Source organism: Pleurodeles waltl, chromosome 1_1 (genome assembly GCF_031143425.1).
Source record: "Pleurodeles waltl isolate 20211129_DDA chromosome 1_1, aPleWal1.hap1.20221129, whole genome shotgun sequence".
In the NCBI taxonomy this organism is placed as follows: Eukaryota; Metazoa; Chordata; class Amphibia; order Caudata; family Salamandridae; genus Pleurodeles; species Pleurodeles waltl.
Window position 1 is genome coordinate 835,533,479 of NC_090436.1, and position 72,089 is coordinate 835,605,567.

A 72,089-nucleotide genomic window follows, 5' to 3' on the forward strand; every position below is an offset into this window, starting at 1 on the left:
AAAACGATACTAAAAACGTTAATATTATTTACAACTGTTATTACCTCAAAAAACGATATTTCTGCATTACAATATTTGCGTGTCACCATATTTAATTTAGGATATATATATATCTGTCTCCTGATATTTTCCAATTGATATTTTGTCCAAACACTCTGGCCAGCAGCTATACTAGAAGATGGGGAAGAGGTGGTTTGCATGTGCCCCGGAGCAATCTACAGTAACAGAGGGAATGAGCAGCAGCCTTTCCCCACCCACCAGGTACAAGAGGTTTTTATGAGAACAGACTAATGACCAGTAGGAATGACATATTGTTGATAGTGTATGCACATTTTTACTTAAGAGATCGCTACATCATTCGCAGTTGGTTCTTTCTATTTCTCCAATTAATAGCCTTCCTTTTGGTCTTGACTACCAGCGTCCCAGTTTTTATCAATTACAAATGGTCCGGAATTTACCATATCTAATAATTACCGGGTTAAATAAAGTTTGCACCCACAGATACATTTTGTCAGTTCAAACCTGTCAAAATGTATTAAGGGATAAAGGTCCGGCAAATACCAGGACATACAGGCGTGTTAAAAGTGTTTGCAGAACTTGTCAATAACTATTTTTAGGGTTCCACTTCATAATTTATGCCAGTTGACAAAAGCACCTGAATCGAAGAATAAAAAAATGCCAGATAAAGAAACTTAAAATGTGGCAGCTAAAGCACCTGGCACCATCTACTGGAAGATTCAGCAACATTGAATAAAAAATAGTAAGCTTCATTCATAAACCCATAACAGATTTTTGAGCAGGAGTTCTAGGCTTTGGAAAAGGAGGAGCCAGAGCCCTATCGACACTTACTACCTCCCCCTTTGTGATGGCTCCCGGTACACCAATTTTAGTGCGCAAAGAATCAAAATCTGCACCTTATACCCCTTTTTGGGCAAAACTGTGAAAAGGTGGTATTTAGAACACACTTTAAATGCTGAACCCTGGCTCATTGTCTCAAGTGAGACAAAAATTGCCTTCCACGCCTGGACACGAGTATTCCAAGCCATGGTCTGTCTTTGCCGTATCATATGATGCTTTTGAGATTTTGTCTCTCTAAGTTATTCTTACTAGGAAATGCTGACATGTGTCTGTGATTTTAGGGCTTTCTGGTCACCTAATAAGTTATGTGGTATGTCAGCATTTTAAGACATCATTCCAATTATTTGCATTTGTTCATGTGTTTATGCCATACAGTGTCTATAGTGGCACATGCCAATAAAGCGTCTTCGTGGTATTTTGTAGGCAACAACCATGGCTAGTGAAAAGAGGCAAAGTCTACCTCACTCCACAGCAAGAAGTGCACTTTGCTACACATTGTTGATTAGTGCAATTTAAAGCATTTTGAAATTATAAACCCACCCATATCCCCAGACCTATTTACACTTAGACAAGTACAAAATGTTGCTAATACTGCAGGTCTTTACATCACAGAATGTACGTTAAGTCCTTCGATAATGCGTTACTAAGATAAAGCGAAGTAATGTAAGGACCACAGGCTAAAGCTTTGTACAGGAGAAAACACAGCCAGGAGACATGAACAATAGTTCCAGCTGCCATTTTGTGTTTTTATGCAGCATTCCTAAATACCCTTTAAGAGGACCCTGAAGACCCACTTACCCCCCTTTCAAAATCCATGGTCGAGAGGGGTCTCTACAGAAAATGAAAATGTATCTGGCAGCACTGTCATTGTCATTACAGGTGCACTCCCAGCCTGGGACCACCGGAAGGAGGTTCACTCTGTGACTGAATTCCCCGTGGGATTTCCTTAGGGTCCTCTGTGCTCACCTAGAAAGGGCACAATAAATGATGTCTAGCTATCTCCCACCTCCGATGTGGCATACCATTTGTCCAGAGGACATGTTTACTTTTAATGAATGCGGTGGTAATATGACAAAGTAAAAAAGGCAAAGGCATTCTCTTGTTTGCAGCGGAACATGACCTTGCCCATCTGAGGCAATGTGTGGCTGGACAATGTGTATTACAGAGGTGGTATCACAAGCACCTCATCCACTTCTGTAATACCACAGTGCCTCTGCAATTTAGTCTTACAAGTCTGAAAGGGAGCATTTTCTATGGAAAGTATCCTTCAAGCTTCAATGGGTTGGCTCTGCTGTTCTTTTTGCACTGTTCGTTATTCTGCTCCATAGAACTCGTGTTCTCTGTTGTTTGTAATAAAATGTTAATAGAAAATACTGATTGTATCTATATCAACGACAATATGATTGGTAGCCTCCTTCTCACTAGACTACAAGTTTTCAGAGTCCCATTAACTTTTTTTCCGCCTCTGGACCCACCTCTGCACCCAACGCACACGGCCCAAGTCCAAGTTGCCCACGAGTCCTGTGAAAGTTCCCCATCGATGCTGAGTCCAAGTCCACAGTGGGCTGACCCCTGCAGGACTCTGCCTCAAAGCCTGCAGCCTCAAACCGAAGACTCCCCTGACCGCGACCTGCAGGGTAAGCTGTTCCCGATGCCAAAGGACACCCCTGCACCCAGAGACCCTGGGGAGCTGGACCATCAGTGTCCCTACATCCCCTAGCCTCCTGGCCTGAGCCTGCAGCCTTTTTCCAAAACTGATCTCCCCCATTGATTTGCATTGGGCGCCCAACGCTGTGTTGGCACACTGCACCTTAGCCCCTGTGCTGCTGAAGGTGTAAGTTTGGCACTGCCTTTTGGCCCCCCGGGCTAACCCAGGAAATTGACTCCTGGCACCTCTTTACTCACCTGTGAACAGCACAACTTCAGTTATCCCCAGTCTCCATTGGTTAACATTGGGAGCCCAAAACTGTGTTGGCTGTCTGCACTTGGCTGCCACTGTGCCGCTGAGGGTAGAAGTTTGGTGCTGCCTTGTGCCCCCCCCATGCTTACGTCAACCTCAGGAGATTGACCTCTGTCACCACTTTACCCACCCGTGAGCGGTGCACCTTTGTTCACCCCAGCGTCCATTGGTTAATATTGGGCACCTGACTCCGAATTTGACCTCTACACCCGGTTACCCCTGTGCCACTGTGGGTTCCCTCTTGGTAATGGTTTGAACCTTGTCTGGTGTTGACCTAAAACCTCGAAGACTGGATTTGTAACTTGTAAGGAAATGTTATTTTTCAAAATTGGTCTCAGGTTTCATATTTGAGTGTGTGTCTCATTTATTGCCTCTGTGAGTACAACAACTCCTTAGCACTACCCTCTGATAAGCCTAACTGCTCACCCACACTAACACAAAGAGAGCATTAGTTCTATCTACTTTTGCTTCTGCAATAACAATTGGGGATCCACTGGTCTCTCTGCACAGTGTACTTCATTTTGTGCATTATATATACAGAGCCAGCTTCCTACAGGCCTCCTGGAGAGCAATGCCGGTCCCGTGGTCAAAGTCCCATCTCTGGGATTTGAGTAAACTTGAGGGCTTTCATTGGGGCTCAGGTCTCATTGTAATATACTTCCTGTTTACTGACTTCTACCTGTTTCTTGCAGTCATTAAGCCATTGCACCATACAACATCTAAGAGTGAGTAATTGGCCCTATCTTCAAGCAGAATGTACTCTACCCATGGTTTTGCTGACACTGACTGACAACAACAAGCACAACCTTGTATTCTCTCTCTCGCCCCTTTTCCCTTTTCTTCTCTTCTAAGATTGTCAAGTGGTTGATACCTCGATGTTAGACCTGTCAGCTCTTGGCGTGGTATCCACTGTCTTTTTGCTTCTGACCTCCTGTTTTTGATCCTGTGCTGAATGTAGTTTTTGCTGGCTTTAGGACTCTGGTCACTTCACCACTGCTGACCAGTGCTAAAGTGCAAGTGCTCTCTCTCTAAATTGTATTGGTGATTGGTTTATCCACGATTGGCATATTTGATTTATTAGTAAGTCCCTAGCATAGGGCACTATGTGTGCCCAGGGCCTGTGAATAAAATACTACCAGTGGGCCTGCAGCACTGATTGTGCCACCCACATGAATAGCCCTGTAAACATGTCTCAGACCTGCCATTGCAGTGTCTGTGTGGGCAGTTTTAAAACTGCCATGTTGACCTGGTAAGTGCACCCACTTACCAGGCCCAAACCTTCCCTTTTTCTACATGTAGGTCACCTCTAATGCAGGCCCAAGGCAGCCCCATGGGCATGGTGCAGTGTATTCAAAAGGTAGGACATGTATGTGTGTGTTTTACATGTCCTGATAGTGAAATACTGTCAAGCTTGTTTTTCACTATTGCAAGGCCTATCTCTTCCATAGGGTAACCTTGCTATTGCATAAAATATCTTTTAACTGTAATTTCCCATTGAGAGCAGATAGAGTTATGGACTTTGGGGTCTCTTAACTCTAACAATTTAGAAATACATCTTTTGGTGAAGTTGGGTTTTGAATTGTAGGTTTGAAAATGGCACTTTTAGAAAGTGGGCATTTTCTTGCTTAACCTTTCTATGACTCTCCCTGTCTGTAGATTACACGCCTGGGTCAGGATGACAGTTGGGCTGTTTGTGAATTAGATCTAGACAGTCACACAACGGGAGCTGAAGTGTGCCCTGCATTTCCTTATGGGTCTTCCTGAGTTAGAGTGACGGGAGGAGCTTACACTTGCACCTGAATAGGGCTGTGCCTGTCCTTACACAAAGCAGTGTCCAATCCCCTGGAGTGTGTCTGGGGCCAGGGCAGGGAAAGGCAGGCTCTTGTGCACTACAAAGACTTTTCTTTGAAATTTGCCTACTTCAAAGACGGAAATGGGTATAAGTACTGGACTTCTGACCCCTCAAAGTTGAAATCGTTCTGGACTGAGGACATTCTGCCTGGAAAAAGAGCTGGATGCTGTAGGAGGGACTGCCACTCTCCCTGCTGCTTTGTTGTGGTGGTCTGCTGCTTGCTGCTTCTGTCCTAGGAGTGAAATGACTGGACTTTACTTTCTACATCCTGCTTGCCAAGGATCCTCAAGGACTTGAACTGAGCTTGCCTCCTGTTAAAAAGCCTCAGGGACATCTAAAACTTCATCTGCCAGTGCCTTACCTCTTCTGCTGAAAGTCCTGACTTGCCAAGTGGTGCCAACTCCTGTCCCTGGGCCCTTGGAAGTGTAAGCTGGTGACCTGATGGAGAAAATCCATGCACCAAAGTGCCACGGCAGAGAAATGAACGCAGGGCATGCCCTGTGGCTGCAGAATGGACGTAGTGCCTGTTTCACCATGGCTTCATCAACACAGCTCATCTGGATTTTCCAAGCATTGTCCATGGGTGTCGATTTTTCATCACCCCTGCACCACAGTAAGGAACGGAGCCTGCATATCTGGAAATCAACGCATTCCCTTTCCTTCAAGTAATGAATCGATGAATCACCTCCCCTGAACTGTAACCAACCCATGCACCGCTTTGCTTTTTGGTGCCTCACCTCCCCTGCGGTCCGCATCCTCTTTGGTTTTGACCCATCCCAGGTACTTTGTGCTAAAACTACTCTACTCTGTGTGTGTGTGTGTGTGTGTGTGTGTGTGTGTGTACAAACACTTTACACATTGCCTTTGAGATAAGCCAGACTACTTGAGCCAAGCTACCAAGGAGGTAAGCAGGAATTATCTCAGCTGTGTCACCCCCTTACCCTGACTAGAGTGAGGGTCCCTACTTAGACAGGATGCAAACCACTGCAAGCTAGAAACCCCATTTCTAACACTCAACAGTCAGGATTTTCATCAGATCTGCGTCTTCAGTCAGTGTATAACAATTTGCAAGCCTTAAATCAGATATGGATCACTTGAGAGACTGGTTCAAGTCATTGCTGAAATTCAGGCTGACCTTGTAACCACTAGTTCAGAGAGAGACCTTCTATTTAATTGCATTAATCAGATCTCCCCCAAACATCTGTAAGCTGTAGTGTAATAATGGAATCCTCTCTGTTATCAACAGCTGTGGCCGGGTAAGTAAGCCAGATGGGGGTCATTATTTAAAACATTACTGGGAACATCTGCCTCTTCATTATTTTTGCCTGAGAAATATTCAAGAGAAATATTCAGGCAATCCTTCAAATCTCCAGTCATTTATGACTCAATGTCAATTAAAAAAATTCTTAAGGGCCCAGTATATTTCCACTAACACTGCTAAAGTTACATTCATTTTATCCTAACTTACTAAGGAAGCCATGGCATGGGCTAACCCCTTGATTATTAATAAGAGCCCTTGACTTGCTAATTATTAACAATTCATGACAATTTAAGGTGGTATTTGAGAAGAACACACTTTGTAGATATCCCGAATGGAGCTTCTTAACACAACACAAGACAAGGCAATCAAGATCTTTCCTACTATGTTAGTTAGCTGTAACATTTAAAGACCAAAGCTGTATAGACAGATGAAGGGGCAGCTGTGGTGTTTTCTCAAGGCCTTAAGGTAGACTTAAACCATGCCCTCTCATTGGTGGTGAACTGACCCACCACCAAAGCAGCTCTCGTAGGTTTGACTCTACAGATTGATGCACAACAAGGAAGGAATAAGGAGAAAAGAGGTTTCCCTTGCGTTAGTCGTTTACCTCCAGTTCAGAAAATTTTGAATAGAAAGCTGTGACCAGGGAGCCAAGGTGGATGGGAGGTGTAATGAAGAGGCTTACTCTGGAGGAAAATGAGCATCAATGGAAATATAACTTATTTCTCTCCTGTGGAAATGCAAGCCACTATGTACAACAATATCTTAATCTGTCAGGAAAGAAGTCTGCTGGTCTCAAGAACACAGACTTAGATTGAGATCAACCAATTCTGAACAGTCTTACCTTTCAAGTCACACTTGTTGCTCAAGTGCGACATCAAGAGGACTCATTAGTTGATGTGGCGTATCTGGTTGTTTTATCGAATATGCCTTTCAGGTGCAATACACCATCCCTACTTTCACCAAAGAAGAGCCTGAAAACATCAAGGAAACACAAGACACTTTACTCAGGTGTGGAGCAGTACAAAAAAGCTAAACCACTGTGCATGTGTACTTTTCTGTACCATTTAGAACAATTTCATAAACTCCCCAACTGTTCCCATCTTACTGGGAATCACATGGCTCAGACCCCATAATCCTATAATTGTCAGGCTCCATCTACCTCATCTTTTTGATCCTAACATTCAAAGAAGTGCTTCTTCACACCAAGAAACCCCCAGAACCAAGAACTGAAACGTTTTGATTTCCAAGCACCAGTGTCGTAAGTAAGGAAGAACATGAATCATTCAAGAATCATATTCCAGAAGCTTATGGCAATTTTGCAGATGTCTTCTGTAAAAGGAGAGCCAACACTCTGCTGCCTTATCGAGGCTATGATTGTGTCATAGAGCTTAACTTAGGAGCAAGAATTCAATGTGGAATGATGTCCTTTGACAGTTGTAGAAGACAAAGTACTTAAACAGTATCCCAAGAAAATCTTGATAAGGGATTCATTAAGCATGAATGAATGAAAAGACTTGTCCAAAGCTCATGGCTCCACCTGAGAGTGTCCCAGCGCTAATGAATTATCACCTTCCATGGATTCCCTCTTTTTCATATCTAAACCCAATGGGGAATACTGACATGTACATTGCTATGAGTTGAATGCTAACACCATCAGAGGTCACTATTCTCTCTCTCTCATATCTCCACTACTGAATCAAGTAAAATCTTCCAAGACCTATTTGAAGCTTGATTTATGGGGAGATTACAGTCTTGTCAGAATCAGAGAGGGGAATTAATTGAAGACCACATTTAACACACAATATGAATATTATGAGCACCTTGTTGTGTCATTTGGCTTATGTATTGCAGCAGCAGCTTTTCAACATTTTGTGAACACCATGTTAAGAGATTTACAGGATATCTTCATTGTGGGATACCTTAACGGATATCATATTTAGACAGTAGCTTTATGGAGAGATTACAGCCTTGTCAAAATTAGATAGGGGAATGAATGGGAGATGAATGGAAGACCACATTCAACACATAGGCCCTCATTACGACCCTGGTGGATCGGCGGTATTTTGGGGAAAGGTACTGCCAACAGGCTGGAGGTACCTTTTCCCAAATTATGATATTGGTGGCTTGGCTTAAGCCAATCCGCCAATGTACCACTCTGTCTGCCAGGGTGGTAATGGCCGCTGGGCTGGAGACTTCAGTCTCCAGCCAGGTGGCCGTCACAATCCCACCCTCAGGATTACGACCCTGCCTACCGCAGTAGGCGGTAGGCACAATCAGTGCCGGGGAATTCCTTACCTGGCACTGATAGGGGTCTCCCCCGGCCCCCTCCCCCTCCGCAGAGTCCTCCCCCATTCCACCTCCTGCCCCCGCATATTTACACACCCACACATACATGCTCATATACACGCATACACACATCCACGCAAGCATGCGCACATGCATACCCACACACCGCAACACACACCAAAATAAATTGTAGCACACACGCATTCACAACACACGACATACACGCACACTCACATTCAGTCATTCACGCACTCATTCGATGCGACTCACACCCACATGCACGCATGCAAAAACAGACACACACACCCCCACACACACATCCCCACCCCCGTCTCCTGTCAGAGAACCCGACTTACCTGCTTGCAGGGGGTCCTCCTGACAACAGCGCCACCTTACCGCCATCTGCAGCCATTACTGTCGACGGTATTCCGCCAGCCTTCTGGTGGAATTCGTCAACAGTCATAATGCGGGTGGGCGGCTGGTACCCACGGCAGCAGTATGTTGGCTGCCCTCGCCGTGGCGGTAGGCGGTCAATACCTCCAATGTTGTAATGACCACCATAGTATTATCTTGTTAAGCCATTTGCTTAGCAGCTTTTCAACGTCTTTGTGAACATCATCTGTAGAGACTTATAGAATATCTTCATGGTAGTGTATTTAGACAGCATACTTGTGTATTCAGAGAACTGTCAGCCATAGCTGTATCATGTAAAGAAGGTATGCACTGATGCACAAACACAATCATTGCACGTTTAGTCTGTTGCTATTAGAAATTTCATTTTTGGCATTTTCAGATCTCTGAGAAGAATCCTGGTATAGACGATTATAAGATACAAGCTCTGTTGGCTTCTCCTTGACCTACTAGTCTCAAAGACATACAAAGGTTTGTAGAATTTACTAACTTCTATCAAGACTTTATCTAGGATTTTTTAAACATCATTAGAGATATTGCAGGTCTCATGACAAACATAGAGTTTTTCATAGGGGAAAATATTGAAAAACTGGGTTTTCTACATTAAGGGAAGCTTTTAATGCTGCTCCCATTCTTCATGAGTTATTAGGAATAAAGGAAGCCTTTTTATACTGGTAAGATTATTTAGCAGGAGCAAAAATCTCATATCTGACAGCAGGGAAGTGTGCTAATGCTGGCCTTAGTGGGTAGGCTATTTTCTTCTCAGGATTCACTATGGTATCACGCCACTTGGTAATCAACATGGCAAGGCAGATTTATTGTCTAAACAGAAGAAATGGAAGCTCCTCTTCCAAGCATAGTAGCTGTCAAACCAGATCAAATGATGATCGTAATAATATATTAGGGAAGGTTGCTAAAGCCCAGAAATAAGTAAATGTCCCATAATGGTTACAATAGGAGGATCAATAACAACTTAAAGGGACTCTCCTATATTGGGGATGAGGGTGAAGCCTTGTACTGCCCATGCAAAAAACTATAAGATCAGGTTCTGCAGTGGTGCCATAACTTACCAATATCCGGCCAGTCTGGGCAATAAAAGTTTCAATAATTAATCAGTCACCATTTTTGGTGGATACACTAGAATGATTTTGTGAAAAATTTTATCAACCAATGTACGATTTATTTTCGAGACACGCCTCTGATAGTAGTCTGAATGACTATTGCATACACTATCCAAGTTTGAATCTGATGTAGATTTCAGGAAACATCATGGCTAGTTGCTATAATTTATGGCCTGGAAAGGCCCCACTAGGAGGACTAATCCGCTCCTCATAGCGTGGGTTTTACACACAGACACAGACACACACACACGGAAATCTGCTGAGCCAATGCATTTAACTATATCTTTCTCCTTCTTTCTCTAGGTACCAGGAAGGAGTTGGAATCACCTGCTGCCCGTGCCTGTGAGCAGATTTAGTCACAGGAAACTATTTGTGCAAGCAAATCCTTTTGTGAGTGCAAAAGCAACTTTTGTGAATTAGAAAAATGGTTTTGTACATATAACAAAGGTTTAGTTGTGTGTATAAGCTAAACGTATGCACACAAGTACATGGGACCCATGTATATAAGCAATAATGTACACAAGTTAGATTTGGCAATGCCTTGCTTGTATGTTTAGTAATGACAAGAAAGGTTTTTATTAGTACATCCTTTCTTTGAATTATTATACTTTGAATTCTAATGCGTTAAAAAATAATACAAATACTCATGGTACCAGTATGAAAAGATATCAGGATGATCTCTAAGCCATATATCACATGGGCAACAACAACCTTTGTCATTTGTCAAATTGTAGCTTGCAAATGCTAGCAAAACCTCAACACGCCTCATGTCTATCTTTGGAGCTCAACTAATCCCTGTTCTGCCTGTCCATCCTGGTACCTATAGTTCTTCAATTATTAATGGGTAACAAACTGCGGCAAGCAAGTGTGGCAACATGGAAAGAACAGAGTAAATGCTTACACCAGACATGCAGTTAGGCTTATCCTGCTGCTGTCTGTACTGTACCTTGCATGCCTGAATGAAGTTATACAATACTGTGTACTGTACTGTCTAATGTGAGGGTAAGAGAATCTTGCACTGTGGAGGTGTGTGTTGTATTTGTTCAGTGTGAGAGGAACCTGCATGACTGTCCGCGCCGTATCTATCCTTGGTTCTGTTCACAAACTGCATTTTGTAGTATGTCAATAGTAGTACAATATTACTACTAATGTACTATACAATGCTATCTAGAAATCGATGTTAGAACATTCCGCCTCTGCCTTGCCTATTTTTTTGTTTGTGGCGATCTCCACTTGACTGCAGAGTCTTTGCACACGTACATATATGTTTTATTAGTAAATATGGGAGGGACAGTGAGGAGTAGCTGGAAAATGGGGAATCGTTACTATAAATGGGAGGCATTAAGGGAGGATTCAGGACTGGTTAAGGTGGGGTTTTGGAGGGGCTTACGGAGGGATGTGCACCCACTCATAAAAGAGTAAACTCATTAATATTCCTAATCTGCACTTCTAAAGTTAGTTTTACCAAAAAGAATCAAAAACAGTCAGGAGTCGAGCACAGTACATGGGCAACCACTGGAACTGCATCCCTCTTCTCACAGAAACGAATGGAGGTAGGAACATAAAATAAAACTCCAAAGGAAATAATGTTAAATTATAAAATGATTTAAAATGGTTAATATTATAAAATATTTTAATTTAAGGTTAATTCTAAAAACAAAAAATATTTTTATTTTATTTCAACATATTTTAATCTTTTTTATTTTACTAATTAATGAAGCATTCATTTCCTTTAACATATAATCAAATTACTTTAAATTGATTCTACATATCACTTTTAACAATTATTAGTATATAGTGCCAAAATATATACATTTTTTATATAGGTGTTCATTTATAATTTATACTTCAAAAAAATAATCAGTTTGATATATTCAAAATAATCCCATTTTAAATGTAAATTATCATTAATGGTGCAACATTTTTTATTTTGTTCTACATTTAAACGAAATATATCAAATGAATTTACATTAACATTTAACTATAAAAAATCGCATTTTTTAAGTTTAATAAGCATTTTTACTTCTCTCTCTACTTTAACATAGTTAGATCTTGGCCACCTGTGTTCCATTCACATTTTGCTCCTACCCACCACAGCTTACAGGATGGGGTAGTGGGTCAGCCAACTTTACCTATTAGCTCCCATCATTTTGAGTATCTGCACAAAGCCTGTGCAAATTGTTCACATTCGCCTCCAAATAGTTCCTTTCTTTTCCGTTGCAAAATGTGAATAACAGTTCAACGGACCAAAAGATGAAGCCTGCCAGTAAAAAGCCTATATGTTTATCTACATCATGTATGTTATTTTGGAAAAATAGTAGTCTGATGAGACAGCAAAAGCTGTCTCTTCGGCCAGCCCTGAAAATGACACACAGCATAATTTAATCGTGATCACATCAAAGTTACTGATTGTTAGAAAACCTGCTCTTCTCACTTCAATGATTGCCTCTGCATATCCACAGTATTTTTCCATATAGTAGGACAAATCAAGCCAGTAAATAATTTTAAAAATAGGAAATAGCGCCAAATAGAAAAAGCATGATGACCAGTCTAAAAATATAAGAGATTTTGCAGTTTATAATAGCTATCAGCTGAATCTACAGTTGCTACCTTAGGGTAGCATTAAGAACTGTTTTAAAAAATGTGGACGATTTGTAGAATTGAAGCTTAAGATAGATGGCTGAGTTTGTAGGTGTTCACATTTATTTCTGACCAGACAGTCTAGTTCAAAGAGTCTGTCCTGGTAATGAGACTGTAACTGTGACGCAGATGTATGGTCAAATTGCAAAGGAAAAATAGGTGGATAGTCACTTGAGGGTCCCGGTCTTGCACGTTGTGAACATGAACTATGCAGGGGTGCTTAAGAGCTCAGCGTTTGTGTAAAAGATACATTGGAGTGAGAGGATGTATTATTGAAGGTTCCCTTGCTTAACGCACCTCTAAAAGGACATTTTAAATTTTGAGCATGCTGAAAAAGGTGAATGTGAATATCTACACAGAAGACGCCCAAAAAATACCCCTGAAAGCTTCATGCAGCCACATTCTAATCATATCAACACCTCTACACTAAGTGCCTACCAGCAGCTGTTGTGGTTCCACGCTTACCCTCAAAAGGGAAGAGTCATAGAAATACATAAAAAATCTCAAGGACAGGATGATTTCCTATTCTAACTCTAGCCTTTGAGTATTTGGGAAAAGTGTACTTTCTTGTTCTGCAATTCTTTATTTGGTTAATAATAGCATCACAGTCCATAGCAAAGGAAGGAACATCAAAGAGGACATCAAAGGATGATTAAGGAACAGAATAACATGATATCAGAGGTTGGCTCTATGGATGGACAAAAGATACAGACTTTCGAATGCAGTTGTAGTACATAGTGTCGAACATGTTCTAGGGCTAAGACTAAAGGATGGGCTGGGGGTCATGTCCCTCAGAGAGTCCCCTAGTATAGTAGACTGATTTCAGATGCGAGATCGCTCTAGGGCAAGTGGTATTGAACTGAGGTGATGTGACAGGGATGAAAGGGATGGTCTATGGTCTATGTCAGGCTGCCATATTCAACTTCATAGAGGGGGAATGTGACTGGGAGGGTTGGGGAGGGGATGGAGGGGGAGGGAGTTGAAGGTGTGGGAGAGGGGTATGTGTGGGGACAGGTGGACGGGGAGGGTGGGGAGAGGGAGAAAGTAGGCACACTGAGTTATGTGTGCATATGTGTATGTATATATACATGTCCACGGAAGGAAGGATTATACTGGTGGATGGATATATGAGAGGCTGTTTGGTACATTGCCATGAGCCATTTATCATGGGAGGGGGTGTGGGTGAGCGCCAGTGTCGGAGGACACACATATTGGCTTTGGCAGTGCCATCTACAGGAGGCGGGTATGTGGACGAGAGAGTTTAGGGGTCTCCCCTCCATCATCTAAGATGATCAGGGGTTGCGAGAGAGGGGACCCAACTGGGATTGTCTCCTTTATCGTGTTCCCCACTGCATTCCAATAAGGTTGGATGAAGGGTCAGTCACACAGGATGTGTAGTAGGTCACAGTGGATATGAGGACAATGCAAACAGTTCGTATGTGGCAGTAGTTCTGCTGCCTTCAGTTTTAGGGGTATACAGTGCAAATCATGTAGGGTTTTAAAGGGACAATATTTCATCCGAACATCCTGTGCTCCGCAATCGCATGCCTCTTGTAGATTGGCCCTATCCTCTATTTCAAAGTCCATTTGTATCTTCGCCTGCAACTTTGTGCAAGGAATGTTCAAAAGGGGCAGGGAAATAAATGGTGGGTCAGCAGGTTGTAGAGGTCAGACATCACTACTCGGAAGGTGCCCAATGTCCTGAGGTAGGAGATCACGGGAGAGAACTGGAGGGTCCCATGTGGCGTTGAAGACAGTGTTAGAGGTGTGGATGTCTCCATGATTTTTGTGGTGGGATGCAGAACTTGGCATGGAGGGCTGTAAAGGGCTTAAGACTGCTGTTATCCAAGAGCTGTCCCAGGTGGGTAATGCCCGCAGATCACCAACTTTCCCAGTTTAGTACCTTTCCCTTGATTAGCAGGCTGGCATTGCCCCAAATGGGTGCATGGTCATGAAGGTGGAGGTCCACCCCATACAGACGGTGAGCGCATTGCCAGGATTTCATCATGGCCTGTGTCACTGGATTAACAGGACATATTGTAAGTCTCCTGTCACCATAGAGTGGGTTGAGTCCCCCAAAACATTGTAGCAGTGTATGTTCCGTCTGTACCCATAGCGGTAGGTCTTGCATCATAAGGAGCATGTAGGCAAGGTAGGAGACGTGGAGGGCTAGTGCATAGTACTCCACTGAGGGTAAGCCCAGTCTGCCGCATGCACAGTGGGCCATGAGTTTGGTGCTGGTTAGGCGTGATTGTGATGATCCCAAGGAGAAGGAACATATGCTTTTGTTCCCTGATCTTAACGTGGAGAGAGTGACAAGCTGGGGCAGCATGCCAAGGATGTAGGTATACTGTGGTAGTGGTACCAAGCGCACTGCCTGTACTCCCCCAATAGGAAGAGGCCCAGGTGCAACCACTTCTCAAAGTCTTCCTTTGACGGGTAAGCAAGGGGTCAATATTTTCTGCCAGCATAAAGTCTAGGCCTTTATTGATACAGATCCCCAAATATTCGAGACGTGACGGCTTCCAGTGAATTGGGAGGTCAGCTATGACTGCACATGTGGTCATGTGGGACAAAGGTAGTGCCTCACTCTTATCCCACTTTACCTTGTAGCTCAATAATGTTGCAAAGTTGGTAAGGATGTTTCGCATCGCTTAGAGTGAGTGGGTAAGGTCTGTGAGGGTGATTAGTATGTCATCAGCATATAGATAGGTTGTGGACATGCCACCTGGTATGGGGACCCCAGATATGAGTGTTGATTGTTAGATAAAGGCAGCCAGTAGTTCCATAGCCAAATGGAACAACATTGGTGAAAGTGGGCAGCCTTGTTGGGTCCACGTTTTATGGGGGATGGGTTCGATAGGAATACCCCGCAGTTTAACTGAGCCATAGATGAGTTGTAAAGCCAACAGACTTTGGCTATGAATTCATTGCCCAGACCAAAGCATCGTAGGGTCTCAAAAAAGTACCACCACTCTAGCCTGTCAAATGCCTTTTCAGTGTGTAGGGAGAGGGCTTGGGTTTTGTCTTGCAGATCTTTTGCTGCCCATAGGGTGTGCACTGAGGTACGGAGGTGATTCCCGGATAATCGGCCAGTTACAAATCCCACCTGTGTCTGATGGATGAGGAATGGTATCTCTACCTTCCTGAGGAGGGCAACCAGGACTCATGCCAGGATCTTAATATTCCCATTGAGTATGGAGATGGGCCTGTTTCTCCCACAGAGTAGGGGAACCTTCCCTGGTTTTGGCAGGACCAATATTGTTGCCCTATAAGAAATGGAACCCAGTGAGCCAGAGCTGTCCGCCTCACAATAGGCCTCGTAGAGGGAATTCACTGTTCCTTTGCCCGTCAATTTACAGAATTCCTTAGGGAATCCATCTTCCCGGGAGCCTTATGGTATGGGAGTTTTGAACTTGTCTGAGCTATCTCTTCTTTACTTATTTCGCCCTCTAGCAAACTTCTGCCATCGGCAGTGAGGCTAGGGATGGGTAAGCTATCAAAAATGTCCCAAGTTGGTGGGATCTTTCTCTGTCTCTGGGGTGGGGAGGGTACGGTAAAAGTTCCCAAATATGCAGGCGATGTCTTGGGGGCTGGTGCGGATAGTGCCGTCTTTGATCTGGATGGCTAGAATGGCTAGTGTTGCCTCTTGTTGGCGTAGTTGAGCTGCCAGGAGGCAGTCCTCCTTTCACCTTGCTCACAGTGATGTCCTTTCAGCTGTTGAAGGGCATACTCCTCCTGGGAGGTGTACAGGGCATTGAGTTCCATTTTAGCCCACTCAAGGCGATGGCACACATGGGGAGAATGGTTTGCAGTGTAACTACAGGTGTCGATCGCTATCTCAGCCTCAAAGTCTCTTTGTTTGGATCATCTTTGGGAGTTGGCAAGGACTGCATACCTCATGAGCTGTCCCCGTATGGTCGCCTTTGCAGTCACCCACAAAACCTGTTGAGAGGAGATCTTCTCCTTATTATTGTCTAAATAGGTGGGAATGCGTGAGTGTAACTGGTCCTTGCCTTGGGAAGTGTGGTACCATGAGACATACAGGCTTACGTCCTGGAATGGCGTGTCCCAGGTCCAGAGCACGTAGGACGGGGGAGTGGTTTGAAAGTGTGGCTTCCAGGATCTGGGATCCTCTGACTAGCACAATTGTCCAGTGCAAGGTTAGGAAGTAGTCTAATCTAGATCTGTGCAGTGGACTGGCGACATGAAGGTATACTCTCGGTCATCCGGGTGCGAGAGACAGCGTTGGTCTTCCAAGCCATGATCTGATAGTAAGTCCCCCAGTAGGGCCCTGTTGGCATTGTTACTAAGATCTAAAGATCCAGTGTGGTTAAGGACAGTGATGTGAGCAAGGTTCCAGTCCCCTCTGAGGATGTAATGAGAGGCTTCTATCTCCGTCAAGAGATGTTTGAGTTGGAGGAGGAAGAGGAGTTTGGAGCCCGTCGAGGCATATATGGAGCTGATGCATAGTATGCGTCGCCAAGTTTGAGTTTGGTGAGAGTGTAGCAACCGTCCATGTCAGACCAGGCCTTAAGGACCTTAGATGGTAATGATCTATGCAGAAGTATTGTGACTCCATCTTTTCTAGATGGACCGTGTTCCACTGGTGCCAGTGGGGGCAGCTGCTATGGAGCACTGCTGCCACCCAATCGTAATGCAGTTTCTCAGATTCCTGTGAGAGAGATGGGTTTCCTGCAGGAGGGCCAGATCTACACGTTTGAATTGTAGGTAGGACAGTACCTTTTTCCGCTTAATGTAATGTGTGAGGCTGTTGACATTCCATGGGACAGTCTGCAGGGGGGGGGGGTCACAGGACCTGGAGCAGCCATCTGTGCAGTGGAGGTGTGAGACAGTGGGGTTGTTTGTCGTGGACCTCAAAAGAGAAATAGAAATGATAGGGATCGGTAGGGGGAGATCAGTGTGCAAGGATAAGAGGAGGAAGAGGAAGGCAGAGGGGGGAGGGGAAGGGAAGGACCTGAGAGGGAGGGTGGGGTAAATACCCGTCAGTTGCATGGGAGAGGGGGAAGGTAGTAATAGTAGGTGATGCAGGGAAGGGAGAAGGGGACCAGAAAGAGAGGATGAGGAAGAAGAGACGAGAAAAAAGGAGTGGGGGAGAGGGGAAGAAAACATAATTTCTGTAGGGTCGGCACTGAACTGAGGGAGGGACCTTGGGAAGAGCTGAAAACTGTTGACCGTGGGTCTAAACTTGCGCAGCTGGCGTGCCGGGCTCTACAAAGAGGGAGCGGGCAGAGAGAGTAGGTGATGATGAACCAGGTCACTAGAGAGGCCCAGCAGGAGGGGGAAGGGTGGGGTTGACAGAGTCCATTCCTGTGTGGGTGGGGGGATTCAAGGAGTCAGAGCACTGCCTAGGGCTTGGAAGTATGGTTCGGGGTGTGCTTTGGAGGGCAGGTGATGAACCTGCAGTGATCATGCAACTAGCCTTCTTCACTTGTAGGTGTGATGTCTTGTGTGTTGTTGTGGTGCCCTGCCATTGCCAGGCAGTGGGGTTATGGGATCAGGGATAGGATGTAGAGTGGACCAGGGGCCAGATGTAGCAAAGCGTTTTACCCATTCTGTGTCTATGGGAAAGTGTGTGCGTACATATGGCCCCAGGTGTGGACCTATTTCGTCCTGTGTTGCTTGTATGATGGGCAGCATGGGGTGTCATTATAGTCAGTGGAAAGTTCATCATATGTGATGCGGGCATGGGGCACAGATTTTGTCATTGTGCGGCAACAGTGTTGCCCTGGGAGCATGTTTCATTGGTTGGTCAATAAGGCTTTCCAGATAGAGGCTCAGTTCATCCTGGTCAAAGAAGTCCTGGTACCTGCCATCCTTCATTATTCACATGCCTGCAGGTTTGAACAGCCCAAATTTGATGTTCAGTTTCCATAGTTGGGGTCGAAGGACTAGGAATGTTTTACTTTTATCATTGGTTTCTCTGGAGAAGTCGGCCACTACGCAGATTTCGTGCCTCTCAAAGTTGTCTGGGCCGTGGGTACGGGTAGCAGTTAGTAATTGATGCACTTGTTCGTGTCAAAGGAAGCATGCTGTTACGGGGCATGCCCTCCCTGAAGTGACTTGGAGAACAGAACCCATCCTATGGGCTCATTGGAGTTCCAGTGGAGGGTAGAACGTGAGGCTGGTGGGAGAAGGAAGGATTCCCTTGAGGAAGGCCCTGGTATCCGTACACTCCGCTCATCCCAGGAATCCAAAGAAGCAGACATTGTCTCTATGGCTTCTGTCCTCCAGGTCTGTGATCTTATTCCGAAGGTGCAGCAGTTCCTGGTCCCTATCCGGTATGGAGTAGAGTCTGCCTTCTATGTTTGTGAGGCGGTGGTCTAACTCCATCACCTTGTCCTGGAATCCGGCTATGCCTTTCCAGATAGATTTGGACTCTGCGGCCAGATCATGCCCTCTAACCGGCAACCCATTGCTGTGATCTCCTGTAGTATTTGCACCATTGTGATGTGCACAATACAGATCTGGAAGGCCGCATGCTAAGGGTAAGATGGTGGGCTATGTTCCTGTTGGCGTGAGGGGTCCCCAGGTTGTATGGGGTGGAGCTGAGGTCCCTGTTACAACAAGTGATGGCTGGCCTCCAAACGGACATAGCAGTGGGCTCAGGCTGGTTGCTAAAGTGTCTGGAACATGCGACCTCTATCCTGTCATTGGCCCGCGTCGGGTGTGCTGTTGCGGAGGGTGCTGCTGTCCCGGGAGGAGGACAGGGAGAGGTGCTCATGGACCATCTTTGGTGCTCAAGGCATTAGGGTGGCTGACCAGAAGCCGATGAAGTAATCCTATGGCTTGGAGGAACATGAGCCCCGCGGGTTCGCGTTGCCAGCTCTGCGGTTGCAGTGAACAAAATTGAGCTTGTGGCTTTCCAAGTTGCCACAGGCCCGGTGCTGAGCTGTAAGCCGAGGCGCGCACAGCAAGTGCTGCGTCTCCTTGGCGGATCGACCCTGAGCGTCGTAGCACTACCGTGACTTCAGGGAATATGGGGGGAAAAGGTGTGGGTGCCCCCGGTGCTCCGGTTGCTCCGCCGCCACCCCTAGATTCACAGTGGCGCGCGGAGCCTCTTTAGGAAGCAGCGATTTTCCTCCGTGGCCGGACCACACCCCCTAAAAAGTGTACCTTCAGCAGGTTTGGCAGTTAGGCGGAGTAAAGGACTTGTGTGAAATGCATTCGCATGAATGGTGTGGTTGGACACTGAAGGACAGTTTGCTTCAAATACAAAACCCCAGGCCATCCGGTTTCCTCCAGATTGATGTAATCGTCAATCCGTCCCTGAAAGGTCAGCATCTGAAACCCGCCAACAGACGGTCCTGCATGCCTTATCCTGATGCAAAAGCTCTATGCTTTCTTGTTTTCGCCTCCACTTGAACACTAAATAAGCAGTAAATCGCAGAGAAAGGAAAATGGGATGTTTTGTTTTTCAATCGAGCATCATCTGCATAATCTAAACCAGCACGAGTTACGAGTAGGCTGCAAATCCTGGCAGCGCGGGCAATTAGAACATACAATGGAGGAGTACTTATTTCTCCAGAGAAGAGGCCCTCAGCAAACCACTCATCATCGCTTCTCTGTGTGTCACTCTTCGACAGCTGGGTTTTGTTGTTCTGCCTAAGCACAGTTTTTACGAGTGCAGTTTTCATGCCGCATCAGGGAGGCACAGAATGTGCTGCGTGCTCTTCCCTCCCACTTGGCTCTCCATGTTTGTCTCAGAATCAGCTGTCGGAGGGCACATAATCAACAGGGGTGTAGACGAAGTTCTAAAGAGCGCACAACAGAGAACAAATGCTAAACTGCACCACTGTTTGAGGTGCACGGTGATGCAATTTGCAGTTAAAAGATTCCAAGCACCAGCTGTGAAAACAATGTCATGCACATCAGTTTGAAGCAGCTTAGTCTGAGCTGGAGGTCAAATGTGACTAAACCAAGTGTTCATTAACAGATACAGGAGTGGGAGGCGGGCATTTATGACAATGCTGCATATTCTTCTCCATTGTCCGCTAATTTCACCTGTGTTAAATATTAAGCGGCTCTGAAGTCCAAAGGTCGCAGCTTCGATCAAGTGGTGATAAGGGCTCCACTGGAGGGAGTTTGGATGAACCGAATGGCTCTTCCTGGAACGGAAGAACATTCCAGTGTTTTCTGCCACCCTAGATTGCCCAAACATTGTATAGCTTTGACGTCTTGCCTATTTTTTTTTTTACAACATAGTGCTACTCTAAATAACTGAAATCATTAATATCTTTAATAGCTTGCACGAATTTTCATAACAGTGCCAACTGTTTCAGCATTTGAGAGGAAAGATGCCACCCTAAAATGACCTTGTTGCTGGGCAGATGCGTGGGCCTTCCGAGCATCTGGCATGTCGACAGCTTGGGGCGGGGGGAGTTAACAATATATTTTTACAATATGTTGTCCAAAAACTTACAGCATGTTGCACAGACATCAAGTGCATGTTTTACAAACTCCATAAAGAAAAGTGTACCTTTGTGCAATGGGCACGTTCCAAGCATACTGTGTGGCAAGTCAACAACACATTCATGTCGAGAACAAAAGGAAACAATTTAAGTTGACATAGTCTCTTGGCAGGACATTTTCTCCTCGAACCAGTCTTCCTGCGAGCAAAACATGACGTGATTCTGCATAAGTATAATGCAACTATTCTGAATTTAAAATATTTGAATTTGAATTTTTCTTTGTGTCAATTACTTAAAATTGGTACAAATGCTTAAGAGAGAAATAAGATAGCAAAACAGTAATCTCAATATGTAAACTATGCATAATCATATATCCAAGAAATTTCTCATAAAGCACAATAGGACAGGTAAAACAATAAAGGAAAAAGAACAACAGGCAATTCTATAGTCAGGAAGTGCCTGCCCCCTTACAAATGAAGAGCCTCCTTACAAGTTTGTCAGTGCCTGACTGCCGCACTCCTTGTGGTCTAACCACCAGATTATTATGCTGGCAGTCAGACCGCCAGGAGACCGCCACCACCACTGGGATCACGGATACCGACGGGTGGGCTTGGTCGAAGTCATGGTCCGCCACAGCGGTACCCATGGCGGCACTGCCGTGCTGATCACAACTTTACTTTCCGTCAGCTTTCCCATGGCGGTTGCACCTCTGTGGAAAGGCTAGTGGAAAGCCAGTGCTGGGGTCTGCAGTGGGGCCCCTGCACTGCCCACAACCATGTCATAGGCATTGTAAGGGTCCCCTTCCAGCACCCTTGGGATGCGAACTGCCTGGAATGTAGACAGTGCTCATTCCGAGGGTGATGGTGTATGACGGCATTGGCCTTGGCTCCCGAAGAGAGCCGAGGCTAATGGCTCTGCCCTGTCTCCACCAGGCTGACAAGCGGAAACATCATGATATGATGTTTCCGCCAGTAAGCCCGGTGGATACATCGTAATACGACAGGGGTGAGGTCACCGCCTTGACAGCAGCCTCACCCTCTCCGCCAAGATCGTAATTAGGGCCTAAGTCAATAAACTTCCCAAAGCAACACAATGGTCATTGGAATATTGTCAGACAAAATTTCCAAGCAGCCATGCGCGTGGACACCACAGACTTTAAAAACATTGGCTTTAATAAAGTGTGCCATGCATGAAGAAATTCTTGGCAGCAGCAAAGTAAAAGAAGCATAGACTCTATCATGTAGTTATAAAAACCTGCAAGGGCCAGTCCTTGATTCTGGTGCCCAACATGAGTAAAATTAATTGGTTGGCAGTACCATCAATCTTGCATGGAGAATTTTAAGCTGGTCCTCCTACTGAGCGCAGATTTCAAGTGTGGTTGCATTGCTGTTATTTCATAAGATTTTGCAATTGGTGCGGTGTAGCTGCATGGCTGAACCAAATTAAAATCAGCCTTCCTTGAGACAGACAGAGACTGTTTTCTCAGGATGGTTTTTATACCTGAATATGGGATTGAGGCAGGAGTTAGAGTATCAGTATTCACATTTAGGTCTTTGACCGCCTGTTTTAAGTGCTGAGACCATGGACTGTCTGATTTGGAGAAGATCTCCTGTAAAGTTTTCTTCAAGGTGTCAGGTTTGGCTTGCTGTACTAAATAATATTTTTTGAATTATTTGAGGAAAGAACTCAAAGTACTTTCTCAATGAAGCTAAACACCAGGCAAAGTAATAATTGACGGCTGAATTTTGGTAGATAGAATGTTCTTCTGTAAGTAATGCATTATAATATATTTAGAAAAGGAGCAAAGTTCCCCAGATAGGCTTGATGACCATACCAGAGTGTAGGTATTAACTTAGCCCATGTGACTCGAATTATCAGCTGATAGTGAATAAAGCTGGGAGTTTAGTTTGTATAAGCCAAATGTAACACTGGCAGACTTCTTGAATATATGTTGTATTTGCAAGTTGGCCTTGCCAGTTTCAGACAACTACACACCCAAATAGTTTTAACTTGTTGTGTCTGCGAAGTGGTTAAGTTCCCTAACTTCCAGAGGAGCTTTGCTTTACTCTTGTACCTCTCAAAAGTAAATACCTTGGTTTTGTAGACATTAACCACCAAATACTTGTCTTCAGTTAGCTGTTTAATGCAGCAATAGTGAGTTGCATGCCTAATTTGGTATGATGAAGAAGAAGCAGGTTGTCCGCATATCGAATTATTGGAAGTCCGTTCTGGCCAGTCCTTGGTGGAATAGTTATTGCCTTAGCAAGTGTGCGTCCCAAATCAGCAGTATGAAGGTTGAACAACATATCCCAGATTCCGCTTCACTCAATTCAGTTATTTACATCAGGCTTATTTATCCCCTCATTGACTCAACCACATGTTCCCGCACTCGACCCACCCATGCCATGCTGCGGGGAACAGGAAGCCACCTTCCATCACATGGTATGGACATGTCTGCCCATACAAAGGGCCTGGCATGAAATAGTTACACTAATGGAGGAACTTACGGGTCACCAGCTGCGCCCTACTCCGGAATCCTGCCTATTAGGCATTTGCACCAAAAGGAAGCGTGATAAACAAATTACATAGATTCATAGACCTGTCTTTCGCCCTCTTTAAATGTGTAACAGCAGTGCAATAGAAAGCACCAGCAACTCCTGTCAAAAAATGAGTGAGAGATGTATTGCAGTGGGCTGGAGATGAGGCACAGGTGCTTCAATCCCTCAACTACAGGGGCGGTAATAATATTGGGGCAAGGACACTGGTACACTTACCTGGTTCGCACCACAGCCCAAAACGACTTACACCGCCCCTGAATTACAACACATGCCATTAAAATCAAGAACACTTGACAGCCATGCAACACACCACAGGCACACACTCAACCATAAGTGGCCCACACACTAATCATACATACCCTCATAGTCCTGATTTGTTGCAATTTGATTTGAGGCAGAATTCTTTGTAACTGTATTTATGTAGGCACACGTGTATAGTAAAACCATTGCACGTAATAAAGTAAAAGGAATTCCCCAGTTTGCTAATTTGGCACAAAGGCGGTCATTCTGACCGCGGCGGTCATTCTGACCGCGGCGGTCGCCGCCCGCCAAGCGGTTCCCGCCGAAAGACCGCTCTGCGGTCAAAAGACTGCGGCGGCCATTCTGGCTTTCCCGTGGAGCCGGCGGGCGACCGCCAGAAGACCGCCGGCCGGCCCAGCGGAAAAGCCCCTTCAACAATGAAGCCGGCTCGGAATGGAGCCGGCGGAGTTGCATGGGTGCGATGGGTGCAGTGGCACCCGTCGCGATTTTCACTGTCTGCAAAGCAGACAGTGAAAATCTTTGTGGGGCCCTGTTAGGGGGCCCCTGCACTGCCCATGCCAGTGGCATGGGCGCTGCAGGGGCCCCCAGGGGCCCCACGGCACCCGTTCCCGCCATCCCCGCGGGAAGGCGGTCGGAATCCCCATGGCGGTGCTGCAAGCAGCGCCGCCATGTCGGATACCCTGGGCCAGCAGGAAACCGGCGGGAAACCGCCGGCTCCCCTTTTCTGACCGCGGCTTTACCGCCGCGGTCAGAATCGCCCAGGAAGCACCGCCAGCCTGTTGGCGGTGCTTCCGCCGCCCTCCGCCATGGCGGTCATGGACCGCCAGGGTCAGAATGACCCCCAAAATCTGTTTCAATGAGCTCTGTCGAAGGCTGATGAGTAGTCTACAAAACATGCAAATAAGGGCAGCTGAAACATTTGAGAGCCACAATCTGCCAAATAATACAGGGCAACAATGTCATCCAGCATAGAAATCTGTCTTCTGAACCCCGTTTGGTAAAAGGGGATTATATTGGCAGGAAAGTCGATGTCTCCAGCTCCTGTAATAAAATGTTAGTGTAAAATGTGGCTTCCACTTCTAGTAACATGATTAAATCATAGATGCTTGGGCTAGAGGCAGTCCCCTTTTTTGTAAATTGGGTGAAGAATAGATCCTTTCTATGAGCTGGGAACCACAGCTGAATAAAAGCAGTCCCCCTAGAGAGGAGTTAATAAGGCGACTCAGAAATCAATGTCCGATTTGGAGAGTGAAACTGGTAGGCCGCTGAGACCAGGCACCCCATTTTCTCTAATTGATTTAATAGCTTTACAGATGGCTGGCTTATTGACAACCTCTCTAGGGTGTGTATCATGATTGGGTTCAAAGACTGGCATCTATAACTACTGATTTTATTACCTTGTGAATCTGCTTCTGTGTAAAGTGAGATGGCATGCTTGATCCATTTTCCCAGAGGGGAGCCATTCAATCTTATGCTGGATCTGTTACATAGGCAATTAATAAAGTGCCAGAACTTATTTTGGGTCTTGCAGGTTAAGGGTGAGTACACAGAATGTCATTCTGATTCCACAGAAGAGCGCAATGAGCTTTTCCTATTTTGCTTACCTGTTGCAGGGCAGTCAAAATTGTTTTTTGTTGGCTTCATCTTCTAGCTGCTGTACTTAGTGCTGTTTTCCTTTTCTTTAGTTCACTAGTATACCACGGGTAGGTATCGGCCAGTTGCTTTCTGAGTACCCATTGTCAATAGTCATTTTGCCCCCTTAAAGCAGACTATATTGATTCTTCAATTAGCTCCCAATCTGAAAGCACATGGCCAGATCAAATCAGTATCTGGGGCAGTGATTCTTTCCGCTTTCTGTAATGTTCCAGGGAGAGCTTGTTCCATTGAAGTCTCCTTAGTACAGTGGTCTTCTCCTTGCCAATTGGAAGCCCCAGAATATTTATTTGGGCAGCAGAGGGATGATGTAAGAAAAAACGCATTATAGCTGGATTATGGTCACTTTCAGAACTTTCCTGCATGATGTAAGCCTGGCACAGAGCCATGAAAAGGGGGTTCACGAAGGGGTAGTCTAGCGTGGCAATGCCCTTAAATGTGTGTGGATTCGTGAAGGTTGCTGTTGGATGTGATGGCTGTTCCTATGGATGCAAGATTGTAGGATTGCAGATGGTTTGCTACTTTCCTTGTTGCTTGAATTTGTATCAGTGAAGGCTTCCAAATTGTGTATTTTGCAATCTCCCGTTATCAGAATTTCATGTGAGGGGAATTTGTAGATTAGATTACCAAGCGCATCACCAAAAGCCGTTAGATTAACTTTATTCCCTCAGGTGTGTGTATTTAAATATGCATTGATCAGCAAGATTGATTTTGCCCGTTCATCCGCGATGCCATTAATTGTAACTGCTTGCAACGATGAACATTATGAGTCAATGTCCCATGCCTCAAGCTTTATGCTATTAGTTATATAGATTGAGAGACCCCTTGATGGACGGCCAAAGTAGCTAGTCATGAATGGCACATTGTGCATTCCATAAAATCCTGCCATCTTTATCAGAATCATTGCCAAGTTTTTTTGCAGAGTATATCAGCCACTTCAATACATTTTGTTATAACAGGTTGTCTGAGGATCATCCTTAGTCAAGCAATGTTCCACAAGATTATGGCAAAGGAGCACTTACAGAATGGTGCCACGCTGAGCTTTCCGCTGTTTGGGGTGCAGCGAGTGCTAGGAACAAATGCCAGACTTTGTGGATTGCGTTGACGTGATCCAGCCCCATTCCATTTCTGGCATTGGGTGTGATTCAACTTCAACTCTGTCATTAGCTGGAGCACTTATACTAATGCTTATGGAAATCTGTGGCTTATTGTGAAGAGTTTGAGCTAAGGCATAGTTGGCTCCCTTCAAAATGCTGGTAGTTGTTCTTTTATTGGCCAGAGGCCTGTAAATGTGGGGGTGCCTTTCAGGCTCTATGTTTCTTATTTCAATACATAGGGGGTTATTACAACTTTGGAGGAGGTGTTAATCCGTCCCAAATGTGACGGATATACCTCCAGCCGTATTACGAGTTCCATAGGATATAATGGACTCGTAATACGGCTGGTGGTATATCCGTCACTTTACCGTCACTTTTGGGACGGATTAACACCTCCTCCAAAGCTGTAATAACCCCCATTGTTTGTTCAATTGGATTCTTATTATATCTTCACTCTAGTACTGAGTCAGATTCGGGATGTTGTGCAATAATAATGAAATATTTCCCCTATTCAGAAAAAAAATACATTTTGGCCTCTTGAGGTGTATATCAGAGTGAATATCAGCTTTTGCGTAGTAAGTCGATCATGAGAGTTCCCAGCAGCCTCATCAGCTCACATTGGTTTTTGTGGTAGGCAGAATAGGAAGGTAGCCTACTGGTTAAGGCACAGAAGAATTCAAAATGCCTGCAGGTTGTTGCCTGACACAATGAATCTGAGAAACCAGATACAGAGCTAGCTATGTCGGGAGGCCACATTGAGTTTTTCTGTTTCTTCAACACTTCACCCAGGTGTGATCCTCTAGTTACTACGATGGCCTGTCTTGTGAAGCTATCAAGCTTGGACCGACTGCTTCCTGGACAAAGGACAGGACAGAGGAGTGGGCACTTCAAAGGGAACCACCCCTACAGCACAAAATTCATAGACTAAGGGCCTGATTTAGAGTGCAGTTACTATGTCAGGGCAATGGAGTATTTTACTCTGTCACCCTGACTTAGTAACCACACTCCACATTTCGAGATGTCTGCTGCCCCAGTAGGCATCTCTTGCAATGGCAAGAACTGCTATCACAGTGCTTCTTGTCAATGTATTAAATATGTTCCGGGCAGTTCTGTCAACATGGCAAAGCAGTACGGTACACTTTAAATTTCTTTTTTTAGTTTCAATAAGAAAATCCCACAGCAAGATTTTCTTTTTGAAAATAAATACAAAACAGTCACCCACTCGGCACTGGAGCTTTCTTCCATGACGTGGGGGTCATTGACATGTTTTTACTTTGACTTATTAATATCCTCAAGCCATTGGGGGTGTATGTCAGTGGTGGAGACAGAGTAGTCTCTGTCGCTGACATGCTGAAGACCCACCCAACTCTAAATGACCCTGACGACCCTACGGTATGTTAGAAAGAATACTCTATTGCGTTGCCTTTTTGCCACACTCTAAATCAGGCACAAGACACTAAGGGGGTCATTATGACCCCGGCGGTGAGTGGAAATGTGGCGGCAGTACCGCAAACAGGCTGGCAGTACATATCGCCACATTATGAGAATGGTGGGTTGGCTGCAGCCAACCTGCCATTTCTCCACCCTGATTGCCATGGCGGTAGCAGCCGCTGGGCCGGAGATGTTAATCTCTGGCCCGGCAGGTGTCATAGTACTGCCGGCGGCATTTTGATCCTGCCTACCACCATGGTTTTCTGGGCGTTCCTAATGCAGTAGGCCCTACCGGTGACAGGTAATTCTTTCCCTTTCACTGGTTAGGCGGCTACCCCACCCCCCTCCACACCCACCTGACGCCCCCCACACACCCTCCATCCAAACTACCACTTCTGATCCTCTCACCCCCACCCTTCTGATCCTCTCACCCCCCATACCCGCACACACCCGCAGACACTCACCACGCATACACCCACTCACTCACACTGGCATACACGCATTCATACACACATGTATTCAGTCATGCTTGCACACATTCACAATGACATGCAGACACGCACTCACTTTACCATTCTTACACACATTCACTCACATGCATACACCCATGCAAACAACACTACACACACAGACGCATTCACGCACACACTCACACATCCATGCACACAACCACACACACACATAAACAACACCCCCCCAGCCCCTTCCCCTGTCGGAAAACCAACTTACCTTTTTCCAGGTGGTCTTCCGCAGGGAATGGGAAGGGGCGCTGCTGCCACCACCAGCGCCCACTAGCAGAACACCGCCAGGCCGTATCACAGGTCATGATACGGCTGGCGGTGTTCAACTGGCATGGCGGTGCTGGTGGTAGCAGTGACAGCTTACCACCATCCGCCAGTATGATCACTGCAGAATTTCCCCCCTTCTTGTGGCGGAAGTCCAGCAGTGATCATAGTAGGGCAGACGGATGGTAGCCGTGGTGACGGTATTTTGGCGGCTGTCATCTCGGCGGTAGGCGGTTTTTACCGCCAATGACATAATGAGGGCCTAAATCTCATCTGTGTCTGGAAATGAATTATAAAAAGGGGAGATTGAGACACCCAAAACTGTTAAACTAGAGGTGTACATCAGCGTGAAGAAGATCAGCATGACTTCTACCTGTTGTGACAAGGAATGGGGACTAAGAACTGTACATCAGCATGGAGGGTCTCCCTGCTGGGTGAGGGGACCTCACCCAGGAGAATCAAGATCACTCGCCCTGGAACTTGGAGTACATGCATCTGCTTGCCTTCCAGGACCAGTGGACCCTGTGATGAGGAAGAGAGTGCCTGGAGGGAGCGAGGTCCAGTGGGGGTCCTGCTGAGTGTAGCAGAGTGTGAGATTTGGGTGCATGTTGAGGATTTTTGCACAGATTGGACCATCCACATGAGTGCTGCTGTTCGCAACTCCCATATGACAGGTAGGGGTCACCATGAAGATTGAGGACCGCTGCATCTATTGTGCAGGCCACCCGAGTGCTACTGTTTGCGACTCTCTTAGGCCAAATGGGGGCAATGGGGAATATTGAGGACCATTGCTTTTATCAGGTCGTCTGACCAAGTGGTGCTGATGGCAACCTCTGTATGTCAGGTGGGGTGAGGTGGTGAAGATTAAGGGCTGTCACCCCGGTGCATTGCCATGGTGATGAGATAGAGCCATCGTCCTGGAGCAGCTTCTGACCATGAAGCACAGCAGGTTGTGACCAGTTGAAGCAGAGCATCAATTCAATCTCCCAGACCCAGAAGTACCCGAAATCTGTTGTTGGACTTGCAATTGGAGGACCGTTGTAAAGAAATGGCTCCCTGTTGCAGTTACCCCCCACTTTTTGCCTGATACTGATGCTGACTTGACTGAGAAGTGTGCTGGGACCCTGCTAACCAGGCCCCAGCACCAGTGTTCTTTCACCTAAAATGTACCATTGACTCCACAATTGGCACAACCCTGGCACCCAGGTAAGTCCCTTGTAACTGGTACCCCTGGTACCAAGGGCCCTGATGCCAGGGAAGGTCTCTAAGGGCTGCAGCATGTCTTATGCCACCCTAGGGACCCCCCACTCAGCACAGACACACTGCTTGCCAGCTTGTGTGTGCTGGTGGGGAGAAAATGATTAAGTCGACATGGCACTCCCCTCAGGGTGCCATGCCAACCTCACACTGCCTAACGGCATAGGTAAGTCACCCCTCTAGCAGGCCTTACAGCCCTAAGGCAGGGTGCACTATACCACAGGTGAGGGCATGGGTGCATGAGCACTATGCCCCTACAGTGTCTAAGCAAAACCTTAGACATTGTAAGTGCAGGGTAGCCATAAGAGTATATGGTCTGGGAGTCTGTCAAAAACGAACTCCACAGCTCCATAATGGCTACACTGAATACTGGGAAGTTTAGTATCAAACTTCTCAGAATAATAAACCCACACTGATGCCAGTGTTGGATTTATTAAAAAATGCACACAGAGGGCATCTTAGAGATGCCCCCTGTATTTTACCCAATTGTTCAGTGCAGGACTGACTGGTCTCTGCCAGCCTGCTGCTGAGAGACGAGTTTCTGACCCCAAGCGGTGAGAGCCTTTGTGCTCTCTGAGGACAGAAACAAAGCCTGCTCTGGGTGGAGGTGCTTCACACCTCCCCCCTGCAGGAACTGTAACACCTAGCAGTGAGCTTCAAAGGCTCAAGCTTTGTGTTACAGTGCCCCAGGGCACTCCAGCTAGTGGAGATGCCCGCCCCCTGGACACAGCCCCCACTTTTGGCGGCAAGTCCAGGAGAGATAATGAGAAAAATAAGGAGGAGTCACTGGCCAGTCAGGACAGACCCTAAGGCAACCTGAGCTGAGGTGACTCTGACTTTTAGAAATCCTCCATCTTGCAGATGGAGGATTCCCCTAATAGGAATAGGAATGTGACCCCCTCCCCTTGGAAGGAGGCACAAAGAGGGTGTAGCCACCCTCAAGGACAGTAGCCATTGGCTACTGCCCTCCCAGACCTAAACACACCCCTAAATTCAGTATTTAGGGGCTCCCCAGAACCTAGGAAACTAGATTCCTGCAACCTAAGAAGAAGAGGACTGCTGAGCTGAAAAACCCTGCAGAGAAGACGGAGACACCAACTTCTTTGGCCCCAGCTCTACCGGCCTGTCTCCCCCCTTCTAAAGACACTGCTCCAGCAACGCTTTCCCCAGGGACCAGCGACCTCTGAATCCTCAGAGGACTGCCCTGCTTTAAAAGGACCAAGAAACTCCCGAGAACAGCGGCCCTGTTCACCCAAGACTGCAACTTTGTTTCCAAAGAAGCAACTTAAAAGACAACTGCGTGTCCCGCCAGAAGCGTGAGACTTGCAACTCTGCACCCGACGCCCCCGGCTCGACTTGTGGAGAAACAACACTTCAGGGAGGACTCCCCGGCGACTACGAGACTGTGAGTAGCCAGAGTTGCCCCCCCTGAGCCCCCACAGCGACGCCTGCAGAGGGAATCCCGAGGCTCCCCCTGACCGCGACTGCCTGCTTCCCAGATCCCGACGCCTGGTAAAGACTCTGCATCCGCAGCCCCCAGGACCTGAAAGATTGGAACTCCAGTGCAGGAGTGACCCCCAGGAGGCCCTCTCCCTTGCCCAGGTGGTGGCTACCCCGAGGAGCCCCCCATTGCCTGCCTGCATCGCTGAAGAGACCCCTTGGTCTCCCATTGATTCCAATTGAAAACCCAACGTGTGTTTGCACACTGCACCCGGCCGCTCCGTGCTGCTGAGGGTGTACTTTCTGTGCTAACTTGTGTCCCCCCCGGTGCCCTACAAAACCCCCCTGGTCTGCCCTCCTAAGATGCGGGTACTTACCTGCTGGCAGACTGGAACCGGGGCACCCCCTTCTCCATTGAAGGCTATGTGTTTTGGCACCACTTTGAACTCTGCACCTGACCGGCCCTGAGCTGCTGGTGTGGTAACTATGGGGTTGCTCTATACCCCCAACGTGGGCTACCTTGGACCCAAACTTGAACCCCATAGGTGGTTTACTTACCTGCAAGAACTAACAATTACTTACCTCCCCTAGGAACTGTGAAAATTGCACTGTGTCTAGTTTTAAAATAGCTATATGTGTTTTATTTGAAAAGTATATATGCTATTGTGATTATTCAAAGTTCCTAAAGTACTTACCTGCAATACCTTTCATGCAAAGTATTACATGTAGAATTTGAACCTGTGGTTCTTAAAATAAACTAAGAAAATATATTTTTCTATACAAAAACCTATTGGCCTGGAATTGTCTCTGAGGGGGTCATTCTGACTCCCGAACCGCCAGAAGACCGTACCGCGGTCAAATGACCGCAGCGGTCATTCTGACTTTCCCGCTGGGCCGGCGGGCGACCGCCAGAAGGCCGCCCTCCGGCCCAGCGGGAAAGCCCCTTCAACAATGAAGCCGGCTCCGAATGGAGCCGGCGGAGTTGAAGGGGTGCGACGGGTGCAGTGGCACCCGTCGCGATTTTCAGTGTCTGCTTTGCAGACACTGAAAATCTTTATGGGGCCCTGTTAGGGGGCCCCTGCAGGGCCCATGCCAGTGGCATGGGCACTGCAGGGGCCCCCAGGGACCACACGACACCCGTTCCCGCCATCCTGTTTCTGGCGGTGAAAACCGCCAGAAACAGGATGGCGGGAAGGGGGTCGGAATCCCCATAGCGGCGCTGCTTGCAGCGCCGCCGTGGAGGATTCCCTGGGGCAGGGGAAAACCGGCGGGAAACCGCCGGTTTCCCTTTTCTGACCGCGGCTTTACCGCCGCGGTCTGAATGGCCCCTGAAGCACCGCCAGCCTGTTGGCGGTGCTTCCGCGGCACTCTGCCCTGGCGGTTTTCAACCGCCAGGGTCAGAATGACTGCCTGAGTGTGTGTTCCTCATTTATTGTCTGTGTGTATGTACAACAAATGCTTAACACTACTCCTTTGATAAGCCTACTGCTCGACCACACTACCACAAAATAGAGCATTAGTATTATCTCTTTTTGCCACTATCTCACCTCTAAGGGGAACCCTTGGACTCTGTGCATACTATTCCTTACTTTGAAATAGTGCATACAGAGCCAACTTCCTACATTGGTGGATCAGCGGTGGGGTACAAGACTTTGCATTTGCTGGACTACTCAGCCAATACCTGATCACACGACAAATTCCAAAAATTGTCATTAGAAATTGATTTTTGCAATTTGAACTATTTTTCTAAATTCTTAAAAGTCCTGCTAGGGCCTTGTGTTAGTCCCTGTTAGCATTTCTTTTAGAGTTTAAAAGTTTTGTGAAAGTTTGAAATAGATTCTAGAACTAGTTTTAGATTCTTAAAAAGTATTCCAACTTTTAGAAACATAGGGGGTCATTACAACATTGGCGGTGAAAGCCGCTTACCGCCGTGCAGAAGACCGGCAATACACCGCGGCGGCGGCAGGAGACCGCCACAGCTATCATGACACACATCACGGAGTCCGCCGAAATTCAGACACCCACACAAGTCCGCCACACCAAAGGTCAGCGATAAATATGCAGAAACAAATCCTCCACCTCCAGGCCAACAGAAACACGCCCATGCTATTACGACACACGAATCCACGCGGCGGTCATTCAACCGCGGTATTCCATTGGCGGTACACACCGCTGCGCTCAAAATACACACACAGCTCCAAAACATCGCCACATTGGACAATTACAAATACACACACCTGATACACATACACACACCACTCCCACACACCCAACACAATATAAAACACACACCCACATCACCCACAAACCACTGCGACCACAAATTAGAGACGAAGGCCAGAGAGAGACAGCACAGAATAGATAACACCATCACACAGAGGCACACTACACCATCACCCACACAACATCCACGCACAAAACACCACATACCACAACACTAACCACATTCATCAACACATACACCACCCCACACATCACACACACCACCCCATGTCACGCCAAAGACACCCCCGCTTCTCCGAGGAGGAGCTCAGGGTCATGGTCGAGGAAATCATCAGGGTAGAGCCACAGCTATTTGGCTCACAGGTACAGTACACATCCATAGCCAGGAAGATGGAGCTATGGCAAAGAAGAGTCGACAGGGTCAGCATCCAAGAAATAGGGAGGACATCAGGAAGAGGTGGAATGACCTAAGGGGGAAGGTGCGTTCCACGGTATCCAGGCACCACATCGCGGTACAGTGGACTGGCGGCGGACCCCCACCTTCTCCCCCACAACTAACAACATGGGAGGAGCAAGTCTTGTCCATCCTGCATCCTGAGGGCCTCGCAGGAGTCGTTGGAGGAACGGACACTGGTAAGTCAAATCTTCACTATCATATCCCCCACCCTACCTGCATGCTATCACACACCCCCACCCTCACACCCTCCTCTCTCACCCTAACTCCTCACTAATCTACCCATAACACCAAGCACCCATCCCAACCCCAAGACCTGCATGACACAACTAAGCATGGACACCCATCACTAAATCATGCCAAATGCACATACCCACAACACCCCCCAAACATCACCACACAAGCCCTCACACAGGAATGCCTGCACTAGGGTTCACGCACACCCAACCATTGCACACCATGATACAGACACATGCAATAATCATGTACTTATACCCCCGCAGGAACCTGAAGGAACGTCACCACACCAGAGGGTCCAGACAACACCACTCCACCCCCAGAAGAGGCCCACAGTGACGACAGCAGCTCTGCCCTACTGGATCTTGATGACCAGCCCGGACCATCGTGGGCCTCAGGACAGTCGGTTCCCCTTGCCCAGCCACAGCCCAACACCGAGCTTACACCCTCTGGTAACCCCAGCACAGCACCCACCCAGCGGGCCAAAACCTCCCTACCCAGGACAGGTCAATCAGCGGTGTGTCCACCACTACAGGGAACCCAGGATAACCCACCACCCCAACAACAACAGGGACCTGGGGGCAGTGGTAGTGGGCACACAGTCCAGGGGACGGAGGCACAGGAACACCGGGGAACTGGGAGGGCTGCTGTGCGACAGAGGGAGGACAGGCCAAGGGAACCTACTCTCAACGAGGCCCTATCCTCCATCATGGGAGCATACCACCACTCCCAGGAGACGATGGCAACGGTCCTGGACAAGTTGCAGGAGACCCTGCGTCTGCAGGAGGAGCAGTATTTGGGGTTCAGGGAGGAGCTCAGGACCATCGGCTCCGCCCTGGGCACCATCGTAGGGGTGCTGACGGACATTCAAAAGACCTTGAGGGACACCGCGGCACTCCAAGGGGACCCTGACACTAGCCACGACGATGAAATGCCCACCACCTCCGCCGACGCTAGTGGACAGGACGCCCCGCCACAGGGCCAACACACCAGCACCCCACCCCCTGCAGACGGACAACCACCACAAAAGCGGGACCTGAGATCCAGGAACAGGACAGAGCAAGATGGCAAGACCCCGGCAAGGAAATAAGACCACCCTGATTGTCCCCCCACTGTCCCACTTTGTTACCCTGTCCAGGTTGGAATTGCCCCAGTTCCACTTCCAATGGCCAGATGTGCAATGTACCTGTGAGACTAATAGACTGGACTCTGCCATGGACATTCTTCCACCATAACCTCTCCCCATTTCACAACCCCCCTACATTTTTATGCACTTCAATAAACTCCCTTGAAACCTCAATAATATTGGAGCCAGTCAATGATTGTGAACTTTGTATTGTCAATTACAGTGTTAAAAAAAGTTACCCATTGGAAGGTCAACATACCAATGTCACACATCACAAGCCTTTCAAGGGTGCAAGCTGTTGACACGTAGGTTACCACATTACTGAAAATGAAATGGAAGGGGACAACTCAGTTAACAAATAGGGAGTGAAATGTAGGTACAGGATAGAGGTAGACGTGTGAAATGTAATATGATGTGAAACATGAAATTGTACTCACCTGTGTCTCATTGAAAATATTGCTGTATGACTGACTCCCTGTTGTCGTTTTTATCTTCATCAGCTTCATCCTCACCACTGTCCACAGGCTCCACAGGCTCAACCGCTGCAACAACACCGTCATCTGGATCATCCTCCTGCAGAAAAGGCACCTGGCATCGCAATGCCAAGTTATGAAGCATGGAGCAGGCGATGATGATGTCGCACACCTTCTTCGGTGAGTAGAATAGGGACCCACCTGTCATATGGAGGCACCTGAACCTGGCCTTCAGGAGGCCGAAGGTCCGCTCGATCACCCTCCTAGTCCACCCGTGGGCCTCATTGTACTGTTCCTCTGCCCTGGTCCTGGGATTCCTCACTGGGGTCAGTAGCCAGGACAGGTTGGGGTAACCAGAGTCCCCCAATAGCCATACATGGTGCCTCTGGAGTTTACCCATCATATCAGGGATGCTGCTATTCCGCAGGATGTAGGCATCATGCACTGAGCCAGGGAACATTGCATTTACCTGCGAGATGTACTGGTCTGCCAAACAGACCATCTGGACATTCATGGAATGATAACTCTTCCTGTTCCTGTACACCTGTTCATTCCTGCGTGGGGGGACCAGAGCTACATGGGTCCCATCAATGACACCTATGACGTTGGGGATATGTCCAAGGGCATAGAAGTCACCTTTCACTGTAGGCAAATCCGCCACCTCAGGGAAAATGATGTATCTCCTTACGTGTTTCAGCAGGGCAGACAACACTCTGGACAAGACGTTGGAAAACATAGGCTGGGACATCCCTGATGCCATGGCCACAGTTGTCTGAAAAGACCCACTTGCAAGGAAATGCAGCACTGACAGCACCTGCACGTCAGGGGGGATTCCAGTCAGATGGCGGATTGGTGACATCAGGTCTGGCTCCAACTGGGTACATAGTTCCTGGATTGTGGCACGGTCAAACCGGTAGGTCACAATGACATGTCGCTCTTCCATTGTCAACAGGTCCACCAGCGGTCGGTACACCGGCGGATTCCGCCACCTTCCAATATGTCCCAACTGACGGTGCCTAAGAAGGACAACAGCGAAAAAACTGTCAGCATTCCTCCAGGTATGTACCCACAGTCACACACAAGACTACAACAGACAATTAACCCATCCGGGAAAGGTTTTGAGTGTAGGCCTCGGTATGTGTGACGCAGTAGTAATTGAAGCCATGTGGGCCCCTGAAATGGCGGCTGCCTGACCTCTAAACTGGGACAATGGGATTGTGGGGTAACTGCGCTGGCGTCGCGTCTCGGTAGGCGGTCGTAGAGCGCGGCGCAATGCTGCATTGGTTAACATTGGACCCTATGGGTCCCAGGAGCCAATGAACAGGTGTGCTGGCGGTGATGATGCGCACCGCCGCGGACGTCACCGCCGCAGACGTCACCACCATTTTCTATCTCTTCAATCACTAGATACCTGACCTTCGACAGGAGAGGACCTACACTGCGAGTGCTGCTGTGACCTCGGTCTGGAATCGACGATGGCTGCTGCGTCTGGGGAAAGGGCACCTGCCTTCACTGCACAGGAGTTGGAGAAACTTGTGGATGGGGTCCTCCCCCAGTATACGCTACTCTACGGTCCTCCAGACCAACAGGTTAGTACACAGGGAGCACGTTGTATGGGCTAGGCCTGGGTGGACAGGGCTGGGTGGATGAGGGAAGGGGGCAGAGTACATAGAACAGTCATGCATGGGGATGAATGGGCCACAGGGATAGAGTTGGGAGGGGGCCAATTACAACGACAGTGCTGTAGGTAATGGCTGTTCCTCTTTCCTTGTGCATGTCATGTAGGTCAGCGCCCACCAGAAGAGGGACATTTGGCGTGCCATCGCCAAGGAAGTCCGGACCCTGGGGGCCCACCAGAGACGGGGCACCCACTGCCGTAAGAGATGGGAGGACATTCGCCGCTGCAGCAAGAAGACGGCGGAGGCTCAGCTGGGGATGGCCTCCCAACGTGGGAGGGGTGCCCGTCGCACCATGACCCCCCTGATGTTCCGGATCCTGGCGGTGGCCTACCCGGAGTTGGATGGGCGCTTGAGGGCATCACAGCAGACACAAGGGGGTGAGTACAACCTCATTCTGCTGACTTTGCGCGTAGTGGAGGGGTCTGGGTGGGGGAGGTGGGCTGTGGGTGTCCCTAGGCCAGGGCGAGTTAGGTAGGCAAGGCCCCTCCGTAATGTAGGCCATGTGGCACTCTACCCCCAGCTAAAAAAAAAGGCAAATTGATGTATAGTTGCCCCTTTGCCATCCATTTGGGCAGATTTCTACCATTGCCATGTAGGCCATATCCCAGAAATTGCATGTGCAGAGGGCAGGAGCACGGCGTAATGCAGGGGGCTGCTGCGTTTGTCTTGTCCGCCAACGGTAGCGGTATGCCATGCACTAAAACTCTCTTTCTTCTGTCTCCACCCTTTTTCTGCTCTCCCTGTCCTTCTGTACATCAGCATCAACAGGCGGAGGCACAGTGGCACCGGAGCACGAGGGAGCTGCATCCCACTTGGCCATGGAGGGCCACACCACAGACTCTGAATTCACCAGTGGGACGGAGGGCGAAGGGAGCTTCACGTCGGCCACAGGATCACCAAACAGCGACACAGACTCGTCCGCCGATGGGAGCTCCCCTGTGGTGGCGGCACCATCTGTGCGCCCCACTTCTACAGGTACAGCCGCCACCTCCCCTACCAGCACCGCCCTCCCAGCAGCCCCTCAGCATTCGCCCCGTGCCCGCTCACCCAGGAGGGTGGGCATCACCTTCGCCCCAGGCACCTCAGGCCCTGCCCCAGTCACCCCAGCTGCCCTCAGTGAGGAGGCCATTGACCTCCTCAGGTCACTCACTGTTGGGCAGTCTACCATTGTGAATGCCATCCAGGGTGTAGAACGAGAGTTGAAACACTGTAATGCATTCCTGGAAGGCATTCATTCTGGTCAGGCTGTCCTTCAGCGAACCCTGCAATCTCTGGCCTCAGCACTGATGGCAGCCATTGTCCCTGTGTCCAGCCTCCCCCCTCCAACTTCCTCCACCCAGACCCAATCCCCTGTATCCCAGCCCATCCCAAGCACACCTACAGACCAGCATGCACACAAGTCAACACACACAAGTAGCTCAAGCAAACATAGGCACCACACACACCACAGGCACTCACACAAGCATCACACCCATACAGACATAGCAACATCCACTGTCTCCACTGTGTCCCCCTCCTCCTCTTCTCCCTCCTCCCTCCCAGTCTCGTCTACACACACACCTGCATGCACCATATCTACAGGCACTAAGACTCGCACCAGGACACCCAGCACCACAAGCCGCTCACCTGCACTCACCACCTCCACTGCCATTTACACGTCCCCTGTGTCCTCTCCCAGTGTGTCTGTGACACCCCCTCCCAAAGTACACAAACGCCGGCAATCACTCACCCAACATCCATCCACCTCACGACAGCCTCCAGTACCTGCACCTGCACCCAAAACAGCTAAAGTGACACCTCCTACAACCACCTCTTCTTCCTCCACTCCCAGAGCCCCTCCAGCTACCCATCCCAGTGTACTTCAGAAACTGTCCCTATGTCAAATTGACCTTTTTGCCCCCACCCTCCCCCTCCAATTCATCAGTCCCGTCGTAGCGCCTCAGCCAAAAAGCCTCCAGTACCAGTGGTGCGTGTACCAGGTTTTTGGAGTGCCCCGTCCACCAGGACAGGCAGTAGGACCCGGAGCCAAGGCACTGTCAGCCCACCCCCTGTAAAGGCTCCGAAATTGGAGAGTGGACGACGGGACCGTGTCAAGACTCCTGGTGGGACAAACAGTGACATGGGATCCAAGGCGATTGGTGAGTCATCTGTAACTCAAAAGAAGGTGGGGAAGGTCCCGAGGAAGTCTCCCCAACCTGTTGTGAGTGTCACAGCGGAGAAGTGCGCCATCATTTCTGGCGGTCCAGACACAACCGCCAGCACCGTCGTTACTGGTCAAGAGACCACCGCCAGAGTCACAGCCCAGGAGGGCCCAAGTATCGTCACTGGTCAGGAGACCACTGCCAGAGTCCTAGCCCAGGAGGGCCCAAGTATCGTTACTGGTCAGGAGACCACCGCCAGAGTCATAGCCCAGGAGGGCCCAAGTATCGTCACTGGTCAGGAGACCACCGCCAGAGTCATAGCCCAGGAGGGCCCAAGTATCGTCACTGGTCAGGAGACCACCGCCAGAGTCATAGCCCAGGAGAGCCCAAGTATCGTCACTGGTCAGGAGACCACCGCCAGAGTCATAGCCCAGGAGGGCTCAAGTATCGTTACTGGTCAGGAGACCACTGCCACCGCCGGAGTCACAGCCCATGAGGGTCCAGAATCCCACAGCCCCGCTGGGCAATGATGGAACATCAAGCCACACACCAATGTCCAGTGTGGAGTTCGTCATGCCACACACCAATGTCCAGTGTGGAGTTCGTCATGCCACGCACCAATGTCCAGTGTGGAGTTCGTCATGCCACACACCAATGTCCAGTGTGGAGTTCGTCATGCCACACACGAATGTCCAGTGTGGAGTTCGTCATGCCACACACCAATGTCCAGTATGGAATTCGTCATGCCACATACCAATGTCCAGTGTGGAGTTCGTCATGCCACACACCAATGTCCAGTGTGGAGTTCGTCATGCCACACACCAATGTCCAGTGTGGAGATCGTAATGCCACACACCAATATCCGTACCAGAACCGCCATGGCAAAGCACCGCTGAACAAGGCCAAGACCGCCATGGTGAAGACCGCTGAACAGGGCAAAGACCGCCATGGCTAAGCACCGCTGAACAAGGCCAAGACTGCCATGGTGAAGACCGCTGAACAGGGCAAAGACCGCCATGGTGAAGACCGCTGAACAGGGCAAAGACCGCCATGGCTAAGCACCGCTGAACAAGGCCAAGACTGCCATGGTGAAGAACGCTGAACAGGGCAAAGACCGCCATGGTGAAGACCGCTGAACAGGGCAAAGACCACCATGGCTAGGCACCGCTGAACAAGGCCAAGACTGCCATGGTGAAGACCGCTGAACAGGGCAAAGACCGCCATGGTGAAGACCGCTGAACAGGGCAAAGACCGCCATGGCTAAGCTCCGCTGAACAAGGCCAAGACTGCCATGGTGAAGACCGCTGAACAGGGCAAAGACCGCCATGGCTAAGTACCGCTGAACAAGGCCAAGACTGCCATGGTGAAGACCGCTGAACAGAGCAAAGACCGCCATGGTGAGGACCGCTGAACAGGGCAAAGACCGCCATGGCTAAGCACCGCTGAACAAGGCCAAGACTGCCATGGTGAAGACCGCTGAACAGGGCAAAGACCGCCATGGCTAAGCACCGCTGAACAAGGCCAAGACTGCCATGGTGAAGACCGCTGAACAGGGCAAAGACCGCCATGGTGAAGACCGCAGAACAGGGCAAAGACTGCCATGGCTAAGCACCGCTGAACAAGGCCAAGACTGCCATGGTGAAGACCGCTGAACAGGGCAAAGACCGCCATGGCAAAGCACCGCTGAACAAGGCCAAGACTGCCATGGTGAAGACCGCTGAACAGGGCAAAGACCGCCATGGTGAAGACCGCTGAACAGGGCAAAGACCGCCATGGCTAAGCACCGCTGAGAGACTGTGGCTTTGCACTCCCCAGGATGGTACAGTGGGCAACCCACCCACTGTAGAGACTTGAGAGACTGTGGCTTTGCATTCCCCAGGATGTAACAGTGGGCAAGCCACTCACTGTAGAGGCTTGAGAGACTGTGGCTTTGCACTCCCCAGGATGTAACAGTGGGCAAGCCACCCACTGTAGAGACTTGAGAGACTGTGGCTTTGCACTCCCTAGGATGGCACAGTGGGCAACCCACCCACTGAAGTGACTTGAGAGACTGTGGCTTTGCACTCCCCAGGATGTAACAGTGGGCAAGCCACCTACTGTAGAGACTTGAGAGACTGTGGCTTTGCACTCCCCAGGATGGTATAGTGGGCAACCCACCCACTGTAGAGACTTGAGAGACTGTGGCTTTGCACTCCCCAGGATGTAACAGTGGGCAAGCCACCCACTGTAGAGACTTGAGAGACTGTGGCTTTGCACTCCCCAGGATGTAACAGTGGGCAGGCCACCCACTGTAGAGACTTGAGAGACTGTGGCTTTGCACTCCCCAGGATGTAACAGTGGGCAGGCCACCCACTGTACAGACTTGAGAGACTGTGGCTTTGCACTCCCCAGGATGTAACAGTGGGCAAGCCACCCACTGTAGAGACTTGTGAGACTGTGGCTTTGCACTCCCCAGGATGGCACAGTGGGCAACCCACCCACTGAAGTGACTTGAGAGACTGTGGCTTTGCCCTCCCCAGGATGTAACAGTGGGCAAGCCACCCACTGTAGAGATTTGAGAGACTGTGGCTTTGCACTCCCCAGGATGGCACAGTGGGCAACCCACCCACTGAAGTGACTTGAGAGACTGTGGCTTTGCACTCCCCAGGATGTAACAGTGGGCAACCCACCCACTGAAGTGACTTGAGAGACTGTGGCTTTGCACTCCCCAGGATACATCAATGGTCATGGAGCCCCGTCGTGGATCTGTCTTTGCGTTCATCTGGCTGAGGTGCCCCCCCCTTCCCTTCCCCCTGAGGTGCCTGTATTGTTTCTATCTGATGCCCCAGCAGTGTTCTCTCGGATTTTGGTCAGGTATCTATTGTGGGCGTCACCCATGCATTTTTGGACTGTTGGTGCACGGACATTGTTGTGTACATCTCTGCACTACTTCTTGTATTGTACATTTATTTTTGACTGATTTCGTGAAATATATATCCGTAAATTTTTTGATGAGTAGTATATTGGCACAATACAAAGTTTGACCGCTATTCGATTTGTCTTTGCATTCTTCCGGGGGGATTGTGGGTTGTTACTGTGATTTTTGTGACTGCATTGGTGTGCATGTTGTAATATGCGAGGGTGGGGGTGTTTGGTGGGTGTCCCCGTAACTTTTGCCTCCCCCGTGTCGTAGGTGCTGTACTCACCGGTTTGTTCTGCGCCTACGTCGCTGTTGGTCGTAGATGAGCAGGAATGCAAGGGCAGGTAAGATTTGTAGTTCCGGCTCCATGGTTTCCTCGTTCCTCGTGGGATGTGTTGAGGTGAGCGTTTTCCCATAGCACAAGCTGTTTCCGCCGTGTTTTTATCCACGGTGAATCCGCCCCAGAAAAGGTGGCGGATTGGTGTGTTGTGATAGTGTGGGCGGTACATTGTCTTCCGCCTGTCTGTTGGCGGTGACCGCCGCGCTGTTTGTCTGTACCGCCGTGGCGGGCGATGTGTTAAAGTGGCTGTCTTAGTTGGCGGTTTCCCCAGGGTCGTAATTCCCTTTTTTTGTCCGCCGGCCTCTTTGCGGTATTACCGCAGCTTTAACACCGTCCGCCAGGGTTGTAATGACCCCCATAATGTCTAGTGCAGAGATGAATTTCGAGGAACTCGACCTCACACCTTACTTCCATCTTAAGATGAGGGAGCTAAGGTCACTCTGCAACCTAAAGAAAATCACAATTGGCTCAAGACCCTCCAAACTACAGCTCCAGGAGCTTTTGGCAGAGTTTGAAAAAGCCAACCCCTCTGAGGATGACAACCCAGAGGAGGATGTTAGTGACCTGAAGGAGAATTCCCACCTTCCAGTCCTAACTAGGGAACCCAGGAACCCTCAATCCCTGATTCCAACTGTGATAGTCAGAGATGCTGCTTCCCTCACAGGAAGAAACAGCACCTCTGAAAACACTGAGGATAGCCTTAGTGAAGAGGACCTCCTGCTAGCCAGGATGGCCAAAAGATTGGCTTTGGAAAGACAGATCCTAGCCATAGAAAGGGAAAGACAAGAGATGGGCCTAGGTCCCATCAATGGTGGCAGCAACATAAATAGGGTCAGAGATTCTCCTGACATGTTGAAAATCCCTAAAGGGATTGTAACTAAATATGAAGGTGGTGATGACATCACCAAATGGTTCACAGCTTTTGAGAGGGCTTGTGTAACCAGAAAAGTAAGCAGATCTCACTGGGGTGCTCTCCTTTGGGAAATGTTCACTGGAAAGTGTAGGGATAGACTCCCCACACTCTCTGGAAAAGATGCAGAATCATATGACCTCATGAAGGCTACCCTGATTGAGGGCTTTGGATTCTCCACTGAGGAGTACAGGATTAGGTTCAGGGGGGCTCAAAAATCCTCGAGCCAGACCTGGGTTGATTTTATAGACTACTCAGTGAAAACACTGGATGGTTGGTTAACTGGAAATGAAGTGCATGACTATGTTGGGCTTTATAATTTGTTTATGAAAGAACACATTTTAAGTAACTGCTTCAATGAAAAGTTGCATCAGTATCTGGTAGACCTAGGTCCAATGTATCCCCAAGAATTGGGAAAGAAGGCAGACCACTGGGTCAAGACTAGGGTATCCAAAACTTCCACTGGGGGTGACCAAAAGAAAGAGGTTACAAAGCCTCCCCAGGAGAAAGTGGGTGACACTTGAAATAAAGAAAAAGAGTCCTCTGCAGGCCCCCAAAAACCAGACCAGGTGGGTGGGCCCAGAGACACAACCCAAAACAAAGGTGGGTACCAGGGTAAGAACTGGGATGCCACTAAGGCATGGTGCCATAACTGTAGACAGACAGGGCACCACATCAAGGACACTTCTTGTCCCAAAAACAAACCCCCTAGCAAAATCCCAGGGGTGACCAGTGTAGCCATTGGGGATGACTCCTCAGATGAGGAGGTCTTCATAGCCTTCAACTGGAAAAAGGGCCCAACAGGTGAGTTGGAGATTCCAGAGGGAAGTAGACACTTCCACCACCTACTGGTGAATGGAATCCCAGCCACTGCCCTGAGAGACACTTGTGCCAGTCACACTATTGTGTATGGCACTGGTAAAGTCCAACCTGACCCGCAAGAAGTCCTGGCTAGTCAGGCAACGGTTAAGCCTGAGTGGGTGGCTCCTCAGCTAACAGAAGAAAGAGTGGAAGAAGGGTGTTTACTACAAGATGTGGTAACCCCCCACTCTAATACAGCAGACAGGCACCCTGAACCCAAAGAAGCCTGTAACTTAGCCCCTTCCCGTGTAGGTGAAGAGCTAAAGGTGTGGTTCTGGGCACTGACAGCTGTCAGTGGCCTCTGCTGGATGTTAGCCTTTATGGCTGCACTATCCTTGGCATGGTGGTCTGACCCCATGCCAAATAGCAAGTTAGGCCCCCTGACCCTGTTGGTCATGGTGGGGTTACTCCAGCTCTGGGTAACCTCTTTGGGTAAGCTAGGGGTGACCCTGGCTGAGATAAGATTAGCAGAGGTGGATACCTCTAACCCCAAAATAGAGAGAATGGGTGGAGACATTAAAAGCACAGACAAGAGGCAGTTCAGACTAGGTCCTATCACTGTGGAAGTGGGTCAGTTCCCCAGAGGGAATGACCTGAACAGGAGGATGTAAGGCAGAGTAGGCCCTGCAACAAACCAGCCTATTTCCTCTACTCTTCCTCGCCTGACAGACTAGGAAGACTCTCCCAGCTTCGGCTGAGTCTCCTGGCCTGTGGGCTGGGGGGGGGCTTGTGTAAAGAAATGGCTCCCTTTTGCAGTTACCCCCCACTTTTTGCCTGATACTGATGCTGACTTGACAGAGAAGTGTGCTGGGACCCTGCTAACCAGGCCCCAGCACCAGTGTTCTTTCACCTAAAATGTACCATTGACTCCACAATTGGCACAACCCTGGCACCCAGGTAAGTCCCTTGTAACTGCTACCCCTGGTACCAAGGGCCCTGATGCCAGGGAAGGTCTCTAAGGGCTGCAGCATGTCTTATGCCACCCTAGGGACCCCTCACTCAGCACAGACACACTGCTTGCCAGCTTGTGTGTGCTGGTGGGGAGAAAATGACTAAGTCGACATGGCACTCCCCTCAGGGTGCCATGCCAACCTCACACTGCCTGTGGCATAGGTAAGTCACCCCTCTAGCAGGCCTTACAGCCCTAAGGCAGGGTGCACTATACCACAGGTGAGGGCATGGGTGCATGAGCACTATGCCCCTACAGTGTCTAAGCAAAACCTTAGACATTGTAAGTGCAGGGTAGCCATAAGAGTATATGGTCTGGGAGTCTGTCAAAAACGAACTCCACAGCTCCATAATGGCTACACTGAATACTGGGAAGTTTAGTATCAAACTTCTCAGAATAATAAACCCACACTGATGCCAGTGTTGGATTTATTAAAAAATGCACACAGAGGGCATCTTAGAGATGCCCCCTGTATTTTACCCAATTGTTCAGTGCAGGACTGACTGGTCTCTGCCAGCCTGCTGCTGAGAGACGAGTTTCTGACCCCATGCGGTGAGAGCCTTTGTGCTCTCTGAGGACAGAAACAAAGCCTGCTCTGGGTGGAGGTGCTTCACACCTCCCCCCTGCAGGAACTGTAACACCTAGCAGTGAGCTTCAAAGGCTCAAGCTTTGTGTCACAATGCCCCAGGGCACTCCAGCTAGTGGAGATGCCCGCCCCCTGGACACAGCCCCCACTTTTGGCGGCAAGTCCAGGAGAGATAATGAGAAAAACAAGGAGGAGTCACTGGCCAGTCAGGACAGCCCCTAAGGCAACCTGAGCTGAGGTGACTCTGACTTTTAGAAATCCTCCCTCTTGCAGATGGAGGATTCCCCCAATAGGAATAGGAATGTGACCCCCTCCCCTTAGGAGGAGGCACAAAGAGGGTGTAGCCATCCTCAAGGACAGTAGCCATTGGCTACTGCCCTCCCAGACCTAAACACACCCCTAAATTCAGTATTTAGGGGCTCCCCAGAACCTAGGAAACTAGATTCCTGCAACCTAAGAAGAAGAGGACTGCTGAGCTGAAAAACCCTGCAGAGAAGACGGAGACACCAACTTCTTTGGCCCCAGCTCTACCGGCCTGTCTCCCCCTTTCAAAAGACACTGCTCCAGCGACGCTTTCCCCAGGGACCAGCGACCTCTGAATCCTCAGAGGACTGCCCTGCTCTAAAAGGACCAAGAAACTCCCGAGAACAGCGGCCCTGTTCACCCAAGACTGCAACTTTGTTTCCAAAGAAGGAACTTAAAAGACAACTGCGTGTCCCGCCAGAAGCGTGAGACTTGCAACTCTGCACCCGACGCCCCCGGCTCGACTTGTGGAGAAACAACACTTCAGGGAGGACTCCCCGGCAACTACGAGACTGTGAGTAGCCAGAGTTGCCCCCCTGATCCCCCACAGCGACACCTGCAGAGGGAATCCCGAGGCTCCCCCTGACCGCGACTGCCTGCTTCCCAGATCCCGACGCCTGGTAAAGACTCTGCACCCGCAGCCCCCAGGACCTGAAAGATCGGAACTCCAGTGCAAGAGTGACCCCCAGGAGGCCCTCTCCCTTGCCCAGGTGGTGGCTACCCCGAGGAGCCCCCCCTTGCCTGCCTGCATCGCTGAAGAGACCCCTTGGTCTCCCATTGATTCCAATTGAAAACCCAACGTGTGTTTGCACACTGCACCCGGCCACCCCCGTGCTGCTGAGTGTGCCCTACAAAACCCCCCTGGTCTGCCCTCCTAAGACGCGGGTACTTACCTGCTGGCAGACTGGAACCGGGGCACCCCCTTCTCCATTGAAGCCTATGTGTTTTGGGCACCGCTTTGAACTCTGCACCTGACCGGCCCTGAGCTGCTGGTGTGGTAACTATGGGGTTGCTCTATACCCCCAACGGTGGGCTACCTTGGACCCAAACTTGAACCCCGTAGGTGGTTTACTTACCTGCAAGAACTAACAATTACTTACCTCCCCTAGGAACTGTGAAAATTGCACTGTGTCTAGTTTTAAAATAGCTATATGTGGTTTATTTGAAAAGTATATATGCTATTGTGATTATTCAAAGTTCCTAAAGTACTTACCTGCAATACCTTTCATGCAAAGTATTACATGTAGAATTTGAACCTGTGGTTCTTAAAATAAACTAAGAAAATATATTTTTCTATACAAAAACCTATTGGCCTGGAATTGTCTCTGAGTGTGTGTTCCTCATTTATTGCCTGTGTGTATGTACAACAAATGCTTAACACTACTCCTTTGACAAGCCTACTGCTCGACCACACTACCACAAAATAGAGCATTAGTATTATCTCTTTTTGCCACTATCTCACCTCTAAGGGGAACCCTTGGACTCTGTGCATACTATTCCTTACTTTGAAATAGTGCATACAGAGCCAACTTCCTACAACCGTCATTGACACCTGCTGCCTCACCCACAGTATTCAGAATTCTGCTTACAACCAGGCCACTGACACGTGCATAGGCCTGCTGGACCGCAGCTCCAATAAGATTGAGTAAGACCGATTGCCAGATCACTGAGTCTCTGGGTGACTTTGCTGTGACTAAAAGTGCTACAGTGAGAGAAGCCATTGTAGAAATTCTAAGACTTGTATTTGCTAGTTGAGCCTAACCTGAATTTTGCCTCACATGAATGAGGAATAACCACAGTCCATGGACAGGAAGGTGTGGACAATGCTAGAGTGTCAGCCTTATGGAGACTATGGTGGTCATTACAACCCTGGTGGTCGGTGTTAATGCGGCGGTAAGACCGCCAATAGGCCGGCGGTAAAAAATTAGCAATTACGACCGTGGCGGAAACCGCCAACAAAGACAGCCACTTTAACACTCCGACCGCCACGGCGGTACAAACAAACAGCATGGCGGTTACCGCCAACAGACAGGTGGAAGACAAAGTAACGCCCACAGTATCACAACCTACCAATCCGCCACCTTTTCCGGGGCGGATTCACCGCTGATAAAAACACGGCGGAAACAGGATTTAGAATGGAAAACGCTCACCTCTACACACCCCACGAGGAACCAGGACACCATGGAGCCGGAACTCCAAATTCTCCCTGCGATAGTCTTCCTGCTCCTCTACCAGGAGCACGAACGCCGGTGGTGAAGACCACGGTGAGTACTGCACCTACGACACAGGGGAGGGAAAAAACAGGGATACACACACGCAACATCCCCACCCTCACCCACTACAACAAACACACTAATACATATATATATATACATGATAGTTACACCGCCCAACCCCCCCGGAAGAATGCATAGACAAAAGAAAATGAGTGTAACCATTGTAATATATTAAAATCAAGTAGGCAAAAATATATAGATATACACCATAAATAAAATCTACACCAAGCATAGTAGTCCAGGTAGTGCTCCAATTAAGTCTGTGGAACACTGGGCCCACACGGTATGGGCGAGGTCCACATAAGATCCCCGACCATGACGGAGAGAACACTGCAGGGGCATCAGAGTGCAAGAAAACAGGCACCTCAGGGGGAGGGAAAGGGGGGGCACCTCAGCTGTTTGAGTGCATGACGCCAAATCCACGAGAGGGCCACATGCCCACTGTTCAATCCTGGGGAGTACAAAGCCACAGTCTCACAAGTCTCTCCAGTGGGTGGGTTGCCCACTGTTCCATCCTGGGGAGTGCAAAGCCACAGTCTCTCAAGTCTCTACAGTGGGTGGTTTGCCCACTGTTCAATCCTGGGGAGTGCAAAGCCACAGTCTCTCAAGTCTCACAAGTGGGTGGGTTGCCCACTGTTCAATCCTGGGGAGTGCAAAGCCACAGTCTCTCAGGTCTATACAGTGGGTGGGTTGCCCACTGTTCAATCCTGGGGAGTGCAAAGCCACAGTCTCTCAAGTCTCTACAGTAGGTGGCTTGCCCACTGTTCAATCCTGGGAGTGCAAAGCCACAGTCTCTCAAGTGGATAACAGTCTCCACTGGTTCTGGAGGGGGCATTGTTCCCAGAGTGCTTCATCCTGCTAAGGACAGAGGTAGTGGATGCATCTCCCCACTGGTTCTGGAGGGGGCATGGTGCCCAGAGTGCTTCATCCTGCTCGTGACGGACTCAGTAGCGTCAGTGCCCTTGGTGCTCATGGGCCATCGGTGCTTGAGGTGGCGGTGCCCTGTTCAGCGGTGCTTGAGGCGACGGTGCCCTGTTCAGCTGTGCTTGGAGCGGCGTCCTCCTTTGCAGTGACTCAGCTGCTGGCAGTCCTCACTGGGTGCTGGCGGTCCTCTCTGTCCCAGCGGGGCTTGTGCTGGCGGTCCTCTCTGTCCCAGCGGGGCTTGTGCTGGCGGTCCTCTCTAGCCCAGCGGGGCTTGTGCTGCTGGTCCTCTCTGGCCCAGCGGGGCTTGTGCTGGCGGTCCTCTCTGGCCCAGCGGGGATGATGGCGGTGGCCTCCTGGGCAGCGGGGATGATGGCGGTGGCCTCCTAGCCAGTGGGGATGACGGCTGTGGCCTCCTGGGCAGCGGGGATGATGGTGGTCTCCTCCGCCTTGCTGCTCTTCACAGACTTTCCTGGTTTCTTGTGGCCCTTCCCCACCTTGGAAGGTGTCGCAGCTGACTCCACACTCCCACCGGGACCCCTGGGAGCGGCTTTGGTGGCTGGAGTCTTCCCCCTCTCCTGCCGGGCACTGGCCAACTTTTGATGCTTGACAGGTGGGGGAATGTCCGTGCTGTGGCTCCGTGCCACTCTGGCTGCCCTGGTGGCCGGTGCACTCCAGATTCCGGTGACTACAGGCACCACTGGTCCCGGAGATGTTGTGGCTGAGGTGCTAGTTCGGGACCTAGGAGACGGATGGGGTGGGGGAGGTGTGGGAAAGAGGTCAAGGTTGGACAGGAAAAGTTTTTTGGAGACACTGGGACGGGTAGCTGGAGGGGGTTTTGGAGTGGAGGAAGAGGTTGTGGTTGTAGGAGGTGTTCGTTTGCTGACTTTGGGTGAAGGTGCATGCGCTGGAGGCTGTCGTGAGGTGGATGGCTGTTGGGTGGGTGTGTGCCTGCGTTTGTGTATCTTGGGAGGTGGCGTCACAGACACACTGGGAGAGGACACAGGGGATGTGTGAATGGTAGTGGGGGTGGTGACTGCACGTGAGCGGGGTGTGGTGGTGTGTGTGCTGGTGATGGCAGTAGTGGCTGTAGATGTAAAGCATGCAGCTGTGAGTGTAGATGAGACTGGGAGGGAGGAGGGAGAAGAGGAGGAGGGGGACAATGTGGAGGAAGTGGATGTAGGTGTGTCTGCATGTGTCTGATGCTTGCGTGAGTGCCTGTGGGATGTGTGGTGCTTATGTTTGCCTGAGCTTCCCTTGTGTGTTGACGTGTGTGCATGCTGGTCTGTAGGTGTGCTTGGGATAGGCTGGGGTACAGGGGATTGGGTCTGGGTGGAGGAAGTTGGAGGGGGGAGGCTGGAGACAGGGACAATGGCTGCCATCAGTGCTGAGGCCAAAGTCTGAAAAGCTCGCTGAAGGGCCACCTGACCAGAATGAATGCCCTCCAGGAAAGCATTGGTTTGTTGCAACTGCCTTTCTACACCCTGGATGGAATTCAAAATGGTAGACTGCCCAACAGTGAGGGACCTGAGGAGGTCAATGGCCTCCTCACTGAGGGCAGCAGGGGTGACTGGGGCAGAGCCTGAGGTGCCTGGGGCGAAGGTGATGCCCACCCTCCTGGGTGAGCGGGCACAGGGCAAAGGCTGAGGGGCTGCTGGGAGGGCGGTGCTGGTAGGGGGGGTGGCGGCTGTACCTGTAGATGGGGGGTGCACAGATGTTGCCACCACCACAAGGGAGCTCCCATCAGAGGACGAGTCTGTGTCATTGGCCTCAGCTCCTGTCCCCGCCATGGAGCTCCCCTCGCCCTCCGTCCCACTGGTGAAGTCCGAGTCTGTAGTGTGGCCCTCCATGGCCATGTGGGATGCAGCCCCCTCGTGCTCCGGTGCCACTGCTCCTCCGCCTGTTGATGCTAATGCACACAAGAACAGGGAGACCACAAAAAGGGGGGGGGCGACAGAAAAAAGACATGTTGAGTGCATGCATTACCACTACCGTTGGCGGACACGACAGACACCGAAGCCCCCTGCACTACGCCGCGCTCTTGGGCTCCACTGTTCAATTCCTGGGAAATGGCCTACTAGGCTATGGACGACAGCTGCACACATGGATGACACAGGGGCATGACTAGGTGTACTTGGGACTCTACAGAGGTGGGGTGGGGTGCCACATGGCCTGCCTTACGAAGGGACGTTGCCTACGGAACTCGCCCTGGCCTAGGGAAACCCACAGACCACCTCCCCCACCCAGACACCTCCACTAGGCGCAAAATCAGCAGGATGAGAGTGCACTCACCCCCTTGTGGCTGCTGTGATGCCCTCAAGCGCCCATCCAACTCCGGGTACGCCACCGGCAGGATCCTGAACATCAGGGGTGTCAGGGTGCGACGGGCACCCCTCCCACGTTGGGAGGCCATCCCCAGCTGAGCCACCACCGTCTTCTTGCTCCAGCGGCAAATGTCCTCCCATCTTTTCCGGCAGTGGGTGCTCCATCTGTGGTAGACCCCCAGGGTCCGGACGTCCTTGGCGATGGCATGCCAAATATTTTTTTTCCGGTGGGCGCTGACCTACATGAATTGTACAGGGGAAGAGAAACTTATTACCAACTGCACCATCACAGTCATTGGCCCCCATCCCAACCATTGCCATGTGGCACATGCACTCACCGTCGTTTCATGCACGCCACAATCTCCCCCCCTTCTTACATCCACACCACTCCACATAGGCATAGCCCATACAGCATGCTCCCAGTGTACTTACCTGTTTGTCTGGAGGACCGTAGAGTAGCGTGCACTGGGGGAGGACCCCGTCCACGAGTTTCTCCAACTCCTCCGATGTGAACGCAGGGGCCCTTTCCCCAGACACTCGAGCCATTGTCTCTTCCAGACCGAGGTCACAGCAGCACTTGCAGTCTAGGTCCTCTCCTGTCGAAGATCAGGTATCGAGTGATTGAACAGATAGAACATGGCGGTCACGTCCGCGGCGGTGTGTACTGTCACCGCCGGCGTACATCGTCATTGTCTCCTGGGACCCATAGGGTCCAATGTTAACCAATGCAGCATTGCGCCACGGTCTCTGACCACCTACTGCGACGGTGTACAACTCCAGCGCTGTTACCTCACATCCTATTGTCCCATTTTACAGGTCAGGCAGCCGCCGTTTCAGGGGCCCACATGGCTTAATTTTTAACTGCGTCACATATACCTAGGCCTAGACTCAACACACATACAGACCACTTTTTGGATTATGATTCGTGTTCTGTGTAAGCTGTGGGTACATACCTCTGAGTTGTTTGACTCTGTGCTCGTTGTTGTCCTTCATAGGCACCGTCCGCTGGGACATGTGAGGAGATGGCGGCATCCTCCGGTGTACCGACGGTTGGTGGACCTGTCGACAATGGAGGAAAGACATGTGATCATCACCTACAGGCTTGACCGTGCCACCATCCAGGAATTGTGTACAGCCAGAGCTGATGTCAGCTATCCGCCATCCGATAGGAATCCCCCCTCAAGTGCAGGTGCTGTCAGTGCTCCATTACCTTGCAAGTGGGTCATTTCAAACAACAGTGGCCATAGCATCATGGATGTCCCAGCCTTTGTTTTCCAACGTGTTATCCAGAGTGTTGTCTGCCCTGCTGAAACACATGCAGAGCTACATTGTTTTTCCTCAGGTCGAGGATTTGCCTACAGTGAAAGGAGACTTCTATGCCCTTTGGCTTTGGTCCCCCCCGCAGGAGTGAACAGGTGTACAGAAACCGGAAGAGTTATCATTCCATGAATGTACAGATGGTATGTTTGGCAGACCAGTACATCTCCCATGTTAATGCCAAGTTCCCTGGCTCAGTGCATGACGCCTACATCCTGTCGAACAGCAGCATTCCTTATGTGATGGGTCAACTCCAGAGGCACTGTGTGTGGCTATTAGGTGAGCACCTGGAAGCAAGTCAGTGGGAATGGTTGTCTTGGTCTGGGAATATCCCTACAGGTTAGTGTGTGTCTAACAATTGTCCCTCGCCATTTGCAGGTGACTCTGGTTACCCCAACCTGTCATGGCTACTGACCCCAGTGAGGAATCCCAGGACAAGGGCAGAGGAACGCTACAATGAGGCCCATGGGCGTACGCGGCGGATAATCGAGCGGACCTTCGGCCTCCTGAAGGCCAGGTTCAGGTGCCTCCATATGACAGGTGGATCCCTATTCTACTCACCAAAGAAGGTATGCCAGATCATCGTGGCCTGCTGTATGCTTCACAACTTAGCTTTGCGACGACAGGTGCCTTTTCTGCAGGAGGGTAGTCCAGATGGCGGTGTTGTTGCAGCTGTGCAGCCTGTGGACAGTGAAGACGAGGAAGCAGAAGCAGAAGACATGGACAACAGGGACTCAGTGATCCAGCAATATTTCCAGTGAGACACAGGTAAGAATACAAACCTGCCTATTACATGTACTTTAACACTACTACCTCTCTACTGTCTGTCGTTTTTCACCCAGTGTATGGTCACTGAGTTGTCACTTTCCCTTACGATTTCACAGATGTGGGCCCCACAGTGTGACATCTGCTTTGATTCCTCATGGACTACAGCTGTGTGACATAGGTATGTTGACATTACAAATGAAAGAGCTTTTTGACACTGTAATTTCTAATACACTATTCCAAAATCACAGACAGACTCTAGATTGTTTTGTGCTTTAAGGGTGTTTATTTTAGTGCTCAATATTGGAGGGGGTAGCAAAATGGTGAGGGGTGATGGCGGAGGAATGTCCATGGCAGAGTTCAGTCTATTAGTCTCACAGGTGCATTGCCCAAATGGGAATAGGAAGTGGAGCTGGGGCAGTTTGAGGATGGACAGGGTGACAAAGTGGGACAGAAGGAGGACATTCAGGGTGGTCTCATTTGTTGGCGGGGGTCTTGGCATCATTTTATGTCTTTGTCCTGGATCTCAGGGACCATTTGCGAGGTGGTTCTCCCTCTGCAGGGGGTGGGGTGCTGGTGTGGTGGTCCTGTGGCGGTGCCTACTGTCCACTAGCACCGGCGGAGGTGGTGGGCAGTTCATCGTCCAGGCTAGTGTCAGGTGCCCCTTGTAGTGCCACAGTGTCCCTCCTGGTGTTGAGTACTTCCTTCAGCACCCCTACGATGGTGCCCAGGGTGGAATTGATGGCTCTGAGTTCCTCCCTGAAGCCCAAATACTGTTCCTCCTGCAGGCGCTGGGTCTCCTGAAACTTTGCCAGTACCGTTGCCATCGTCTCCTGGGAGTGGTGGTAGGCTCCCATGATGTTGGACAGGGCCTCGTGGAGAGTGGGTTCCCTTGGCCTGTCCTGCCCCTGTCGCACAGCAGCCCTCCCAGTTCCCCTGTGTTCCTGGGCCTCCGTCCCCTGGACCGTGTGCCCACTGCCACTGCCCCCAGGTCCCTGTTGTTGTTGGGGTGGTGGGCTAGCCTGGGTTCCCTGTAGTGATGGACACACTGCTGATTGACGTGTCCTGGGGACGGAGGTATGGGCCAGCTGGGTGGGTGCTGTGCTGGTGTTTCCAGAGGGGGGGAAGCTCTGTGGTGGCCTGTGACTGTGTGATGGGAACCGACTGTCCCGAGGTCCCCGATGGGCCGGGCTGGTCATCCAGATCCAGTTGGACAGAGGTGCTGTCATCACTGTGGGCCTCTTCTGTTGGTGGTGTGGACATGTGTGGACCCTCCTGTCCGGTGACATTGGGTAGGGGTCCTGCAGGGGTATAAAAGGATGTTTATTACATCTGTGTGTGCCATGGTGTGCAATGGGTGGGTGACCGTGTACCCCAGTGCTTGCATTCCTGTGTGGGACCTTGTGTGATGATGGTTTAGGGGGGTGTATAGGTATGTGCAGTGGACATGCTTTTGTGATGGGTGTCCATGCTTTGTTGTTGCATGCAGGGCTTGGTGTTAGGATGTGTGGTTTGTGATTTTGGGACATTTGTGAGGAGTTAGAGTGATGGGGGTGAGGGTGAGGGTGGGGGTATGTGATGGCATGCAGGTAGGGTGGGGGATGTAATAGTTAAGATTTGACTTACCAGAGTCCATTCCTCCATCTAGTCCTGTGAGGCCCTCAGGATGCAGAATCACCAAGACCTGCTTCTCCCATGTTGTTGGTTGTGGGGGAGGAGGTGGGGGTCCTCCGCCAGTCCGCTGAACCGCAAGGTGGTGTCTTGAGACCAAGGAACACACCTTCCCCCGTAGGTCGTTCCACCTCTTCCTGATGTCATCCCGATTTCTTGGGTGCTGTCCCACTGCGTTGACCCTGTCCACTATGCTTCGCCATAGCTCCATCTTCCTTGTAATGGAGGTGTGCTGCACCTGTGATCCGAATAGCTGTGGCTCTACCTGGACGATTTCCTCCACCATGACCCTGAGCTCCTCCTCCGAGAACCTGGGGTGCATTTGCCGTGCCAGGGGGTGGTGTGGGTGATGTGTGGGGTGGTGTGTGGGGTGATAAGTGTGCTGATATGTAGTGGGGTGTTGTGTGAGGTGCGTGGAAGTTATGTGGGTGATGGTGTTGTGTGCCTGTGGATGCTAGTATTGTTGATGGTGGTGTCTCTCTCTGTGCTTCTTTCTCAATTGTTGTTGTAGGGATTTGTGGGTGATGTGGGTGTGTGTTTTATATTGTATTAGGTGTGTGGGAGTGGTGTGTATATGTGTATCAGGTGTGTGTATTTCAAATTGTCCAATGTGGTAGTGTTTTGTAAATGTGTGTGTATTTTGAACACGGCGGTGTGTACTGCCAATGGAATACTGCAGTTGAAAGACCGCCACGTGGATTTGTGTGTTATGATAGTGTGGGCGTATTTCTGTTGTCGTGCCGGTGTCGGTTTTGTTTTCGCCAGTTTATCACTGACCTTTGGTGTGGAGGACTTGTGTGGGTGTCTGAATATTGGCGGATTCCGTGCTGTGGGTCATAATAGCTGTGGCAGAATTCTGCGGCCGCGGCGGTGTGTTGGCGGTCTTCTGCATGGCGGTAAGCGGCTTTTACCGCCAATGTTTTAATGGCCGCTTATGTATATTATTTTTTTGTGAGTGTATTCTATTTTGTGTTTGTTTATAAAATACTACCTTTATCATAGAAGAATGTATCTGGCTGGACATTTATTTACTGGTAGGCTGATGAACATGTTTTTGAGTAGTGAGTCTGTACACTTTGCACCTCCCCATTCCCCCACAAGAAGCTTTTGACTTCTGAACCCACACTACTAGAGAGACTTAAGCACTGAAGGGGTGGTACTTGGCCCAGTTACAGAGATTCCATAGTAGGTTCAGCCAGGGAACATCTGGAATAAAAGGCCTCATTCTCCACAGTTTGGCCTAGTAGCTCCTGGTTGCTCAGTGGCCCGCTGCTTTCCAGGTACAGAGTTTGAGGTAGGTCTGTGCTTCTTCCTGGGTTTGTATTAGCACTTAGTGCCTGATTTAGATTTTGGCAGATGGATTACAATGTCACAGCATTGATGGCTATCCTGCCCGCCAAAATCTATATCCCATTATGTTCTATGGGATTTAGATTTCGGCGGGTGGGATATCCCTCTCCGTTGTGATGGAGTAACCTGTCTGCCAATATCTAAATCAGGCTGTAAGTCTCTTGCGAAGGTGCGTTCAGTCTCTCACCAATATGTTGTAGGTGCTTGGGCTGCGTTCAGCCTTTCTGTGGCAGTGGGATCATATTAGCGATGCCCTTAAGCTTACAAAAGGCACTTTTGGGTCACTTAACCTTCAGAACTGATCCCAACTCCATGACACACTTGGCAGTGCCACGATCATGTAGTCCATTTGTGGGACACACGGGCCACCAGAAGGCACTTATCCCAGCTTTAGTCGTGTCTACCACAAGGGTACACTACACCAGGTGCCTGGTGGCTCCAATAGGGAACAATAGCAAAGGCCACCCTGCCTGATCCAGTGGTCTGCCGGACCTTCGTCACACTTCCTTTTTTGAGCCGTTGTTGGAAAGACCCTTTGCCATGATCAAATACAATTGTCCCTTCCACAATTTCCTCCTGAAGCGTTGCCTCTTCTTAGCACCTCAGAGAGTATAGCAATTTCTCTTTGAGATCAGACTCCAAGTTAGTGGTAGGTGTAATGTTTCATTCTGCCAGTGGAATTGGTGTAATTTGGCAACTCGGCGTGACTCTTGGAACAGAGAGCTCTTGCCAAATTTGGCTAATCCCAGCATGGTGGAATTTGCTTCTAGCAAGGCTCCAAAAATGCGAGCAAGATTTGGCATCCCCTTGTGCTATTGTCTAATGTGTGTGGACGTGTGCGGTCAAGAGTGGTTGTGGTCAGAGGGCCACTTCTCGGGAAGATTTGCTGCAGCTCTAGGGGATTTTTTGCTTAAGCAGCAGCAAAATCAACTGAAATGGCTGCAAACTCTTGCACTCCACATGATGCAGTGTGTGCTGATTTATCAGCACTGCTCACACTACTTGCACTAAATTGCAGCGCAACCTGCCCATTGGTGGAACTCTGTGGAATCTTGCAGAGGTTTTATGTAACTCCACAAAATTCTGTAGAGTGGAACTCTGCGAGTTCCGTGTATCCCTACTCCATGTGATGTTCACTTTCATCTGGGGACTTGGTTATCAGTGCAACACCAACTCTTCACTGCGTAGTAGTCCCTGAGTACTCTGAAGTGTAACCCTTCTTGGTAGAAGAGCCCACAACAACGAAGAACAAGGGGTCTTGATTTCCCATCTTTATACCAATTTTACAAATGGAGGATATGCCTTCCAGGTCTACTTCCTTGGAACCGATTTGGGTCAGTCTCCCTTTCATGTGTCATTGCTAGGCCACCTTCCAGGCCTGTCATCTGTCTGCAATAATGCTCTGTCCAGCAGGACAGTATCCAAGTGGAGTGCCCACAACAGAAGTACAAAGAGGACACAGCAGGCTGCACCTAGCTATTTATGACCACTCCTCACAGAGATCAGAAAGAGAGTAAGAATCCGTGCCTCTTCAAATGACTCCTTTCCCTAAGCACACATATTTCAGGCATCACCCTGCACAAACTGCCATCTTTATAAAGGCAGATGCATTTAATAATTTACAGCCAACTGTACCACAAAGGGTGCTGGTCTCCTCTTTCCTCGCCATAGCATCTAGTGCTCCCCCTCCCACCTAGGGAGATGTCAGCAATACAAATATGCTGTTTGGTGAAAGCAACCTCTCCTCCATCTTGTACTCTGAACCAGGCTGTGGGCTTCCAAAGTGAAACCTGCAAGCCTGTATCACTTGTGCATGGCACACTATCACATCTAGCACACATAACATGCACAGGAGTTTGTATTCAGGACTCTATGTTCACTGTGAATATCAGAACTTCAGATGAATGAGCCTGTAAGTGCTCATACATGTCTCGCAGGGAAAAACTTGCCACCGTTAATCTCTAACACGGTACGCTGCCCTCACCACGTACCATGCTTGAAACCCACAACAGGGACAGTAGTCCACCACCTTTATGAGGGTGCTCTTGGTTTAACCCTCCTGGTTCAGGACTAGGTCCAGAACCTATCATTGTCAAAAGGGTGGGCCTAGTTCAATGCACGCACATAGGATTATTGTGTGGCATGACCAAAAATTTAAAAAATAAAATAAAAAAGAATCACAGGTATGAGGTTTGGGCACACAGGGCTGTGGACATGACTGTTCATCATCAACCACCATGTGTCGCATTATTTCCGCTCCTCTCACGCGGTCACTTGGTGAGGAGCCGAAATCACACTGTGGCAGGCAAGGCATGCTAGAAACCACTGCAGGGAGTGATTTTCCAGCTCGTTTGTTGAGGCTGCAATCAGGTGATGTCCATTAAGGGATGTAAAAACACCCCAGGACATCACAAGCAGCTTCAAACAACATCCCATCTCTTCACTTCTTTAGGTATATTTCTCTTTAACCATACGGTTTGAGAGCACAATTCAGAATAGGCTCTGTGCTCCACAAAAGTCTGACTTACATATGATAAAATAATCTTGCTTCGTATTTAATAGCAATACAGGATATATAAATAGAGAAAATAACAAACTGACACATTTTGGGAATCTTGTGTCTAAGTTGTCAGAGCATCAGAGTATTCTTAAAAGTTATTTGTGTTTAAAATGTTTGTACTTTTAATAAATGTCATTCAATTCGGTAACATAATTGTATGTATTTAAATGAGGAAATGTTGAAAAATAAGTGCATTTCCATTTTAAAGCCTTTTATCATACTTTTTGATGAAATTTTTTGCCTAAAGGACACCTCTTGATGGCTCGGCTTGCACTTTGGCTCTTAAAGCGAATCCACGCCACTCGATGCTCGGCTGTACCCAAAGCAGTCCAGGAAATCTCCTCACCTCCCCGCTCTCCCTTTGAAATTTTGTGTCGCCTACGCCTTTGCTGGCAACATATCCTCATAAATATAGGGGTAGCAAGGAACACTTCAGGAGGTGCCAACTGAAGTCCAGGGGTCACAGTTGAGGCCTCTGGTGACTCTTAAATGACGTCCATCTGTCTTTCCATTTGCTTATTTGCCAACTTTGATTCTTTCTGTATATCTCTCCTCTCATTATTTCTCTATATTTTAGCCCCTGGGTCCCTGGGGCGAGGTGGCCTCGTCCTCGGCTATGGTTCCCGTGTACAGGGGACGAGACCAGCTCATCCTGCACCCGGCCCACAGAGGGAGCGATAGCGCTCCCCGTGGTCCTCCCTCCCACACCCCCCAGTCAGGGATGGAAGGGGAATCACTCCCCGTTCTACTCTCGACCCCACTCAGCAATCTGATGACATCAGTGCGCTCACATCGCGCCAACGTCATCAAATGAAACCACGGTGTGCTGGAAGCCATTTGTTTCCAGCACGTCCATCGGAGAGGACCCAGAAGAGGTGAGTCCTTCTTCCAGGGGGAGAGGGGGCGTTTTGGGGGAAAACAGACACAGGGGTAAAGGAAAGAGTTTTTCCATTCCCCCTGTGCCTGTTTTGGGTGGATTCCTGATCAACGGTAGAGCAGGAATCTACCCACTAGACACCAGGGATTTTTTTTGTGTGTATTTTGTGGAGCGGCAACCTAGGCAAGGGTCACTTCCCTAGGGGCAATTAAGTATCTGTGTTTCGACCCCGCTGTGGGACAGATCGGGCATTTTTTTGGCCGATATAACCTCCATGGGGGGTCAAAACCCGCTAGACACCAGGGATCACGCTATTTTTTTATGTTTTAGGGCAGCGACCACTTGGGGAAGGGTCACTACCCTGGGGGCATGATTTTTTGGTATGTTTCGGCCCCCCATGGGGCTAGATCGGCCATGTTTTTGGCCGATCTGGCCTCCGGGGGGTCAAAACCAACTAGGCCCCAGGGATTATATGTTTGTGTGTGTGTTTTTTGTTTTTTGGGAGCACCCCTTGGGCAAGGGTCACCCCCCCCCCAAGTGGGTATAATACCAATGGCCATTTCTGCCCCCCTCTGGGCAGATCGGCCTATGTTTTTTAGGCCCTTCTTCCCCCCAAAGGGGCAGAAACCACCAAGACGCCAGGGATTTTTTCTCTATGTTTTTTTATGTTGGAGGGTGTTGGGGTCAGGTTGTGGAAGTGCGCAAACCTGCATGCATTTTGGACCACAATAAGCACATGGGTGGTGTTGATAGAGTAGATCAGAGGTTGGAACCTTACACTGCTCTTCATAAGTCTTACTTGTGGCATAAAAAGTTGGCTATCCATTTGTTTCACTTGGCAACTTTTAATTCTTTTATTGTGTTCAAGGATTGTTCCCCTGAGTCAAGGATTAAATTTGTTACATTTCAAGAGTCAGTGATATAGAGCCTTATTGTGGTGGGACAGGCAAGAGTTCCTAGAGTAGCAATGGTGGAGGATGCGGCTAGATTGAAAGATCGCCACTTTCCTGATCACATTCCTCCCACTCTCAAAAAGGACTTGCCCACCAAGAAATGTAGAGTCTGTGCCTGCATAGGTATCTGGAGGGAGAGCCGGATGTACTGCCCAGACTGTCCTTCAAAGCCTGGGCTGTGTGTGGCTGGCTGTTTCAGGAGTTACCACACCCCGAAGAATTACTGGGAACTACCGTGAGCGTAAACTGGCTGTTTTATATATTCATATGTTCAGTTTCACGGTTTCCCTTTCTGTCATATATTTAGTTAGAGCTTTTGTGTTTGTAGTTTTGTACTTATTTCTAATTAGTTAGTGGTTTCTTTGTTTAAAAAAAAAAAGTGATGGTGGTGTGCATGGAGTGGCACTTGGCTGGTGGTGTGCATGAAGTGGCGCTTGGCTGGCGGTGTGTGTGGAGTGGCACTTGGCTGGTGGTGTAAATAGTGACTTGTTGTTGGCCACTGCAACACACTGCCAGCCAAACACCGGTCCACACACTCCCATCAGCTGGTGTGATTGCTGTATCAGGCATGTGGGCGAATAAAAGTGATGGGCCCTTGGATGGCACTGTCTGTTGATGCAAGTGTTGTAATGTGCTGGGCCCGCAGCTGGTGGCGTGAATGGTCCTGTGAATGTCATGTATGAAAGGTGTGTGAATAGACTGTAAAGCGGTTGCTGCCTTGATGTGGCTTTACAGCTCACGAGCTGTAAGTCCTTGGTTCAGTTTTTTGGCCTTTCAGTTATTAATAGTGCATTTCATTTTTGTGAAATCTCTTGTTAATAAAATGTATTCTACTGAACCATCACTCACCCTTGTGCCAAATCCAACCATTATGTGTGGTACAAATGTCAAAACCTGCTCCGCTGTAATCAGGCGTTGCAGCACACCAGTGACATGCTAGGTGTCTCAGGTGGGACCCCGATGATGAAGCCTGCTACCAACTTGGTTGATGGGTGAGGGGTCTTTTTAGCATAACCTAAGTGTGTTTCTTTTCACAATTTTAGTGTTTGGAACATCACATAAGGATGTGGATACATCAAAATGATCTATTACAAAACAACCTCTTTTTCCTGGGGCTGGGGGGAGCGAGAGGACATCTGCATTTTTGGTCCTGGGTGTGGCCTTTATTTAGGCAAACCTACCAATCCCAGACATTTTTGAAAACTAGACACCCGGTGGAGTCCAGGGAGGTGTGGCTTATGTGGATCCCACAACATTTTCTTTCCCAGACTGCTCTGCAAACCTCAAAATTTGCTTAAATAAGCATATTTCCCTCCCTTTTCTTTGTAGGATCACGGCGCCGGCACAAATTTCCTACCACCCAGCATTCCCCTCAGTCTCCCAAGTAAAATTATACCTCACTTGTGTTGGTCCCCAAAGCAGAGCACGCCTAAAAATGTATAAAAGAAATAATTGTGCTTATCAACTCGCTGTGCTATCCCCTCATTCTTTACACGTTTTTGGCCTTTTCCTGTTGCAGGCACCTGGGCCACCCACACAAGTGAGGTATCATTTTTATCGGCAGACCAAGGGGAACATTGGGTGGTAGGAAATTTGTACCGGTATAGAGATCCTACAAAGAAAAGTGTGGAAAATGTTATTTTTGTTAGGTATATTTGAGGTTTGCAAAGGAGCCTGTATAAGAAAATGTTGGGGGATCCACGCAAGCCACACCTCCCTGGACTCCTCGGGTGTCTAGTTTTAAAAAATGTCTGGGTTTGGTAGGTTTCCCTGGATGAAAGCCACACCCAGGAACAAAAGTGAAGGTGAGCCCCCCTCCCCCTCCTCAGAAAAAGAGGTTGTTTTGCAATAGATCATTTTGATGTGTCCATGTTGTATTTTGGGGCATTTCCTTTTGCGGCACTAGGCCTACCCACACAAGTGAGGTACCATTTTTATTGGGAGACCTGGGGGAACACTGGATAGAAGGTAGTTTGTGGCTTCCCTCAGATTCCAGAACTTTCCATCACTGAAATGTGAGGAAAAAGTGTTTATTGTTGGCCAAATTTTGAGGTTTGCAAAGCATTCTGGGTAACAAAATCTGATGAGAGCCCCACAAATCACCCCATCCTGGATTCCCCTAGGTGTCTAGTTTTAGAAAATGCACAGGTTTGGTAGGTTTCCTTAGGTGCCGGCTGACCTATAGGCCAAAATCCACAGCTAGGCACTTTGCAAAAAACATGTCAGATTTCAATGTAAAAATGTGATGTGTCCATGTTGTGTTTTGGGTCACTTCCTGCTACGGGCACTAGGCCTACCCACACAAGTGAGGTACCATTTTTATGGGGAGACTTGGGGGAACGGTGGGTGGAAGGAAATTTGTGGCTCCTCTTAGACTCCAGAACTTTGCATCACCGAAATGCCAGGAAAAAGTGTTTTTTTTGCCAAAGTTTGAGGTTTGCAAAGGATTCTGGGTAACAGAATCTGGTAATAGCCCCACAAGTCACCCCATCCTGGATTGCCCTAGGTTTCTAGTTTGCAAACATGCACAGGCTTGGTAGGTTTCCCTAGGTGCCGGCTGAGCAGGAGGCCAAAATCCACAGCTAAGCACTTTGCAAAAAACAGGTCTGTTTTCTTTGGGAAAATTTGATATGTCCATGTTGTGTTTTGGGGCATTTCTCGTCACAGGCACTAGGCCTACCCACACAAGTGAGGTACCATTTTATGGGGAGACTTGGGGGAACGCTGGGTGGAAGGAAATTTGTGGCTCCTCTTAGATTCCAGAATTTTCCATCACCGAAATGTTAGGAAAAAGTGTTTTGTTTGCCAAATGTTGAGGTTTGCAAAGGATTCTGGGTAACAGAATCTGGTAAGAGCCCCACAGGTCACCCCATCCTGGATTTCCCTATGTGTCTAGTTTTCAAAAATGCACAGGTTTGGTAGATTTCCCTAGGTGCTGGCTGAGCTGGAGGCCAAAATCCACAGCTAAGCACTTTGCAAAAAACAGGTCTGTTTTCTTTGGGAAAATGTGATATGTCCATGTTGTGTTTTGGGGCATTTCTTGTCACAGGCACTAGGCCTACCCACATAAGTGAGGTACCATTTTTATTGGGAGACTTGGAGGAATGCTGGGTGGAAGGAAATTTGTGGCTCCTCAGATTCCAGAACTTTCCATCACTGAAATGTCAGGAAAAAGTGTTTTTTGTCAAACTTTGAGGTTTGCAAAGGATTCTGGGTATTCTGGAGAGCCCCATAAGTCACCCCATCCTGGATTCCCCTAGGTATCTGTTTTTGAAAAATGCACATGTTTGGTAGGTTTCCCTAGGTGCTGGCTGAGCTACAGGCCAAAATCCACAACTAGGCACTTTCCAAAAACACACGTCAGATTTCAATGTAAAAATGTGATGTGTCCATGTTGCGTTTCCTATCACGGGTATTAGGCCTACCCACGCAAGTGAGGTACCATTGTTATCGGGAAACTTGGGGAAAAACAGAAAAGAAGAAGACAGTGTGTAAAAAAGATGTCTGTTTGGGAAATGCCCTGTAATTCACTTGCTGGTATGGGGACCCCGGAATTCAGAGATGTGCAAATAGCCACTGCTTCTCACCACCTTATCTTGTCCCCACTTTGGAAATACAAAGGTTTCTTTGATACCTATTTTTCATTCTTTAAATTTCAGCAAATGAATTGCTTTATACCCGGTAAACAATGAAAACCTCTTGCAAGGTGCAGCTCCTTTATTGGGTCCGGGTATCTAGGGGTCTTCATGAACCTACAAGCCCTACATATTCCCGCAACCAAAAGTGTCCAGCAGACGTAACCGTATATTGCTTTTGAAAATCTGACATGGAAGGAAAAAGTTACAGAGTAAAACGTAGTCAATACTTTTTTATTTTATCTGTTATTTTCTGTAGGAAAACCTTGTAGGATCTACACAAATAACCCCTTCCTAAATTCAGAATTTTGTCTACTTTTTGAGAAATGTTTAGCAGTTCGAGATCCAGCATTGGTTTCACACTAATTTCTGTCACTAACTGGAAGGAGGCTAAAAGCACACAAAATAGTAAAAATGGGGTATGTCCCAGTAAAATGCCAAAATTGTGTTAAAAAATGTGGTTTTCTGTTTCAAGTCTGGCTGTTCCTGAAAGCTGAGAAGATGCAAACCCTTTGTTGATGCCATTTTCAGGGGAAAAACACAAGTTTTCTTCTGCAGACCTTTTTTCCCATTTAAAAAAAAAGAAAATAAGGAAATTATCGCTGTATTTCGGCTTGTTCTCCTTCAGGGGAACCCACAAACTCTGGGTAACTCAAAAATCCCTAGGATGTTGGAAAAAAAGGACGCAAATTTGGCGTGGATAGCTTATGTGGCCAAAAAGTTATGAGGGCCTAAGCGCGAACTGCCCCAAATAGCCAAAAAAAAGCCGGGCACCTGTGTGGGAATAGGCCTGGCAGCGAAAGGGTTAAAGGCATTTTTGTCACGCTGTTCCTAATATATATGGGAACGTTAGTGCGCACTGGTTACAATATCACTCCGAATCTGCTGGCTCGCACATCCCGGCGTTTTCATTGTGAGCAATTTATGGTATTTTTTTAGGGGTGCCACTTTTACGAAAGACAGACAATTCGAACTGAATAATAATACCCGGCCTTATGAATGTATATTTCAAAACTAGAACACGTGTTGTCCTCATCTGACCGGAGTGAGAGGGTGAGCGGGGAGCAATGCTACTTAATAATATTTACCAGACTCACAGTAAATGTTGAAAGTAGACAATAACACTGACACACCAGTTTTCCTCGGGTTACGGAGCATCAGTTGGAGAAACAAGCATTTCCAGTTCTACAATGTGTTCCACTATAGACCCTCCCACCGTTTCAGATGTGTTTACAGTGCAGGGCCTTTAAAAATGGCACACTGTGCTTTCTCTACATCGACAGTATAAACACGCCGAGAATGAGTAGGTGTAGTGAGGTTGAAAAAACTAAGGAGGGGTTCGGTAGAGTAAAGGCAGAATACACATTTTCCAGATGCCAAGAAAAAGCAACTGCATGGGGCATTCGTTAGAAAACTGAAAAGGACTGAAAAGCGTAAGTCAAAGAAATAATAAAAAAGGCAAAATAAACGCCCTCCACACGGTTACTTTTTACTTAGCCACAAAATAAGTGTTATTTTGCTAATGGCTTTTCTTTAATCTTTATTGTGATAATTTTGTGCAATGTAGTTAAATAAAACCACAGCACATAAACAAAGGGCCTCTTTCATAAACTGTATTTTGTAGTACATAAAGTACTACTACAGTAGTACTACATACTACAGAATGCTATTCACTAATCTATGAGTGTAAATCTCCACCTCTCTTGTTTTTTCTATGAGGAGATCTTCACACATGCAGACTTACCACTTAATAGTAAGTGTGCGAATGACCAGTGGGAGTAGCTGGAAAAAGGGGAATTCATGCTTCTAAATGGTTCAGGTTTAGGGAAGAGTAAATGGGATTTAGGATATTCTATGGAGGGGTTTAGGGACAGAAGGACACCCACACACAAAACATGAAGCCCATGGCTTTTCACAAACTGCAATTCTAAAGTTACAGTAGCCAGAAAAGACCCAAACAGTACTAAATGTACTGCAGCTCAGTCCTCACATACGTCCAGCATCACACATGACCAACCCCTGGTACTACAACACTGTCTCATTGAAAATAATAGAGGCTTGAACTTAAATTGAATCCCACAGCAAACATAGCTATCATAAATCAATTTACTTTTGACTTTTTAAAACATTGAATGTAAGGTAAAAAATATATAAATACAAAATAAATATGATTTTATGGTAAAATATGTTGATAAGCATTTGTGTTAGTTTAATAATAAATGTCATTTATTTTCTTTCAAACATGATTAGATGAATCTTCATTAATTCTATACAAAACTGTTTGTCGTTTTCAAAACATAATAAGTAAATATGAACATTTTACATATAGTGGGATTTTTAAAATACTTATTTTAAAACATAATTTAATTTAAATGGATAAAACTACTTTGTTTACATATTTAACGTAAAATGTAAGTAAATAGTGGTGTACCAATTATTTATTCTGTTGTCCATTTAAAAGAAATACATAAATAAAATTAAATTGTAAAACTAATTTACATTAATATTAACATAAATACATTTTTAGTAATTTTTTTTAAGCTTAAGAAATGCTTAAAATGTTGCCTAAGTGTTACCATATTGAAAATTCTATCCCAGTGGTGGAGAATTCTGCCTATACGTGAAAATTTTGTAGTAATAACTTTACACTATTAACTTAATTTTGATTTAAATGGTTAATTAATTTAAATATATTAATTTAAAATTAATGTCATCCCCACTAGATAAAACCTGGTTGAGACTGACAGAAAAAAAGCAAATATTGACCCATGACATAAAAATAAAGGCGGGAGTTAGTTTTTTGTTTTTTAAATAACAAACTTTCACCTTGGGAGTTTATTTCTGAAAAGTAAACCATTGGTTAAAGTTTGATGGACGGCTTTCAAAACTGACTCAGGCTGCCCACCAAATGTTTTGTACTTTGACAGGAACTGCCATGATTGCTGTTACTGTTATGGTGACAAGATCACTACTAGTGATCTCTAAATTTGTGGGATGTCAGCCCACGAGAGTGGTGGACTTAAAGTCCCCTGCCACCTTGATGTACTGAGCCCTGTCTGCCATAGTCTAGCTCTGGATGTAAGTATTTGACAAACTCTTTTTGATCCTGTTATGTGAGCAAAATAGAAATATGTTTCTCCTATTTCCAAAATACTTTGATTTATCCACAGTGCACATAATGGGGTCTATTCACGGAGGTAAACTTACATGTGAGTAATTCTGCATGTGTAATTTGCTCAAACTTTTGAGGAACTTTTCTACTTTTGACTATTCTCATCTATTAATTTAAAGTCACTCAGAAGTGTAGACTACATGTCCCAGACCCTTAAATCAGGGAAGGAGGCAGTAAAAATATGACTGTAAATTTACTGCTAATCATGAATTTTATCACTGTATTTTATATTCTGCACACTTTGCGGGGACCTGTGCATGTGATACAGAGATATGCTGTGGTAAAGCATAGACAAAACAATATAAAAGTTAATAAAACTTAAAAAGAAAAAGTAAAATAGTTTATATTAACCGAATGTAAATTAACTTTATATATTCATTTTAAAACTAGTATAGATTTTTTTTAAAACTCTACACTATTGACTGAATTTTAAATTAAATATTTAATTGTTTTGAATTGTCCTGTAATTCACTTGCTGGTATGGGGACCCCGGAATTCAGAGATATGCAAATAACCACTGCTTCTCAACACCTTATCTTGTCCCCATTTTGGAAATACAAAGGTTTCTTTGATAACTATTTTTCACTCTTTATATTTCAGCAAATGAATTGCTGTATACCCGGTAAACAATGAAAACCTCTTGCAAGGTGCAGCTCCTTTATTGGGTCTGGGTATCTAGGGGTCCTCATGAACCTACAAGCCCTACATATTCCCGCAACCAAGAGTGTCCAGCAGACGTAACAGTATATTCATTTTGAAAATCTGACATGGAAGGAAAAAGTTACAGAGTAAAACGTGGAGAGAAATGACTGTTTTTTTCACCTCAATTTCAATACTTTTTTATTTTAGCTGTTATTTTCCGTAGGAAAACCTTGTAGGATCTACACAAATAAGCCCTTGCTAAATTCAGAATTTTGTCTATGTTTTGAGAAATGTTTAGCTGTACGAGATCCAGCATTGGTTTCACACCCATTTCTGTCACTAACTGGAAGGAGGCTAAAAGCACACAAAATAGTAAAAATGGGGTGTGTCCAAGTAAAATAACCAAAATTGTGTTAAAAAATGTGTTTTTCTGTTTCAAGTCTGGCTGTTCCTGAAAGCTGGGAAGATGCAAACACTTTGTTGATGCCATTTTGAGGGGAAAATTTCTGCAGACCTTTTATCCCATTTAAAAAAAAAAAAAAGGAAATTATTGCTGTATTTCGGCTTGTTCTCCTTCAGGGGAACCCACAAACTCTGGGTAACTCAAAAATTCCTAGGATGTTGGAAAAAAAGGACGCAAATTTGGCGGGGATAGCTTATGTGGACAAAAAGTTATGAGGGCCTAATCGCGAACTGCCCCAAACAGCCAAAAAAAGGCCTGCCACCTGTGTGGGAAAAGGCCTGGCAGCGAAAGGGTTAAAGGCATTTTTGTCACTCTGTTCCCAATATATATGGGAACGTTAGTGCACACTGGTTACAATATCACTTCGAATCTGCTGGCTCACACATACCGGCCTTTTCATTGTGAGCAAATTATGGTCTTTTTTTAGGGGTGCCACTTTTACGAAAGACAGACAATTCGAACTGAATAACAATACCTGCCCTTATGAATGTATATTTCAAAAATTGAACACGTGTTGTCCTCATCTGACCGGAGTGAGAGGGTGAGCGGGGAGCAATGCTACTTAATATTTACCAGACTCACAGTAAATGTTGAAAGTAGACAATAACACTGACACACCAGTTTTCCTCGGGTTACGGAGCATCAGTTGGAGAAACAAGCATTTCCAGTTCTACAATGTGTTCCACTATAGACCCTCCCACCGTTTCAGATGTGTTTACAGTGCAGGCCCTTTAAAAATGGCACACTGTGCTTTCTCTACATCGACAGTATAAACACGCCGAGAATGAGTAGGTGTAGTGAGGTTGAAAAAACTAAGGAGGGGTTCGGTAGAGTAAAGGCAGAATACACATTTTCCAGATGCCAAGAAAAAGCAACTGCATGGGGCATTCGTTAGAAAACTGAAAAGGACTGAAAAGCGTAAGTCAAAGAAATAATAAAAAAGGCAAAATAAACGCCCTCCACACGGTTACTTTTTACTTAGCCACAAAATAAGTGTTATTTTGCTAATGGCTTTTCTTTAATCTTTATTGTGATAATTTTGTGCAATGTAGTTAAATAAAACCACAGCACCTAAACAAAGGGCCTCTTTCATAAACTGTATTTTGTAGTACATAAAGTACTACTACAGTAGTACTACATACTACAGAATGCTATTCACTAATCTATGAGTGTAAATCTCCACCTCTGTTGTTTTTTCTATGAGGAGATCTTCACACATGCAGACTTACCACTTAATAGTAAGTGTGCGAATGACCAGTGGGAGTAGCTGGAAAAAGGGGAATTCATGCTTCTAAATGGTTCAGGTTTAGGGAAGAGTAAATGGGATTTAGGATATTCTAAGGAGGGGTTTAGGGACAGAAGGACACCCACACACAAAACATGAAGCCCATGGCTTTTCACAAACTGCAATTCTAAAGTTACAGTAGCCAGAAAAGACCCAAACAGTACTAAATGTACTGCAGCTCAGTCCTCACATACGTCCAGCATCACACATGACCAACCCCTGGTACTACAACACTGTCTCATAGAAAATAATAGAGGCTTGAACTTAAATTGAATCCCACAGCAAACATAGCTATCATAAATCAATTTACTTTTGACTTTTTAAAACATTGAATGTAAGGTAAAAAATATATAAATACAAAATAAATATGATTTTATGGTAAAATATGTTGATAAGCATTTGTGTTAGTTTAATAATAAATGTCATTTATTTTCTTTCAAACATGATTAGATGAATCTTCATTAATTCTATACAAAACTGTTTGTCGTTTTCAAAACATAATAAGTAAATATGAACATTTTACATATAGTGGGATTTTTAAAATACTTATTTTAAAACATAATTTAATTTAAATGGATAAAACTACTTTGTTTACATATTTAACGTAAAATTTAAGTAAATAGTGGTGTACCAATTATTTATTCTGTTGTCCATTTAAAAGAAATACATAAATAAAATTAAATTGTAAAACTAATTTACATTAATATTAACATAAATACATTTTTAGTAATTTTTTTTAAGCTTAAGAAATGCTTAAAATGTTGCCTAAGTGTTACCATATTGAAAATTCTATCCCAGTGGTGGAGAATTCTGCCTATACGTGAAAATTTTGTAGTAATAACTTTACACTATTAACTTAATTTTGATTTAAATGGTTAATTAATTTAAATATATTAATTTAAAATTAATGTCATCCCCACTAGATAAAACCTGGTTGAGACTGACAGAAAAAAAGCAAATATTGACCCATGACATAAAAATAAAGGCGGGAGTTAGTTTTTTGTTTTTTAAATAACAAACTTTCACCTTGGGAGTTTATTTCTGAAAAGTAAACCATTGGTTAAAGTTTGATGGACGGCTTTCAAAACTGACTCAGGCTGCCCACCAAATGTTTTGTACTTTGACAGGAACTGCCATGATTGCTGTTACTGTTATGGTGACAAGATCACTACTAGTGATCTCTAAATTTGTGGGATGTCAGCCCACGAGAGTGGTGGACTTAAAGTCCCCTGCCACCTTGATGTACTGAGCCCTGTCTGCCATAGTCTAGCTCTGGATGTAAGTATTTGACAAACTCTTTTTGATCCTGTTATGTGAGCAAAATAGAAATATGTTTCTCCTATTTCCAAAATACTTTGATTTATCCACAGTGCACATAATGGGGTCTATTCACG